The sequence below is a fragment of the Otolemur garnettii genome, unplaced genomic scaffold (genome assembly GCF_000181295.1).
Source record: "Otolemur garnettii isolate 467f Iridium unplaced genomic scaffold, OtoGar3 scaffold00197, whole genome shotgun sequence".
Lineage (NCBI taxonomy): Eukaryota > Metazoa > Chordata > Mammalia > Primates > Galagidae > Otolemur > Otolemur garnettii.
The window spans coordinates 1,673,069-1,745,157 of record NW_003852592.1 but is presented as its reverse complement, the minus strand read 5'-3'; positions in this window follow the sequence as shown (position 1 = coordinate 1,745,157).

The window sequence follows — 72,089 nt, the reverse complement described above, 5'->3', positions numbered from 1 at the left end:
TAATACAATCATTTCTTTTGTAGTCCACAATTTTCACAAAATGTCAGGAGCGTGGTGAATACAAAAATAAGCTGGTCCTGTCCTCGGGGAATTTGCTATATAGTCAAAGATGCAAGTGACATAACAGGGCTTATATGGCAACTTTCACAGAGCCTCACACGGCCTCCACCAGAGTCCAGTGGTAGAAAATACTTTGTGAGGCTCTGGAGATCCAGGAAGCCTCCATGTAGAATTCAGTGAGTCACCGGGACCCAGAATGATGAATATTCTTTGGAAAGTGATTCCATGGACAAGAAAAAGATGGAACTGGGAAGGAGGCCCATTCTGGACCTGCTGGAATGAGGACATGAACAGAGAGTCAGAGAAGCCTAAAGTCTTTGCAAGGAGGCTGCAACAACGCGACCCGAGGCCTTAAAATCTCGGCATTTGGAGCGTATGGGAGTCAAATCCACGACCTTGGTTTTATTTTTAGCACCATGTCTTCTAATCAGCTTCACTAACAGGACCCGAAAAATGAATTGACGGTGAAAAGGACAGTGGTTCACAAACACATGGGCTGGAACGCTCTGTAGTTGACATTTTGAATAGAGAGCCTAATGGCTTATTTATTGATCTATCTGCTCTTAATTCTGCTTGGCTGTTACTTTTTTCGAGTAACATTTCCAAATTACACGCAAATATCAGTTATCTGCATTAAGGAAACAGAACTGCGGAACAGATAATCCAATTGTCATTTCATTTGGTCTTTGGAATGGGGGATCATGGTAATTTGAAGAAGAAAATTCATTCTTCTCAATTCATTTTTTTTCCAGACCCTATTAAAATTAATGTGCTCTCCCTTATAAATAGATCAGACTACCTACTACTTAAGTATTTCATGAATAATCCGAAGAGGAAATGATCCAGTGCTGCTAATGGACATCTCTTGCTTACTGTCACATTCATCTAATTAAATTATTTCACATTAACAAAATGGAACATTTTTATATGAGCACCAGAGCAGGGAATGTCATCCATCTCCTAATTTTTTCTGTCTTGGTTCCATTGGAATCCCACTGGGATGAGACTTTAGTTTAACCCTGAGTTGACTGAATCCTTGAAGTGGTGTCCTGTGACATTCTCGTCACTGTATTTGTTTCCTCATTTATAGAAAGGAATGTTTTTTAAGTTCCTGGTCATGAGTATTTAAGACATTTTCCTTCGTTTGACATACCCTTATAGCCTCCTCCACTGTTTTAGTGATTCTGCCATAACTGCCCCCGTGGCAGGGTACTTTCAAGAGTGGCCCCCATAGATAAAATCTGAAGGATCAGAGGTGGGTTAGTACCTTTGACAAGCAGAGGAAGGGCAGGGGGACTGAGAGACAGCCACCTTTATTCGTTTATCTTTAAGTAAATCGGTGAAGTTCCATGACATAACCCCAGGAGCCATCCAGCAATGCAGGTCACCTTCTGGCACCAACAGCAACTGTTTCCTTCAGGGAAACTGCTGACAAAAATCTCTGCATGGCAGGAATTTCAGCTGCCTGGGGACAGCAGACAGCGTGTCCCGCACAGATGCTTCCCTCTAGTGGCCGGCGCTGTGGGAGGCCTAACAGGTGGGAAAGACTTGGACAGGACTCCAGCTTAGAGAGCCTTGGGGGAGCAGCGTGAGAGCAGTTGGAATGGTGAGCACAGGAGAAAGGGAAGTGGTTCCAGTTTCCTGCTATTCATCCCACAGTTATTATTCCTATTACCAGTTATCAGATCCCAGGGTGGCAGTGAAAAGTTAGAGCAAAGAGTCCTATATGTACGTACACACACACACAAATTTGTCTCAGATGAACAAGAAATTAAAGTAAGTTTTTATTTTGTATGTGGGTATGTGGAAAGATTTGGAAAATAATTGCATTCTGTACTAATTCTCAGAATAATAAATTATATGTAGATAATAATAATAAATTAAATGTAGATTTTTTTTTTTAACATGGCTTTTTGAAGGGTACCATAGGATAGCAATGCCAATCCCCTCAAGTCTAACACAAGCATCATGGAAGATCTGTTTGCAAAAGCATCTAATAGATTCATTGATTTTCCACAGGGCCTGTCTCATTTTTCAATGTCAAAATCATTCCCTTTTGAAGAATATATCATGTCAAAATCCTTCTGCAGGCCAGGCACTGTGGCTCATGCCTTAATCCCAGCACTTTAGGACGCTGAGGCAGGAAGATCACTTGAGGCCAGGAGCTCGAAGCTGGACTGAGTTATAATCCCACCACTGCATTCCAGCCTGGGCAACCAAAAATCACTCACAAAATAACAACAACAACAACAACAACGACAAAACCCCCCAAAAGCCCAACCAAACAAAAAAACCCACCTCATCCATTTTCTCCAGTCTCCTCCAATCTTCACATAGAGTAACTCCCCCATAAACACCTTCATCAGTGATTCCGGCAACTTCCCAACCTCATCCTTGTTAACTACTCCACGTAATTCTCCCTTTCAAACATTTGTAGTTTTACTCCGCAATTTTATCAGAGTGATTTCAAATTTTGTAAGTGATCGGTTTATTCATGAATATTTTAATGTAAAACAACTTTTTCTTCCCCAAGAAATGAATTCACAGATTTAATTCACAGATAATCTGCAGAAATAGTGAACTGTCCACCTGTCTGCGTAGCTGATTTGGTAATAACTGAAAATACTAGGCACTGGAGTCCTACCACTTCCCATTAATGAGCCCCGCCTTACTCTATCTCAGCAAACTCTCAGCCCCATCAGATGCTCTTGAGAATTTGAGGATAACTTCCTAGTCATTATATTGAAATTACAAATGGCATGCTGGTGCTCCATAGATCAGGAGGAACCGTGTGAGACTGGAGTATGTCCAGCCTTGGTGCCATCAGCGTTTGCCTTGGGTTGTTTATTGGTTTAATGGCAGAGTCACGCATGGTGCAGAAACCTGATAACAAAGCAGCTTCCTGCAGCCACCATAATTATCATTTTCACTGAGATAAAAAGAATTCAAGGGATGCAAAGGGGCATCTCTGGTAATATGCTGCGTGCCTTCAGCACTGGGAACATTATCTGAAATCAAGATTTGAAGAACGCTTTTTGCTTCACTTAGCCTTTGGGGAGGGCAAGTTTATGCTCATGTCATAACTAAAGTTGTCACAGATTGGGAGTTAAACAAAGTTTTTAATTTCTGTGTTGCCTTTTCTTTACATCAACAGCTATCAGTTTTTTCCCCTTGTTAAAAAGAAGCAAAACCCTTATATTTCCAGGTCCTTTGTGGCCCAGGCTCAGAGCTGTTGCGGCAGTCAACGGAACACAAAAATAGCTCACCTCTTTTGCTCACTTTTTTTTGGGGGGGCGTGCATATTTTCTAAATAAATTTTTAAAACTTTTTGGGGACTGCAACAGAAGTAATTTCACTCAGACAAAAGAAGTTTTATAACATTTAAATATGACAATTAGAACATGTTGCATTTGAACCTGTAAGGTAACAGCAAGGGACTAAAGAAGGAAATACACAAATCAATATACTGCTTTGTACGAGTGCACATAACTGCCGAGGTGCAGCAGCTCACGCCTGTAATCCGAGCACTCTGGGAGGCTGAAGCAAGAGGATCTCTTGAGGCCACAAGTTAGACATCAGCATTGGCAACATGGTAAGATTCCATCTCTTTTTACATCAATCAGCTTAATTCCCACAAAGCTTCTTGATATACGTATCATGTTGCTATGACAAAGACAGTGGTGATGTCCGTGTTAGTATCTGCCCAGGCTTCCGTAACAAAACACCATGAGTTACATGGTTTAAACAACAGTCATTTATTTTCTCACTGTTCTACAGGCTGAAAGCTCATGGTCAAGGGATCTGCCAATTCAGTTCCTGTGGGCTAGAGTTTACTGGGGGCTGAGGTCCCTGAGGGTCTGCTGAGTCTGGTCTGGGCTGATATTCCTGAAGGTCTGCTGGGGGTGGTGTGGGCTGAGGCCCCTGAGGGTCTGCTGGGGGTGGTGTGGGCTGAGGTCCCTAAGGGTCTGCTGGGTCTGGTGAAGGCTGAGGCCCCTGAGGGTCTGCTGGGGGTGGTACAGGCTGAGGTCCCTGAGGGTCTGCTGAGTCTGGTGTGGGCTGATGTTCCTGAGGGTCTGCTGGGTCTGGTGCAGGCTGAGGTCCCTGAGGGTCTGCTGGGTCTGATGCAGGCTGAGGTTCCTGAGGGTCTGCTGGGTCTGGTGTGGGCTGAGGTCCCTGAGGGTCTGCTGGGTCTGGTGCGGGCTGAGGTTCCTGAGGGTCTGCTGGGGGTGGTATAGGCTGAGGTCCCTGAGGGTCTGCTGGGTCTGATGCAGGCTGAGGTCCCTGAGGGTCTGCTGGGTCTAGTGTTGGCTGATGTTCCTGAGGGTCTGCTGGCAACAGCCCAGATTCCTCTGCCCCCTGCCTGCCCTCCTCACACAGTACCTGCAGGACATTGCCGGGGGGCAGGAGTGTTCAGCAGTTTCGGTGTAGATCTGTTGAACTTGGTGGGCCAAGTGCTGGAAAAGCCTCAAAGACTAAAACTGCTTAAGGGTTAAAATACAGATTAGCAGCACAGAATAGGGAACTTTACCCCCAGGCATTGTAATGTTTCTTTTTACTTGATAATCTAATGCTAACCTCTTCTTTCTTTCCATTGTTTTTTCAATTTGCTGACATGGCAAAGCTTCTTTGTTTCTATGTATAATTAACCTTGTGTGTTCTGCAAGTCTTGCAGGTAGGGATTTTTCCTGGTTCAATAAAAGACCCTTAAGGTTTTTGTTTGGGGCAGCACTTCCCTTGCTACCTCTTGGCGTGTGAAGCTGCTCGCCCGTCTGAGCCTCATTGGTTATTTCTTTGAAAATAACTGAGTATGAGAGTTTGCTTTTCCTGCAGTCCCCTCTCTGTTCCATCGTTAGAAGCACAGCAACTAGTTTCCTGTGAGGGCTCTCATTCGGGCTTGCATACAGCCGCCTCCTCTCTGTGTTCTCACGTGGTATAAAGAGCACTCACCTTCCCTGAAAAGCCTAAAGAGAATCCAAACACAGTCTAAGGCAACTGTATACACATCTTCTGCTCCTTCCTTTACTTCCCTCTTCTAAGAGACCTTGAACAAATGATCTCCTACTCCAGTTCTTATGTAACTTTGTATTATTTAATTCAGTGTATATGTTCATCTAAATCTTCCCACTTGTCCTCTGTCATCTCAAATTCTTCTTCAACTATGCTCCCAACTTTTAGCTTATGAAAGCTCAGTGTGCTCAAGACCTGGAAGAGGGAGAGATGCCATCCAAAAGGCAGAAAGTCAAACTCCCCTCAGAAGGCCGGGTGGCTTAAATGTTAATACTCTTTGTCACCTATAAGCACATGTCAAATATGCAGAAGCCCTCCATAATTAGTGTCCAAAAGTCGTTGGCGGGTTGTTGCTTTTACTAATTCTACAAGTACAGGAGAAGCTTCCCCAGAGGCTGCATATTAACACAGAATCACAAAACATGAAAATTTAGAGAATTCCTTCTGTTTTGAGTCAGCTTGGTGTCCCTGTGGCAAACCAACAAACTAACCAAAAAATAGCTTTTCACACTACTCACTGTTATGTCTCAAACTGTGGAAGTGCGTGAGGTGCCTGTGTCCATGTGGCTGTGTGTGAGGTGCCTGTGTACAGGTGGCTGTGTAAAAAGGACAGGTCACCAGACAGCTATACTTGAACAATTGCTATGAGAATAAATCACTAATTATACCATTTACCTCCAGCCCTGGCCGTCACTTGTTTTTTTTTTTTTTTTTGTAGAGATCAAGTCTTGATCTGTCATTCAGTTAGTTGTGTGATCACAGCTCACTGCAGCCTCGAATGTCTGGGCTCAAGTGATCCTCTTGCCTCAGCCTCCTGAGTGGGTGGGACTAGAGGCCCTTGTCACCATGCCTGCCTAATTTCTCAGCTTTTTGTAACACAACCAGCTGTGTTGCCCAGGCTGATCTCAAACTCTTGGCCTCCACCAATCCTCCCATCTCAGCTTCCTGAGATTACATGCCTGAGCCACCATGCTCAGCCCCAGCCATTGTTTTAAAGGTAAGATATTGGAGGCCCAGAAAGACTGTGACTTGTCATAGGTGAACTTAGATTCTCAGCCCCTAGTTCACAAAGCAGATATACAGGTCTGTCCTCACTGTGAATATCAGAAGGTGCCAGAAATGTAATCTTGGTGCTGAGAGAAGAGGGCTGCAGGGATGTTTTGCCTGAGAATCTCCTATAGCAGGAGAATGCCACGGCCGCTGCAGAGTGGAAGAACTCAGGACCTCCCCGAGGTGCTGGCTGGGGAACCACAATAAACAGAGGAGCAGGCCCTATGTCCAGACAGCTCCTTCTGTGCAGAAAGTGCTTCCCTTTAAATGACTCTAAGATTACCATAGGGCCTGGCTACTGTATTCTTCCTTTCAGAACACAAATGGGAAACTTACAGCTCAAAAGGCAGGTTTTAGAAAAATTTGCCATTAACCAGCGGATGCAACTGCAGTCTGCGGAAGCCTCCCGATTGTGTCTGTCATTCCCAGAGAAGCTGAGGGCTTCTCAGTACCCTTTAATTCCATGCCATTTCCCTAAACCAAACAGTAAATGCCCCCCTTGAAGTGAGAGTAATAAATCACTGAGAGGACTGGCAGCTTTTATAGGAAAAGAACAAAGAAAAGAAAACAACACCTGAGGTAATAAATGAGGAGTGGACACCCTTCTCCCCTCTGCTTTCCATCCTCTGTGGGTTTCCATTTGTTATTTTATATGTCGGAATCATTTTGGCTTAAGTCAGTAATGACAGTCATGTTTCCAAAATGAAAACAACCAGGCCTGTTGTTTGGAACAACCAAGTAGTTGCTTCGATTCTATTGTTCTACGGAGGCTCGTTTTCCTGTCTTAAACTCGCCCTTGTAACACATGTGGACTGATTGTTAGTTTGCACATTTATCTCTTATACAGAGGGGCCGTAAAAGTTCATGTGCAATTTCAAATTGCAAACTTCATGGCCACCCTGTATACTCCTCAGCTTTCAAACATTCTGTTAGTAAATAAATTTTAAAAAACTTTAAAATATCTAGCTGCTTACCAGCCATTAACCTCACTGGACATGCCAAATTAATTTCACCTGTACGTTTTGGAAGCACGCCTACAATCCATCCTTTTGTGAAATTCTGAAGACAAAAGAAAGCCTCTGCTCTTTGTTTAAAGACAAGATCCATGTGTGTTTGAAGGGAGCATCGTATGGCCTCTTGAGCCCCCTTTTGACACAGCACAGGGAGGAATGGATTCAACTGACATTTAGGGGTAGACATAAAATGTCTATATGAGTGAAGGGGAACTCTAAAAAGAAACTGACACATGGAGATTTATTTTCACGGTTCATAATTTTCATGTCGCCATCACTGGATTTTGAGCAGCCCCAAGGCTGGTTGAGTTCTTGGCACCAGTGAAGCTTCATTTCCATGCCTTGAACAAAGCATCACAGCCTCTGCTGTCTGGTTAGCACATCACGTGGTGTGGCAGTCTGAACCCCAGAGTTAGAGAATCAGACACCTTTCTCCCGGTATTTCAGAAATCTTTAACTGTAGCCACATTGAGATAACTGGTAACTTTTGAGCCACCAGTCATGACAAGAGCTGAGGAATGTATTTATTTTTATTTAATTAATTTATGTTTTGAGACAGAGTCTCACTCTCTTGCCCTGGGTAGAGTGCTGTGGTATTATAGCTCACAGCAACCTCAAACTCCTGGGCTCAGGCAATCCTCCTGCCTCAACCTCTCAAGTAGCTGGGACTACAGGTACCCACCATGATGGCCAGCTGGTCTTTCATTTTTATTAGAGATGGAGTCTTGCTCTTGCTCAGGTTGGTCTCAAACTCCTGAGCTCAAGCAATCTACCTGCCTCAGCCTCCCAGAGCACGAGGACTATAGGTGTGAGCCACTGCGCCTGGACAGAGCTGAGGAATTTAAACATGCACATGTATTTTGCCAATCTGTGATGGTTGGGAGCTATTTTGCTATGGACAGATGATGACAACATGGGTTGGTGTAGGGCGGGGCCTGGGTAATTTTTCAAAGCTCCTGGGTGATGCTCTTGCCTGGTCAGGGTTGACCGCCATTGAGGCCGCACTTTTAGCCCTAGTCAGGAGCAGAGTACAAAGGTCTATCTGTACTCCAGCCCCGGCTGAGGAACGCAGAGCTCTTCCAAGCCGGATGGTCTTTTTGAAGACAGAGGAGAATATATTAAAATAAAACAGCTTAAACTAGACTATGGGAGGCTTTAGAAAAAGTTTTCTAGAAGAAGGAGGTAAGATATTAAAACACATGGCCTCCGGGGTGGCTTGCCACATGGTCTTCTGGAGTATGTCTCAGCAAAGGTGGGTTTCTACCGCTTCCTGAAGAGTGTTTCTAATGGAATGCCTGGACGGTGTTGGGAACTACAGCTCATTTGCTCAGGCAGGGCTGATTCCTGCCCTCATTCATTCAAAAAAGCCAAGTTTTCCCCGCATGCCTCATGCTGTCCTAAAGGAGGCCACTGGGTCAGATGAATGGTTTGGGTGTGCAAGTTGGGTCCGGTCCTGTTTGTAAAATGTGACTGAGAGTAGGGTGTTGTCACTAAATGGGGGTGTCCAAAGCCAAACAATGGGGTTTCTGTTTATCTCTGTATTGATGGATCATCACACATCCGTGGAATAGCAAAATTGTAGTGTCGGAAAGCAGAGTGATTAATTCTAGAGGAAGAGGCTCTCCATCCTGCTTGCACTTTAGAGGCATTGGGAGAAGTATTGAACATTCACTGCCAATATGCAGACCTAATCACAAAAAAAAACTCGGAGGTAAGGCTTAGACACCAGTCTCTTTTACACAAAAGCTCTGCTTGTCATAAAGTCCAGTAAAGGTTGCAAAACATTGGTCTATAACCATCTTCCTCAAAACGCAGACAGTTTATCAATCAACCTCTTTTCATATTTCCACTGACAGAGAGTAGTATTTCCATTACCTCACATAAAACTGAACATTCCTGGCCAGGCGTGGTGGCTCACGCAGGTAATCCCAGCACTCAGGGAAGCCAAGGTGGGAGGATCCCTTGTGCTCAGGAGTTTGAGACCAGCCTGAGCAAGAGTGAGACCCTGTGTCTACTAAAAAACAGAAAAATTGGCCAGGTGTGGTGGCAGGTGGCTGTAGTCCCAGCTACTCAGGAGGCTGAAGCAGAAGGATCATTTCACCCCAGGAGACTGAGGTTGCTGTGAACTAGGCTGGCGCCACGGCGTTCTACCCAGGGTGACAGAGTGAGACTCTGTCTCCAACAAACAAATAGACAAGGAAGCCAAACCAGGAAAAAAAAAAAAAAACAGAAAACACCCCAAACCCTGAATATTCCTTTAATAAGCAAACACTGAGCAAATAATTTAGATTGAACACACTTGAAGTTTATCTCCAAATTTGAATCCATTACCTCCTGTTGGCAAAAGTGATAAAAAATAAAGTGATAAATGCCAAATATTATGAATATTTCTGCAAAGTCTCTCCTTTTTACTACCATCACAGTTCAGTGAAATAGAGTACCTTAAAAACCAAACTGAATTCATTAGTAATATATTAATGTAAGGCAGCCGCCATTATTACTTAATGTGAAATCTATAAAGGTGCTGTGTCTGTTTTGAAAACTATTTGGGAATCTGCTTCCACATGACCAATTTCACATATTTCTTTAAAAAATCTTTTTTTAGTCATCCTTTGCCAATTGTATAATAAACTACAATCAGTGTTAGGCAGTGGCTACAAATCTTAAGTGCAAAACAAAAGGCTGGATTCTTAAGATTCCGTATTTTCTCAATGTTCTACATCTTTTTTCTTCATCTAAACTGTTGAGTGTACCGTAAATTAGCTGTTAAGCTGATTTTAAAACAGATTTGATATTGTATATAAGAATCCAGAGCTGCAATTCAGGTAAATAAAGAATCTGAAGGGTGGGTGAAGGGAAGATTCACTATGGACCTTTTTTTAATTTTTATTTTATTAAATTGTAGCTGTTTACATTAATGCAATCATGGGGTACAATGTGCTGGTTTTACATACGATTTGAAATGCTTTCATCAAACTGGTCAACATAGCCTTCATGGCATGTTCTTAGTGACTGTGTTAAGGCATTTATATTCTACACCTAGTAAATTTCACGTGTACCCTTGTAAGAATAAAAGTGAGTTCTTTCAGCTCATTTTAAGATGCTGATTGAAAACCAAGAGCTTCCTGCCGTGGAAGATACTTGCACTGTGATCATTCTTTAAACGTTGCATTGAGGTTGGTGTACAGGACAGAAAAGAGAACAGAACGGGACTCCCAAAGGTCAGGCGTCATTTAATTAAATGAGAACAGAGGAAGTGAGTCAGTGTGATTCAGATGACAGGTGCAGGGTGGTCACCCTCACAGAGGATGTCCACAAGGGCAAGCACAGCAAAGCCACAGACCACAGTGGTACTGTCACCAATGCCTGTTAAAGACAGCGGTTGCACTTGCCTCAGAATAGAGTCTTCCACTTTTGTTTCTGTATGGCAAATCACCAGTGGGCCAGAGGTCATGGGCGCCAATGTTACAAGGAAAGGCAACCCTCACTAATGTCTATTTAAGCACCGGTGCTTCTCCAGAGCCTTTCCAGCACAGAGTTTAGATCTGGTCTAATCCCTTCAAATTATTCTTACTACAGCATATCTTAGAAATCTTTTTATAGTCTAGTTCTCTTTTGTTTATGCGTCCAACTTAACTGACAGAGACCAAAGGATTTAGAATGAACGTGAGGAAGCACAACTAATCCAAGGCAGAAAGAGAAAATATTTACTGTGTGTAATCACGTTGAACAGGAAGAAGATCTTAATTGTGTTCTTTAACATTTCGGATAGCTTTTTCATCCTAATACTAAATTAAATATTTACCGGCTGCTCATTTTTCTTTTTACTAATGTCATTAACTCAATTTCTCAGATTCCTTTCTGTCAAGTACCTAAAAGCCGATCTGTGTGCTATTTTTCCCTGTTGTCACACAGGGACGTGTTAGTAATACTTATTTAAAGCCGTACACTGCCATTCTTTGACAAACATTATATTATCCTCACAGCAGTTCTGCACTAGAGGAAAAGATGTCATAAAGCAAGAGATTTCAGTCCTATTCTTGTTCTTTTAATTGATCTGACCTTGAGAGAGACCCCTATGCCTTGTTATCAGTTTATTTGTAGAAAAAGATGTCTGAATAGGCTACTTACAAAGTTTCTTCCAGTTCTAAAGTGTTATAGCTCTCACTTTAAGAGCATATTAAGGTCAGGCATGATGGCTCAGCCTGTAATCCCAGCACTCTGGGGGGCCAAGGCAGGTGGATCACCTGAACTCCGGAGTTTGAGACCAGCCTGAGCAAGAACAAGATCCTACTAAAAGTAGAAAAATTAGCTGGGTGTTGAGGCAAGCATTTGTAGTCTCAGATACTTGGGAGGCTGAGGCAGGAGGAATGCCTGAACCTAAGAGTTTGAGGTTGCTGTGAGCTATGATGCCATAGTACTCTACCCAGGGTGACAGAGTAAGACTGTCTCAAAAAAGAAAAGAAGAGAATAGTGGCAAAGGCTTCTACTAACTTGTTCAATCTCACATGTTTACACAGTGGTAGACTTAGGTCCCCTGTGTTTTTTCCAAGGTGTTCATACCAGGCTGGATTGATTATTGTAGAGAATATGAGAAACAGATATTGGTGTAACCTTATTTTGTTTTGCTCTTGGAGTGAAAAAATTGATTTAAATTTCACTGCTATATGAGATTTAAACACTTAAAAATGTTTTAATTAAATAGTCCACGCCAGCGTTTTTCATTCAAATATAAAAATCAGGGGAGGGGGAGTGCAGCTCTGACCTACTCAAGCCTCTGTGCTGGGTCTCAGGTTGGCCCTGTTTGTCAAGAACTGGATTGTAGTCCTGCTAAAGGAGCAAGACCTGATGGTTCTTACTAGATTCTTCTCCAGGGGCAAAAGAAAAAGGTCACTTACATAATTAGATTGTGTGTTATTATAATTAGAGAAATTTCTCAGAGTTTTATTGTTTATTTGTATTTAGACTTACCCATGCTTTGCAGATTTCTTAAACAGAAATCCTTGAAGCTTTATAGAGGACCCTCAAAGGAGACATAATAACTAGAGTTTTTGTCCTCTCTTTCCCAAGAAGGAGCCACATTGACAGGAGGAAATCTGATTCTTCTCTTTTCCCCCCTATTCAATTTTCCCCTTAGCAAATGGGTGAAATATTGGTTTCCACTGGGTAACGTGAACTTGGAACTGTGGCCATGGTCCACACCAGGGACATAACAGACTGGTCAGTTCTCTGTGGGTTGCTCAGGCCATTTCTTATCTCTCTGCAAGCTCACCAAGGAAGGGTTTCTAATTACAGGAATGCTGTTTTCTCCCCCTTCATCGGAAGAGTTAAGTTGGAGGACAGAGGTAGTCAGCCCTGATGCCTTCTCCAATTCAGTGTTATTGGGGAGCCCTGTGCTTTGAGAGGAAACCATCAACTTCCATTTATTATTTCTCTATGTGTTTAGATGAAGAAGAGAGACGTCATTAACATCTCCAAATTTCTAATAGAAGCCGACACAATTAAGAAGCACATTCTACAGCTAATAACTGCAGAGGGCACTGACATCTGCTATTAAAATTTGCTAGAAAGTGGATGTAACCATCCCAGACCAGGAAGGCTCTTTAGGGATTTAAATTGTCATCAGTTTCTAATCTAGTCTGATTAGATGTTAATGTATTCACACCTTCTCAATTGGTTGGAGAAAATTAACACTTGGATGCATCACGGGCCTCTCTCTCAAATAATCATCCTAATTTGTTTTGCCCACTTTGAGTAGTAACATAGCGTAAGGTGGAAATTCAATGCCCTGGCAGGTCAGTGAATATCACTCTACTACTCAGTACAAATTTGCAGATCATAAACGTGGTTCATTAGTCTCTCCAAGGCGAGAAAGTTTTCTTGCTTTACTGAAAGCAATAAAAATGATGTAATCATTCTTGGACATGTAACATTTACAGTCATGATAAATTTTCCATGCACCTGTGCACATCTAACCAATACTGTAGAGACCTGAAGTAAAAAAAAAAAAAATGTTTGAAACACTTTAAGCCACATGCCAACATGTTTTTAATTGTGATAAATTCTGTTCTGTCGTCTGAGAAGGTGACATGTCATGGCAGGTAAGTCTGCAAAATCACCTAGAACAAGAAAAAAACATTTCTTGTTTTGTGAGCTATTTCCCATAATGATCAGAAAATTGTGGACAGAGAGGTAGCTGACAGTACAGATGCCATGAGCTTTGTGAGTCACTATCAGGAAACCTCTGCTTCTGCGGAACCAACCAGGAACTCGGGTTCCCTTTGGCATGAACGAATCTCAGTGACACGGTAAACTGTAACATGCACTTTTTAGCAAAGAGCACAGTCCTGGGAGTTCTGTGTCACTAGAAGGTGGAGGTTGGACAAGGGGCACCGATGCTGCAGATGAGTATTCATGTGTTTCCTCCTCATTCCCCAGACCTGGCCAGGATGATCTGATCTACCGTGTTTCCCTGAAAATAAGGAAAATAAGACCTACCCCCCAAATAAGCCCTAGCAGGATTTCTATGCATTTGTTAAATATAAGCCCTACAGTGCAGCACCTGTGGCTCAAAGGAATAAGTCGCTGGCCTTATATGCTGGAGGTGGCAGGTTCAAATCCGGCCCCAGCCAAAAACTGCAAAAAATATATATATATGTATATATATACATATATACATATATATATATATAAGCCCTACCCCAATAATAAGACCTAGTGATGGGTGTGCATGTACACCATGCATTTTAGCGTGAAGAGAGAAGACATCTTCTGAAAATAAGCCCTAGTGTATCTTCTTGAGAAAAAATAAATATAAGACAGTGTCTTATTTTCAGGGAAATATGGTATGACCTCCTAGCACAGACACCTCTCTGTCACCATGGGGAAGGAATGGGGTATGAACGTGCTTCTTTGCAACAGTGACCCTTTCACAGTTCCCCACTGCCGCCTGCTGCCTGTGACCACTGCTTCTCTGTGGAATGGGGTTTGAACATGCTTCTTTGCAAGGTGTCTCACCTTTTCACAGTCCCCACTGCCACCCACTGCCTGTGACCACTGCTTCTCTGTTGATTTTGCCCTTTGAGGCTGCTCCTGAAGCTTATTTAATAAAATTCTGCAAGGATACAGATATTAGGAGAGTCCCAATAGTCTAATTTATCTCAAGCAATTCCAGAGAGACAATTAAATGAAACTCACAACATATAAAAGGCAGCTTATAAAATCGGGAAAAGAGCAACTTCTCAAAACCCTGTGCTCCGTCTGGTCTGGTGTGTATTTCGATTCAGGTCACTCTGGGGGGGCGGGGGAGGAGCGCCAGCCTGGAGCACCCAGTGGAGCTGGCTCTGTGACTGCTAAAGGGGAAAAGAAAGAAAGAAAAACAGAAAAAAGAAAAGAAGATTCTGTTTTTCTTCTTTCTTTTATCGAACTTCTGGGGCAACTGCCAATGAATAGAGTTTGCCATTTGGTCCCAGATCCCATCTACAAACTCATAGCTAAAGGGAACCACCAAATGGGCAGTTAGAATCGAGACCATTTAAAACACACGTGCACCCATACACACACCCCAAAACAAAACACAGTAAAAACTCAGGATTGGAAAGAGAGAATGCAGCTTTACGGCTCCTGAAGTGGCCCACTATCCCTCCTACCTGGTGTCTGTAAGGAGGGGACAGTGAATATTGCAGTACTGTGTTTCTCGGAAAGTAAGAAGCTTGTTCACTACCCCCAAAATAAGCCCTAGTAGGATTTCTATGCATTTGTTAAATATAAGCCCTACCCTGATAATAAGACCTAGTGATGGGCATGGCCATGCAGGGGAAGTTGTCACATTGTAAGAGGGATTCAACCAAATCTGGAAAGAGAAGAGAAGAGACTACCGTGTGGACAACAGTATTCTCGTCACTAGTGAAACGAGAAAAGCTTCCTTTTTAATACTAAAGCACAGGTGAGCTTGTATGAGTAGAGGTGGCCGTCACCTTCCACAGCAGCCGGGTTCTTTTGAAAGCAGGTGGAACACTGTCCCCACTCAAGCCACTGGGCTCCACGGCAGCACTTGCTAAAGGTCCATTTGGGTGGGAATCATCTCACTGGAATTAAGAAGCAAGAGAGGCTCGGCGCCTATAGCTCAACCGGCTAAGGCGCCAGCCACATACACCTAAGGTGGCGGGTTCGAATCCCCAGCCCGGACCCGCCAAACAACAATGACGGCTGCAACCAAAAAATAGCCGGGCGTTGTGGCGGGCGCCTGTGGTCCCAGCTACTTGGGAGGCGGAGGCAGGAGACTCGCTTGAGCCCAGGAGTTGGAGGTTGCTGTGAGCTGTAATGCCACGGCACTCTACCCAGGGAGATAGCTTGAGGCTCTGTCTCAAAAAAAAAAAAAAAAAAAAAAAAAAGAAGCAAGAGAATCCAAGGGGAACAAACGCCCAGGAGACAGATGTTCCAGAGGGGCTGTGAGGAACAGCGAAGGAAGTAGAGGGAACGCGGAGGAGAGAGGAGAAGACGGGGACGAGATTCTGGCTCCTTACTGCACCCTTCTCAGTTTCTTTAACGATCACATTCCCCTTATCCAGCACGGGTGTACAAAGTAAGACAAGCGAACTAATTGGTTTCAAAAACTTAAAAATTCTCATAGCACGAGTTATGAATAAAATTTTTACATTAATAGTATGTTTAGTAATACACACAGGCTGTCCCTTGCTTAGGGACGACCCCACTTACAGTGACCTTCACTCCAAACAAGCTCCCAAAGCTCCTAGTGAGGATAAAGGATAACTATAATTCTATAGTTAAATCGATAACTTGGGAGCTAGTTTCTTCTGCCCAGCTATTTCTTCTGTCTAATCTTGTTGTTTATGCAGCTGCTAAAGCATAAGCATCACTTTCATCCGAACTTTTTCATTTGATTTTGTGAGTCAGTGTTCACCCTCCGGCCAGGCCTCTGTAACAAAAGTGTCCTGACAATCCAGGTGAGCCCGCAGGGCGGAGAAAAGGATGACAAAGGAAAGGAAAGTAGAAATAATTAAGCGTTTGGAGAAAGGCCAGCCGCCTTCACCCACCTAGAGAGCATCAGGCTTCAGCACTTAACTGTTGGAACAATTATAAAGGATAAAGCGAGAATGATGAAATGTGTTAAGGGCAGCGCTCCAATGGTAACATTGGCCAGTGCTGGGCGATGGAGTCGTCCTTGAAATGGAAAAGTTATGATTGATTTGGTTAAAACAGAAATATGAGTAACACTCTTATTAGCCTTGTATTGATGCAACATTAGGTGACTGTTAACTTACAATATTCTTTCTTGGAAATTTCTCCTCTTATCTAAACATTTTCGTATGAGTTTGTTTTAATGTTATGTTTGTTTGAATGGAAAGAGCATAAGAGTTTCTGCAACTTATTATTATAATATAGGGGTATTATTATTACTATTACGGTATCCACTGTGTTATACTATTATTACCACGTAGGAGCCACTCTTCTTTCAAACTTCTAACCTTCTAAGTTATTACTACAATATACACATGCTTCATCAAGGATCAGAGTTAAGTACAAATGCAACCTAAAGATATTCCCAGGAATGTGTCTCGTCCCTAACCCAGGGACATCCTGCATTTAAAGCATGTGGTAGATTGAACTAGAATGGCTTGGCCGACATGGTGGATAGAAGTTAATGAGCTGAACGCTCCTCAAAGCTGTTACTTGCGTATTGGTTGACAATGACAAGTCTCACAAGATGAAGAACTCTCTTCCTTTCTACCTTCTGAAAGAGCTTGCTGACAAAATGCAAGGGCAGTGGAATTTTGTTCTCTGTTTCACCTGTGCAATTTCTTGCTGTGCTGACCTGCCCAGGAAGATGTCGCACCTGCTCCAAGCTAACAAACCTTCCCTAGGAAGCTTTGGGATTTCCCTTCAGAAAAACAGTTTCACGCTAGTTAAAATAGTCCAACAGGTAACATGGGTTCTTGGGAAGACATTTCCCAAGAAAAATGACATGAAGGCTATGTTAACCAGTTTGATGAAAATATTTCAAATTGTATATAAAAACAGCATACTGTACCCCATGACTGTTATCAATGTACACAGCTATGATTTAATAAAAAAAAATTAATTAAAAAAAAAACCCAGAAACTTCGAAAGTGGGAATGGTCCCCACACTGAGTTTGGGAGGGATTCAGCCTCCAGGGTCCACAGAAGGTGCCATCCCTCTGTCTCCATTTTCCTCCTCTCCAGCCGTCACTCCTCATGGGCTTTGTCCAAATTACTTTAGGCCATTGAAGACATTTAGACAGCTTGTATCCGGGGGAAAAATGATTCTCTACACTTTTCTATTCTTAGAGTCATGATAATAATGATTCTCAACTAGGCTTATGAATTTATAAGAAATACAGCCTTGGGGTCTGCAGAGAGCTGTGGAACCAGTGTTTCTGGGCTTTGGACAAGGACACACATTTTGCATTTTTCATCTGTGATTCTGAGGTGTCCTTCTGGTCAGTAATAATTTACTACTTACTCAGACTCGTGATAAAAGCCAACAGAACATTAAACCCTCCTAGAGAGAAAACAGGGATCTAGAGATAATTTAAAAATCTCTAAGATGACCTCAAACCTTAGCCCTTCGTGGAGGCTATTCAAGGAAAAAGCCACACTTAAGTTAGCCAAGGCAAAGGTTAGACACTTTAAATTTGCCAGAAAAGAGTATTTATAACACCTGATGTGCACAGAATGCCACAGAATTTAGACTCCAGTCATTTATGGATGATTGTTGATAACCGTAATTGGAAAGTAATTAGACACATAGGGCATCTCTGGGTCCACAGTTTAATTAATTTGTGTTTTAAAATTTGTAGAGTGTCACTTTTTTCAAGGCATTTCCACTGTTGTTTCAAACTTATAAACTTTTTATTTTATATTTTTATCTTATACAGAGTGAGTACATTAAAGATGGTCTTACGCCAAAGAGACTTCCTTTCAAATACTTAAATTCAAGAAGACTTCATTTTACAGATTAGAAAGCAGTGATTATCGTCCGTTTTGAATTTCCTCTGTTTCTCAGAGACAGTGAGTTGCCATTAAAATCTGGTTTCCCTATTTCTGGAGCATTTTGGATTCCTAGCCAGACTAAGTTTCCAGACTCCTTTGCTTTTGGGTTTGGCTGTGTGACTGAGTGCTTCCTGTTGGAATGGGAGTGGTGTGCCTATTTCCAGGCCTGTGTCTCCCACTGGTGGCTGGGCACACTCCCTCCTGTGACAGTGGCTCACCTTCCACTGCAGAGACAATGGCGCCACCATTAGGGACTTGGCAAAGCACTGACTTTAAAACATGGACACAAATAAGATGTCATGATTTTTCTTTTAAGACACTCAATTAAAGACCAAGTGCAGTGGCTCATGCCTGTAAACCCAGCACTCTTGGAGGCCTAGGCGGATAGATTGCCTGAGTTCACGGGTTTGAGACCAGCCTGAGCCACAGCCAAGATCCCATCTCTAAAAACAGCTGGGCGTTATGATAGGTGCCTGTAGTCCCCGCTACTTAGGAAGCTAAGGCAAGAGAATTGCTTGAGCCCCAGAGTTTGAGTTTGCTATGAGCTGTGATGCCACTGCACTCTACCAAGGGTAACATAGTGAGACTCTGTCTCAAAAAAATAAACAGAAAACTAGCTGGGCGTTGTGGCAGGTGCCTGTAGTCCCAGCTACTTGGGAGGCTGAGGCAAGAGAATCGCTTTAGCCCATGAGTTTGAGGTTGCTGTGAGCTGTGATGATGCCACAGCACTGTACCTAGGGTGACAGAGTAAGACTCTGCTTCAAAAAAGAAAAAAATAGATAATTAGATCTCTACTTTTCAGGATTTATATCAATACTTTATATAAAGAAGATTGTCTAAACCCTTCAAGCTCTTTATCTCCTACCTGCAGGTGTTGAACTTTTTAAGACATGCATAATTGACCTTGGTAACTGAGCTGTAGAAAAAATCCTGGTATCTAACACCAAAACACAAAAACACACACACCAAAAAACCCCCCTAAAACCAAACATATGTGTGTGTGCTTGCATGCGCAAGTGTGTGTGTATCTGTGTGTAATGTATGCAGAAACCATTCAAAAGAAACTGGTTTAAGCTCACATAGTCAATCAATCATTCCATAACTAAGCAGAAAATTTCATGTTTTCATCTTTTTGTTGTTCTTGCAGTTTTTGGCCAGGGTCGGGTTTGAACCCATAATCTCCGGTATATGGGGCTGGTGCTCTACTCCTTGAGCCACAGGTGCCCCCCGATGTTTTCATCTTTAAGGCATGCAACAAAATAACTTTGATCCTAGCCTTGGTCAATGTTGCCCTCCTCTATGCCACTAGAAAATTCTGGGTAGAACATTTTCCTATTGTTCTGAATTAGAATCAGCTAGCTAACACTGGCAGAGAATTTCCCGGGCTACCTTGTCATAGCAGACACAGCTCTAGGTCTGCTGAATGTATTACAAGCTCAGAGAAAAGCAAACAAGCTCCTCCAATTACGTCTTGCCATTTGTCTGACACTGTCATTATCCTGGATGCCTATCACAGGTTGTCTTGTTGTAAAAGCCATTTCTGTCACATTAACTCGGGGAAGACGGGCAGAAAACAAAAATAAGTAAATAAATAAATAAAACATCCTCATCTGCTTCTACCACCTGGAGAATTGGCAGAGAAATATGATTTTATTATCCTCCAAATTAAATCAGATCCTGGGCCTGCTGTTTCTGAAATAATCCAATATAAAACAGAAGAGTTGCATCCGTCCATGACCTAAATAGGAACATGCTCGGTTCCTGGAAAACCAATTCCAGCTCCCGCTCACACGGCTCTTCTTGATGTCCCTCTCGGATTTCTTTAATTTTTGTAAATCTAGCGACTTATTCATCCTGATGCCATTAGAAAGAAGACATCCTCAGCTCAGTAAAAATCCTTATCCAGGGCTGGTGCCTGTGGCTCAAAGGAGCAGGGCACTGGCCCCATATACCGGAGGTGGCAGGTTCGAACCTGGCCCCAGCCAAAAACTGCAAAAAAAAAAAAAAAAAAGAAAAATCCTAACACGATCTGGGCCATTGCTGACCCTTTTAGGAAAGGAAGGCAAAGTTCCCACTTCCCCTAAGGGAAGGTGCAGCGTGAAGAGCTCCTGAAACGCCCCGTCACCATCTCTTATGAGTATGACTCTCTTCTTTCATTTATAAATAAGGCTATAGAAATAGAGACACAATTAAATGAAAACTGCAAGAGTGAATTAAAATATAAATATACGCATGTATCGGTATATATATTTAGAACACATGATCCCATCCAGGGTAAACTCCTCATGATCTTTATTTGCGTGTCCCCTGCCAAAGGGATCCTACTGAAGCCGACAGGTCTGAGAAGCAGGTAATATATCTGGGCGTGAAAAGGAAGAATCACTACAGCTTGTGCCTGAGTCTGGGGTGGTGGTGTCAGAAATGGAGTTAGTCACGTTGAAGAAGAAAAAGGTGAAACGTGGCTGGAGATGGGGTGAGGTAGGAACAAAGCCAAAGCGAGGGGAAACAAGTACTTTTTGGAAAAATATTTAAGGGATGTTTTTGTTGTTGTTAATTGCAGTTATAGAAAAAAATATGCTGGCTCAGTGCTAGTTGCTCAGTGGTTAGGGCGTTGGTCACGTATACCAGAGCTGGTGGGTTGGAACCTAGCCTGGGCCTTCTGAGCAACAATGACAACTCTAACAAAAAAATAGCCAGGCTTTGTGGCAGGCGCCTGTAGTCCCAGCTGCTTGGGAGGCAAGAGAATACCCCAAGAGTTTGAGGTTGCTGCGAACTGTGATGCCACCACACTCTACCGAGGGTAACACAGTGAGACTCTGTCTCAAAAGAAAAAAAAGAAAAAAGGAAGAAAGAAAAAAATATGCCAAACTTGATGGACTACCGAATGTGCAACTGTTCTTTGTGCATTTCCATGGTTTAAAATTATTTCTATCAAGGAAAATCCAGATATAAATTACCATGCAGTTAAATAATTCCAATGGTGTTAATCAAAGATGTGGTTACTCTTTCTCAAACTGTTTCCTGTGACATTATTGGGTACATTTCTCATCTCATAAAATTCACATGAAGTGCGTGTCCTCAGTATTCAGCATGTTAAGTGAACGCACAGAGGTTTGTGATCGTCACCACAATCTAAGAGCAGAACATCTCAGCTAACCAACAAGAAGCCGCCAGTGAGCAGGAGTCAGGCCCGTCTCTGGATGATCAGCTCCCGAGGCTCCTTGCAGGGGTTCATCTGCCTTGCCTCGCTGTGGCTTTTCACAGAAAGGGAATCACACCGTCTGTGGGCCTTGGTGACTGGTTTCCATGACTCAGCGTAGCATGTTCAAGGTTTTTCCATACGTAGCGTGTATCAGTCCTTCGTTCTTGTTTATCTCTGAATGACATTCCACGTGGAGAGACCACAGATGGTTTTCTCACTCACCGGCTGACAGACATTGGTCTCCACCTTTTGGCGGCGAGCAGCAGTCCTGCTTGTGAACATCTGTGTGCAAGTTTCACATGCACACACACTTGTATGTATCTTGGGGTCGAATTCAAGGGGCATACGGTTACTCTATGTTTAACATCTTTGGGAAACTTCACTATTTTCGGAGGCCATTGTATTGTTCTATGTCTCCACTAGGATGGATTTTGCCACGTCCTTGTAACGCGTGATACCTTTTTCACTTTTACTGAGCCTGGTGGCATCTCATTGGAGGTTTCATGTGCATTTCCATGAAGACTGAGACGTGACCTTTTTGTGCCCTTCACGGACACTTTGGGGAACTACCTAAAATCCTTTATCCATTTTAAAACTGGTTTGTCTTTTCATTGTTGATTTTTAAGAATTATTTATGTATCTGGATAAAAGAGCTTGACTAGATATATGATTTACAAATACTCTGAGGTTATTTTCTCATTTGTTTTTTAGGTGCTCTTATTTCCTTGCAATTTTTTCCCTTTCTTGATGGTATCTTTTTATAAACAAAGGTTGTTTTTTTGTTGTTGTTTTTTGTTTGTTTGTTTTGCAGTTTTTGGCTGGGGCTGGGTTTGAACCTGCCACCTCCGGCATATGGGGCCAGCGCCCTATTCCTTAGAGCCACAGGCTGTGCCCTAAACAAAGGGTTTCAATTTTATGAAATTTATCGACCTTTTCTTTTGCCACTTGTGCTGTTGCCAGCTTGAATCTATTGTTGAGTCCTTCTAATAGATACTTCCTTGTGGTTACTGCACTTTTTAATTCCAGATTTAAGAAAGTAATGATTTTGTCTCTCTTTGGTCTCTCTTTGGGGAGCGATCATTGCCCTACTTTCCTCTGGTTCTTCACACACTAATAATTGCTGATTTGAAGTCTTTGTCCGCTAAAACCACCGTCTGGACATTTTTGGGGATATTTACGTTAGCTCCCCTTTCTTCCTGTGACTGTGCCATGTTTTTCCCTATTTCTCATAATTTTCTTGTTTTTGAAAACTTGACATTTTAGATATATTGTTGCAATGTTGACATCAGATTCCTTTGTTCCCCAGGGTTTATTTTGGCCAGTTTCTTGTTGGTGTCGTTTTTCTTATTGCTGCTTATTTGCTTGGTGACTTCCCTGGACGAATCCTGCAGATTCTGTACTCTCAGCAAGGCACGGCTCGTGACTTGAGTTCTTTACTTTTTAAGTTCTTGTTCTCATTGGTGGCTTCCTAGGGGATGGTATGTGGTCAATGACAGGCCGTATTTTCTTAATGCCTTGCCTTTCCGTCAGTATTTTTTGCAGAAGGGATCTGTGTGAGAAGGCGAGCCTTCAGACTCCAGGCAGTTCACCGCTGGCCTCAGCTCTCACCTCCTGCTTGTAGATGGCCTCAGAGTTAGCCAGAGGCGAGGGACTGGTCCCTTCTCCTTTCCCAGGGTTGTTTTTATTTTTCTAGGCTTTCCCATTGCTTTTTAGACCCACAGAAAGATGTGGATGCTTTTCAAAGTTCTCTTTGGGTGTCTAGTTCTCCTGGATTTCTTTTTAAATTCCCAGCCAGCCTCTTGCTTGCCTCAACCAGCACCTCAGTCTTTCTCTGAGGCAGCTGAGATGTTGCTAGGATTGCTGTTGTTTTGATAATGCCCCAGGGTGAGCGTCTTCCTCTTTTCCCCCTCCAGTGAGCTGAACTCTGAGTCAAATCACATAGCCACAATGCTCTTAGAATAAACATTTCCCAGGAAGCTGCAAATTTGGACAAAATATTGACTGTGTTCTGAAAACGGTGCTTTTAAAGAAGATCTGAAAGTAGCTGGTGCTATCTCTCTCTTTCTCTCTCTCTCTCTCTTTCTCTCGCCTGCAGTGCTGCTGGCCTGTCTGCCAAGCCACCGACATGTGGGGGGACGGGTGTGTGCACTGCTCCCAGATAAACCTGCACAAACCCCTCCCCATAACAAAGCTCAGTACGTTCTCCAGGACAGATGATTTTCAGGATGCTGCAGGACTTGAGTCTCTGTCTGTGTGGTCGTGTACTGCTCACCAGCAGGGCTGTGTTCTGACAGCTGTGCACTTGGGCAATTTTGTCACTGGCGAATGCCACGGAGGGTGGGACATCCACACAGATGGTGCAGCCCACTGTGCACCTGGGCTGCCTGGTGTCACCTGTCAGTTGTTCTGGGCTAAGAACCTGTGTGGCATATCACTATAGGCAGTTGTGACATAACGGTAAGTATGTGTGTGCCTAAAAGCACGTACATGTAGAAAAGGCACAATAAAAATACAGTCCTATGATCTTATAGGACCCCATCTCACGTGTGGCCCATTGCCGTCCAAACTGTCCTGAGGTAGAGCACGACTAGGCTTTTGTTCCGGCGGGAGGGCACATACACCAAAGTTCTCACTGCCGTTCCAGAAGCTGATTCCTTCTCACACAATTTATCACTCTGCTTTGGCATTTTGTTTAATTAATCTGCATCGTATTTTAAATTTTTAGCCAATTTATACAAGGTACGCCACATGACATTTACAGGCTGGAAGGCCATGACTCCTCCAGGGATAAGTGGCTGAAACCTTTGACCTCTAAATCTGACACATCTACCCTTACGAGGAATCTCTCAGAGAGATGATATGGGCAGAGGGGTGGTCAAAGGTGAGTTTCATGAACACTTTGATGACTGTTTCCATCATCTATCCTCAGCCTTCCAACCAGATGGTTTTATTTAAACAACGGCTGTGTAACCAACTAATCCTGAACATGGTAGCATAAAATAACTATTTTATTAATGTCACAATTGTGTGGATCAGAATTCAGGCAGGGCTCAGTGGGGCTCTACTTCAGCATATGGGGTGACCAGCTCAGGTTATTCTGCTGCTGGCTGGTCCAGCAACCATCCAGTCTAGTTCACCATGTCGTTATCCTGGCCCACTACTGACATGCCTGGCGCCTTTTCGGAGTGGGTGTAAGGACAGGTTAGACTGTCGTCCCACCCCTGAAGTGTCAGGCCTGCGGTCTCTCCCGCAGAGCAATTAGATTTCTTAATTCATGGCTCTGAGCTTCCCCAGAGGGCCAGGCCATAACTGCTAATCTTTTCCAAAGTGAGTTCCAGAATTGATATAGCGTCGTTTCCACTGACCCCACTGGTCGAAGCAGTCCCGGGCCAGCCCAGGATAAAGGGGATAAAATAGACACCACCTGTAGACGGGAATCACGTCAGAGATCTGATGACATATTAACCTGCCGCACAGCTCGTCTCAGGTTTGAAAAATGAGATACAAAGAATTCCGCAGTTCTCTGGGCTGAGGACTAAGGACTGGGTTGTGTGAATCTCTCATCCTAAAGGGACTCTGAGACATCCTTGATAAAGTTGATAATTCGGTTTCTCCCCTCACACATTTTCCTGATTCACTGAGCGTGACGATGGCACCACCTTTTCGAATTGCTAAGCCATCAGCAGCAATAGAATGAGGCTTCACTCCTCAAAGTGTAAAAGCAAACAGCCACCTGCGTTGGGAGACATTTCTAAATACGATGTTTTTCTAGCTCCCTTTCGAGAATCAGGTATAGGCATTGCTGGCTTGTAGGATTTTTGTGATTGCTATTTCTCCTTTCCTGCCAGACCACCTTACAGAAAAATCCCCTAACTCATGTCCTAGGATAACAAAGGCTTAGGAGGAGAGCGGCTTCCCCTCCTCGGTACCCCCTTCTGAACACCCTTAATGTTCACACAGCCGTCTGATCCTGCCTCAGGGGGTCCTGTCTTGATCTACTAAGAGTTTTGTTCATTTTACTAAAACTCTAAGCTCTCTCTCTCTCTTTTTCCTCTTATCCTGCAGAATCTTACTATGAATATATTAATATATTTCTAACTCTCTAAAAAAGTCTAATACTTGCTTTGAACTTCAGTGGGACGTGGACTTTGAAACAAAAATAGAATATCTTCTAAAGAGAGCAGATATTCACTTGACAGCCCTAGCTTTTTGATTCTGAACAGAAACAAGAGGCTATTTACAACTCCCTTCTTGGCAGTAGATCTAATTTCTCAAAGAATAGGTTTATGTGTGGTGGGACCCAGGTAGATCTCCGAACAAAGGAAGTGAATTAATTCCACTCTGATCCCTGAGCTCTCATGTGTCAGCATTGATTAATACTCTCAAGGGTATGATACTGGTAGCACTTGGGAGTAGACCAGGAAGAAAAATATCACAAATGCAATCTGAAGTAATAGATTCTGCCTGATATTGAACTTCTACTGTGTTGAAAACATGGTCCTCCTTACTGGAGATATTGTGAAAAACAAAATAAATATGGTTCCTGAATCTTGGAGTTGACATTAGAAAGGAGAAAAAGAGATAGAATGAATAGAATGTGTGTATTACTGCAAAGGTTTATGTCTGCAGGTGACAGAAGTGAATCTGCAGAATAAATAAAGTGACCTCAATCTAGACTGTACCCCCCCGAAGGTCCTCGATGCCTGTGGGGCCTTCTCCCCGTGGTGTTGACTGAGCACCCAGCTCCTTCTATCTCTGCTAGCTTCCCAGAACCCTTGATTCTCCTCCTGGAAATGCTCTTTCCTTCTCTACCATCTGGCCAGAGTCAGTATTTTCCCGATTTTTATGCTTGAAATGAAGCCTTTTCCTGCTGCTACAATTCCCAGCATCCGTGTTTGGCTTTGCTGCACCAGGTGAGCAGACCCCAGCTTGGCTTGGAGACGAGATGCCCCCTCACCCCTACCCGTAAGTGTAAACATTAAAATCGTAGGACCCATTTCCAAACTATACGTACCCCTCCCAGAAAACTGTACCTCCCACCAAGCATCGAGTATAAATGACTTGCTTCTAGAACCCTCTTTTCCAGACTGTCCATTGAGAATCGCTGCTTTAATTGAATCACTGTTTGAGTGTTGTCTGTTTTATCCCACAAGACTACTGAGGAGGAGAGAAAAGGTTGGGGGCCACTGCATTGTACCCAACTGCTAAAGAGACAAAAAGCTCACAAATGCACAGTTCTGGACACCCCTGGTTTTGGGCCTTGATGTTGTCCATACCTACCACGGCGCTTTGCAGCAGACCAGAATATGTCACCCCCAAACATGCTATTTGGCATAAGGATTATTTTGAGCTGATTATTTTTGTACACAGGCAGCACAGCAGAAACTCTGAAAACAGAGCGGAAGGCCCCTTTGTAAGGGAATTTACATTTTTAAAGGAAATCTCCACTTGTGAGAGCGTCTCCTTCTGCATAAGGAAGAGAAGAAAGAGGCAAGAGAATTGTGTGGAGGGAGAAGGGACTTGAACCAGCTTAAGTCTAAAGCCCAAAGCCTCCTCTAAGATTTGTTCCATACCATGTACATACGGAAATATGAGGAGCCATGGTAACACATTTTGCATTTTTGTTTCACATTAATTGTTGGGGGTCAGGGCCCCAGTTCCCCAAACCCAGTTGCCCTGGATTAATTACTCAGCAGAGCTAGAAAGTTCAACCAAGGAACGGTGGTAATTGTAAGTAAATATGAATGGAAGCAGGAATAAAACTGGAGCTGCACGGGCAGTGTGACCAGAAAGGAAAGTAACCTGCCCGAGCTTGGGGGTCACAGAGAGAGATTCTACTCAGGAAGAGCAAAGAGAAAGCTTAGAGGCTCCCAGGGAGAGTGGGAAGTGAGCCCCTTCCACAAAAGAAGGCGCAGAGGTGAGAAGCACGGATGCAAACGCCCAGGAGAGGGGGAAACAAACACCCTTTCTCTCTTTCTGAAACTGGTCACAAGCCTTCCTTCGGCCCCTCTGCGCTCCGGGCATTACTGCTCTTTTCCTTTGGTCATGAGTGCTTGTCTCTTTCTATTGGTCATTGGTTACCTAGGTTACCTCCCACCCATGTTCGCCCTCCAGACTTCCCGGTTCTGCAGGCCAGGCTTCCCTCCCATCCCCCTTGAAACCTTTTCTCATTAATGCGTCTTGTTACAAGGAATCGCAATTTAGAAATCAGAAGAAGACAAATTATACATTGCTTCTCTATATATGTAACAAACGCTCAGTGCACATTTCTTGAATTACATTCCAGATTATACGGACAAGAGAGTTGGCAATGAAGATCTTTCCCCGATCCCACCATCACCCTTTGTTTCACCATTTAAAAAAACTGAACTAAAAAAACCAATTCTGAGTACTTCCAGCGACGCTTCTCCACTGCTCTCCCACACGTAGCCATTTCTCTCTTCCCCAGCAAGGCTGGGTCAATTCCAAACCTCTGTTACTGAAAACTCAGCACTTGTACCTAAGGCCTCATCAGAAAAACCAGGCGCAAAGTGATTTGAGAAGGGAAGAGAAATGTATTACTTGGCTGGCAAAGGAGGGGAATGTCACACAATGGTCTCCAAATCTAAATTGCTCCTCCTGAGTGGGTGGAAGCACAGAGCTTTTAAAGGCTCCAATCCCACAATCTCATTTTGGGACAGGACAATCTCTAGCCTCTGTCCAGATTCATCCCATCTTCAGCTAAGAAAATCTCATGCCCTCCACCCAGATTCATCCAATCTTCGGCTAAGATGATTTTGTGACCTCTGCCCAGAGGGTTCCCTTGAGCTATCTCCTGTGGCACCAAGAACAAGAGGTTTTCCCTTTCTCTCCTGACCGCTGGCTTGAGGGAAGGATGATGCTAGTTTCAGTTCTCCAAAAGTTGGGTGTTGCCATTAGAGTCTCAAGGAAAAGCCATGTCCCGAAGAATAAGCACACTTACTGAAATTGTATTTTAAATAAAGATGACCATTTGCTCGCTCAGGCAAAATGGCCAGCTTCTTTATTTACTGTCGGTTTATATGGTCAATTTCGCACATGCACACAATGCAGCAGTGACCTCATTAATATTCATCACAATCCCTCTGCACATGTGCACTGGACAGCAATGACTTCCCTCTGCACATGCGCACTATACAGCAGTGACCTCATTAATATTCATCACAATCCCTCTGCACATGTGCACTGGACGGCAATGACTTCCCTCTACACATGCGCACTATACAGCAGTGACCTCATTAATATTCATTACAATCCCCCTGCACGTGCGCATTGGACGTCAATGACTTCCCTCTGCACATGCGCACTGGACACCAATGACTTCATTAATGCATTTAAACATCTTGTGAGTACCTCATGAGCAGGTAGCTTCTCCCTGGGAATCTGATAACCCACTCAACATACACCATTTAGCATAACCCTTTCAACATAACCCGGTTTAACATAACCTAATGGAGAACGTGTTGTTAGCCATTACTTCTTTTGTTCTTAGCTGATGAAGCCTGAGGCTAGAGGAAAGAGATGGTTTGAAAGTCTGTCCTACTGACCTTGCTGTTTGGAGGCAGGCAGTTGGATCTTCAAAACAAGGCATAATTAAGAAACTTCTAGGGCTTGTAGAAATTTGTGTGCAAACCTCTGCTCTCAAGTGGGCCTTAAGTCAGGGGGGTTTTACGCCCACAACTGACCAGGCTGACTTCAGGTCAGGGGGGTTTTAGGCCCGCAACCAACCTGGCCATATGGGATTCTGCCTCAGTTCCTCACAAGTATGCCTGCACATAGTCTTTTCACTGCTCTCTCTCAAACAGGTTTTTTGGTCAGAGGCATATGGGCCTTTCGCCTATAGTTGGATACACAGAAAATATTACAGAGCTATTCCCTCTGTAAGTTTCTTAAATTGTGGCTTCCAGAGCTCAGTCTCAGCCTCCAGTTTTGCCATTCTCCCCTTTCATTCTTCCAAAAAAGTTCTGATTTCCTCAAGCACCTGCTATTTCCCAGTTATAATGAAGCTCTGATGAATCCACATTGTATTAGATTAAGGCCAGGTGCGGTGGCTCATGCCTGTAATCCCAGCACTCACGGAGGCTGTGGCAGTGGATTGCCTAAGTTTAGGAGTTGGAGACCATCCTGATCAAGACTGAGACCCTGTCTCCAAAAATAGCCAGGTATCGTGGCAGGTGCCTATAGTCCCAGCTACCTGGGGGGCCCGAGGCAGGTGGATCACTTGAACTTAGGAGTTCAAGACCAGCCTAAGAAAGAGAGAGACCCATCTCTACTAAAGACAGAAAAGCTAGCTAGGTGGTGTAGTGGACACCTGTGTCCCAGCTACTCAGGAGGCTGAGGCAGGAGGATCACTTGAGCCCAGGAGTTTGAGGCTGCTGTGAGCTGTGATGCCATGGCGCTCTTCCCAGGGTGACAGAGCAAGACTCTGTCTCAAAAGGTAAATAAATAAACTGTATAAGGTAAGAAGTGCCTGATAGTATGTGTTAAAATCTCTTGGAGATATTTTTTATTTAACATAGGAAATGTGAAAAGAAAAAGAAAGACACAAGGAGGGAGGGAGGGAGGGAGGAAGTGGTGTGAGAGTCAACATTCTTGAAGAACAATTAGGAATAAACTATTTAGAAGATTTAAGAAGTATAACCTGGGCTCAGCGCCTATAGCTCAACCGGCTAAGGCGCCAGCCACGTACACCTAAGGTGGCGGGTTCGAATCCCCAGCCCGGACCCGCCAAACAACAATGACGGCTGCAACCAAAAAATAGCCGGGCGTTGTGGCGGGCGCCTGTGGTCCCAGCTACTTGGGAGGCAGAGGCAGGAGACTCGCTTGAGCCCAGGAGTTGGAGGTTGCTGTGAGCTGTAATGCCACGGCACGCTACCCAGGGGGACAGCTTGAGGCTCTGTCTCAAAAAAAAAAAAAAAAAAAAAAAAGAAGTATAACCTGAAGATCAGAACTAGGAATTAGATAAACATTGATGATCAATAAAGGTGAAATAATGTGACCCAACCAGGGGGACTAACATGCCCAAGGTCACCTCCAGACGAGACTGTATGCCAGTTCCCAGCTTCCTCTGCCTCACTGCACTATTAGATTGGAAGCTTTCTCCGTGGACTGGTCATGCTCTGTCCCTCCCACCACCACCCTTAGTACAGTCCTCAGGACACGGCAGTCAATAAATTTCTAACTGGAAAGCAACAATGAAGCTTCTCAGTCCTGGAAGGGCTTTTGAAGTGGGGGAAATTCTGGTGGCGGAAATTGTGGCAAATATTGATACTTTAAACAGTGGTTTCTAGTCTCAAACTTTGCAGGAAAGTTTCAGCTTCAAACAAAAGGTTTTAATGTGTATAAATTAAATTTACAGAGCTTAGGTCAACCCCATGAGGAAGGAACCATTATTTTCTCCATTCAATGGTTAGGGAAAGTGGGACATAGATTAGAGTAAATAAGAAACTTGTCCCAGTTTTGTGGTTTTAAAGAGTTGGAGCAAGGGTTATTAAGCTTATGATTTTGTCTTCCATAGAAGTTATTGTCAGGGTGGGAATCTGGGGGCGGGGGGGCTCCATGCAGGAGGAGAAAAAAAACTTCTCTTAGACCAAGATTAGCATGTCAAAATGTAAGCTTATTTGATCTTTTAGAAGGACAGAGGGAGTGAGAGAGGGGAAGATATTGGGGGGGGGGAGTTGGATGGGAGAGAGAGCGAGAGAAAGATGGTGTGGCACCCCAAAGAAAGAAAGGAAGAATGCCCACCCTGAGGTCCGGGGTAGCTGAATCTAAGGTGGAGAGGCTGCAAGAAAAATAAAGAGAAAAAAAACAGGCAGCAAGAGAGGTTGACTTCAGTCCTTACTAAAAAAATGACGTGTTAATAATTTTTCTATTATTCCACTATAAAGACCAACCACCCTTACAGTTATGTGCCCAGTCAGTTTGCTATAATGCTTCACATGCAAACATGTTCTGTGGACTTTGGTCCATTTGTGGCTAGCTATATCTCTTTAAATATTTTGTTTATATAACAAATACATTTTTTGGAAACAGCTTGTAGCCCAATTCCTCAATCCGTGGTAGGAATGGGAAGAAGAGTGGCAGAGATCACCAACTGAGACTAACTGAAGTTCTGCCTTGGAATCAGGATTTCATCATCATTAGCGACATTTAAACGTGGTAAGATTGCGTTGAAGCGTTACATACATTATCTAACATGTAAACCTTGCAACAGTCCTCTGAAATAAATGTTTTTATAATATGCCTATTCTGCCAACGTCGCTAGTAACCAGCAGATGCAAATTCAAAGCCTGATATCAAAGTGTGGGTTATTCACCATTGAAGTAGACCATCTCCCTGGAAAAACTGCCAGATAATTGCAACAGCTTCTGTTAAACATAAATGTATCAACCTAGTGTCATAACGTTGCTCCAGAGATGCTTAAATAAAGACCTTTGTTTGTTTGAAGGGTTTAGCTGCAGAAGGAATTAGGTTTATTAGAAGTTGGTACGTTTCACCAGCATGCACTTTGTCAAGGCAGAATCCTCCTGTCTCTGAGACAGAGAGGGGCCACTTACAAACACTGAGGCTGTAAACATGTGTCAGTCCTCCGCAGCGTTCAGGCAATTAATGAGCCTTAGGAGGGAAAGTGATACCAGAGAGATGAGGCTGGTGAGCAGGACAGATAACTCATGACCCCACGATCAGAGATGAGAAGAAAATGCAGGTGATGAATGATTGTGGGAGAAAGACAATCTTGGAAATCTCCAAGCTTCGCATCCTCAGCCTCTGGCTTCTTCTTCCAGTCCCAGCAGAAGCCCTTCCAGCTGCCGTGTCCTCCCCAATGAATCACACAGACAGGGCAGATCATCCATCACACTCGGTCCAGAGCCAGTAAAGGATAGTCTTTTGAGAGGTCGCATTTCCCAAGATCCTGTGTAAAATCAATCTCATAGAAATGCTTCATTGATCATATTTAGCACCAGTTGAAAATTACAAGGTATTTCATGGGTAGCAGCTCTGCCTCCAATCATACCAACTGAGGGTCTGTAATTTGCTTCTTCCAAAGAGGCTCGGGAGTCTCATAACGGCAGTCTCAGAAACTGCCAAAGCTCCAGAGTTTGATCTCAACTTTTGACCATATCTGTGATTACTGATTAGAGGAAGCAGAACATACAGATATTAAAAAGAAAAATGATGATGAGGGCTTGGAAGAATTTCCTGCAATGATTATAATGGTTCCATCAGCTCCAAACTAAAGAATTTCTTGGGCTCCTGTTGGTTTTGCAAGCTTTTCTTTAGATGGCTTGACATTTGCATGAACTCTGTTGTGTTAAAATATCAATCAAAGCTATTTATGATTCCCTGAAGTACTGCAGAGAGAGGCAGGGTTCTAGCTGCTCCGGGCTTAAATCATCTGATCACACACTTGTTCTCTTACTGTAAGAAGTGAAGGTGGAGACAGATTCACTGTTCACAAAGCCCATTTATTCTGTTTCCTGCACAAACAGCAAAGCTTCATTTCTCAGCCTGTCCTGCAGTTCTGCATGAATTGGTGCTAGATTTACTATGTTCATTTTATATAATAACCTGTTTCATCTTGTTATTGTTGACGTTTGATTCAAATTTGTATTCTTTTTTTTAAAAAAAGTTATTTTCATAAAAATTCACGTATTTATGTATATACTAGCATATTTTCATCATAAAAATTGAATTTGTGAGCACAAGTGACGAAGAATGAAAAATTCTCAAGGGTGGCACCTGTGGTTCAGTGAGTAGGGTGCCGGCCCCATATGCTGGAGGTGGTGGGTTCAAACCCGGCCTTGGCCCCCCCCCAAAAAAAAGCATCAGCTACTCTAACCCGTTTTATTCTTCTGACTTCTCACCCTTCTTTCCTGTACACAAATGCACACACATGCGTGCGTACACGCACACCATACTCTATACACACACACATACCACACTCTTTATACACAAACACACACCCCTGGAGCACCTCTTCCTAAAGCAGGGATTCATACACCTCTTGCCTTAAAAGGGAACACAGTCTTGACAGAGTTATAATCACATCTCAGAAAAGAAAACTTAATGGAGGACATTTATACGGCTTTGAGCTCAAATGCTGTAAAGCTGGGAATTTACTGGGATTGGGTAACATTAGTGGGAAAATAAGAGGTTGGAACAGGGACACAGTGGGCGTTGGGTGAGTCCTGGTGAGTCCGTACGTTGTTGTTTGATGAATGAGTAGCTTGCTTTTTTTTTTTTTTTTTGATTGAAGAGCTGTTTGCCAACATGAAAAACTGCACAAATTGGTTTTCAGAAATTTTCTAAAAGTAAACAGTGGCCTTATTTATTTGTTTCCTTCCTTATTTTCCTGGGCCAAAAAAGAACAAAGTTGTTTTGATGGGGGTGGGGGGGTGGGGGGGAGTCTCAGCTCTTAGTCCTGGTGATCAAGCTTCAGGGTCACAGGTGGCTACAGGATTTCCTCTCTTTCTTTGAGTCTTCTCTTTCCTAATCCCACCTCGACCTCCCTCCTAATAACGATTTCCAACCTATAGTCCTCCCTTCTCGTTCTCCCGTCTGGATGGGCTCTTCTCTCTGCTGCAGCCTGATGGACAAGCTGGGGGTTTGCTCCTTATACTCTGCTGTGGGCGTCTCTGTTTTCTGGGGTTTCCTTCTAAATCATTCTGGGGGAGTGAATACATATTTTAGCACTTTCCTGAGGAAAAAAATACGTAGTAGTTTATTTCTTGCTTGTAATCTTCTTCCTCCCCTCCCCCCCTTCCTTTCGTTTCTGCCCTTGTCCTCCCTCTGTCCCTCCTCTCCTTCCTTCTGACTTAAACGCCTGAAAATGTTTTAGTGGGTCTTGGCGTTTGATTGCTAGCATAGCTGGTGTGTAATTCTCAACTAAAATCATACCTTTGAGAGTCTTCAAGAGAGTGTACTATTGTCCTCAAGGGTCTGGAATTGCTTTTGCAAAGCACCCTGGCTTCTGGCTCATCTCTTCAACTGGGAGCCTACAGCAGGCCTCTCGGTGGGCTGTATTCTGCGTCTTTTAGACTCTCATCCTTCGGTTCTTGGAAATATTACTGAAGTAATCCTTTTATGACATTGTCTCCTCCATTTCATCTGCTCAGATTCTGGAATATTCACTTACCCGAGGGTGTGCATTTTAAAAAATTACCCCTAATTCTTATCTTTTTTCTTATTTGCCATCTCTTGTCTTTTGATCTTTTTCTCAGAGAATTCTTTCTCCTAGGTACTTTCCAGTTTCAAAAGGATGGCTGACATCACCAATACTCTATTGTCTCCAATGCTATTCTTTTTCCTTTTGTAGATTAATAATCCTTTCATTACTTCACTGAAATTTTTCAAGAAAATGAATACAATGGGTTTTCAATTTGACATCTATAACCAGAAGTGTATAGCTTTTTGGTAGAAAATTTTATTTTTCTCTCAGTCTCTCTCTCCTTTTTTTAGATTATGGAATAATCATAAGGCCAAAAGTTTTCCTGTGTTGATTTCTAAAAGAAATATTAGGTGGTGGGTCTCTATCAATTTTATTGTTTATTTTTCCCTCTTGTGATTCATAATTCTTCTATCTCTGAATTTCATCTTCTTGATTTCCTTAGCATATAAGAGTGAAATTACCTAAAATCTAAAAATTGTTTAGTTACTTTTCCAACTGCTCTTGTTTAAGGCCTTAAAGGTTCAGCTGAACAAAGTGATATTATCTGAGCACAAATATATATGTTTATATTTATAGTTTCTTCATTGTAACAGCTTTAGAAGAGCTTGCAATTCAAGGGCTGACTTAGTCTTTGGCAGAAAGTTAATCGGGGCAGTGTTTTTAATTTTTAGTAGCTGGAAAATTTTCTTTCTTTGGACATTTTTGTTAACTTCTACTTTGATGATAACTGTGTTGCAAAAATGTATTTTGCCCAATTTTGTTTTTAAAAATCTAATGAGGTCTTATTATTAAATCATAGCTATGTGTATTAATGCAATCATGGGGTACAATGTGCTGGTTTTACATACAAATTGAAATATTTTCATCACACTGGTCAACATAGCCTTCACAGCATTTTCTTAGTTACTGTGTTAAGACATTTATACTCTACACCTAGTAAACTTCACAGTATGTACCCTTGTAAGATGCACCGTAGGTGTGGTCCCACCAATTACCCTCCCTCCACCCATCTTCTCCCCTCCTCTCTTCTCCCTCTCCCCTTTCCCCTTCTTCTTGGGCTATAATTGGGTTATAGCTTTCATAAGGGAGCTATAAATGGTTTCATAGTGATACAGGACAGGTGGGCGCCCCAGCCAGCTCAGCTGAGCAGGGCTGGAGGACCCGCAGCCTCCGCCTTGGCAGTGTAGGTGCAGCGGCAGCTGGCAGAGGAACCAGCGGCCTGGAGCGTAGGCAAGGGGGGGATGGAGCCTCCCTCCCCCACCGGAGTCTCTAGTAGCCAAAGGGAACGGACAACCGCTGGGGAGACACGGGCACCTTGGTGTCTCCTTTCCCTTTACACTTATGACTAAATAGGAACCCCCATTTCCTATGCCTAGGTCAATTTCATATAAGTTTCCTAGGCCTCAGTTCTGCGAATGGACTGTGTCCATTCATTAGTACATTCATTCACCTTCCCCCAGCAGAAGGAACTACGTCCATCCCTTAGTACATTCATTCACCTTCCCCCAGAGGGAACTACGTCCATTCATCAGTACATTCATTCACCTTCCCCCAGCAGAAGGAACTATGTCCATCCCTTAGTACATTCATCGCCTCCGCCCAGCGACGGAACTACGTCCATTCATTAGTACATTCATTCAACTTCCCCCAGCGGAAAGAACTATGTCCATCCCTTAGTACATTCATTGCCTCCCCCCAGCGACAGAACTACGTCCATTCATTAGTACATTCATTCACCTTCCCCAGAGGAGGGGACTATATCCATTCATTAGTATATTCATCGCCTCCCCCCAGCAGAAAGAACTATGTCCATTCATTGGTACATTCATTCACCTTCCCCCAGCGGAAGAGACTGTGTCCATTCATTTCCTGGCCTCATATAGAAGGAACCTATGCACCTATGTATACTGCTAAACGGACAGAAAAACGGAGAGAGCTTTTCTCTCCTGACTTGGGTTTTCTCTCCCTACTAGAAATTTTAGTGTTTTTGTATTCTTTTTCTGTAAATAAATTCTGTCTTGCCACTGATCTGTGGTCTGCGGATTTATTCTTCATATCACCAAGACCAAGAACCTGAAAATCTGGTATCAGATCTGGCGAGCCAGCCAGGAGACAAGACGAAATTCCAGTATCAATCGTAAGGCTGAGCACATTGGATACCTTTTCTTCCATTCGCAAGATGCTTTGCTAAGAAGAATATGTTCCAGCTCCTTTTCTTGATTTTGTGCTCAGTAAACAATACTGGCTAACTGACCCAATACCTATCCCCCTTCCTTTGCCACATTTCGTCTGTGGGGGACATGATTCCATAGTGGCAATCTGTTGTCTTTCTTGGAAATGAATTTACTTTTCCTGAAAAAATTCCATCTGTTCCCCACCCTACCCTGTTTTCCCTTTTTTCTTTTTTTGCTTCAACCACAGATGTTAAGACAACAGCAACACAAGCCATGTCAAAACCCTGAAAGAAAGGCCAAAGACATCACAGAAGAAGTTCACTGTGATTTTGAACTTCTAAACCAGCACCAATTACTTGTTTCATCTGGACTTATTGCTATTTGAGAAAAGCAAAAACAGAACAAACAAAACCTCTTTGTGGTTCTGTTGGCACATTTTAAGCTACTTGAAAAAATTTCTTACTAATACAGACCTATACTCTGTAAGTGGTCATGGTACTTTTGAAGGAGTTTTTATTCATAGCAAAGTAACTGACATGACATTTCATGATACAGACATTATATGAATAATAAACATTTCACTCACTAACTCAATTCTTCCCCCAAATTGGAGAATTAGTTATTATTATTGTTGGCTATTAGTCATTTATATTTTATAAATTCATTCATGCAAAGAATTTTACTTTATGTACCTTTCATATTGAAGTTTTTAAATAAAGTTATAACTATTGCTTATGTTTAACTGTTTTTCATGTCATAATTGATCCTTTTATGTCATAGATTTCCTATTCATGTCTTTTAAAATCTGATTGATCACTTGTTTAGTAAGATGATGTCTGAAAGGTTTGATTTTTTGGAAGGATGGCTGCTCCAGCAAAACACCATCCTGATAGTTTCAAATTTGTAACAGATTCTTCTTTTGTCTTTGGGATAGGCTTAGACAGTGCGGTGAACTTGCCTGGGCCCTTGAATCATTAGCTAAAGATGCCAGGATACAAGGACTGTGAGAAATGTATATGGTTGTTAAGAAAACAGCAAGTCACCATTTGCACAGGTCGCAGAGCAGCAGAGCTGGCAGGGCCTGTAGTGCCCACAGCTTTGGGTCGCCTGGACAGACGTCCAGCATTGCTGCCTCCTAGTCCCAACTGTCTTAGTCTGTTTTGTGCAGTCATAACAGAATACCTGAAAATGGGTAATTTATAATGAACATATTGACTCACGGTTCTGAAGGCTGAAAGTCTGAGGCTGAGGGGCCGGCATCTGGCCAGGGCTGTGATTTTCACCCAGTGTGGCCTGAGAGGATCTCAGATGTCCTGCAAAAATTTTTAAAGTTCATTAATGAAATTATTTTCAAAAGAAGTTCAAAGCACAGTAAGTATATATTTTTTTTAACCTTTTTTTGATAGACACAATTCAAGTGTGCCTAAGTTTATCTACAGGTTCAAACGTGCCATGAGATAAAAAAGGATGAAAACCCCTGGACTAGGGGCTTCTTTCTTCCTGCGTTAGCTCACGGCAGGAGGACAAAGAGAGAGCAAGAAAGAGCAAGGGGTAACACCTGTGGCCTTTGCAAGCCCTTCTGCAACGGGCATGAGTCCATTCTGGAGGGTGGAGTCCTCATGATGGAGACCCTTGCCATCACCCCCCACTCCCAATACTGTTGCTTTAGGGGTCAAGTTCCTGACACAGACTCTTTGGGGACACATTCGGATCTGTAACACAGCTCCACAGCGTTGCCAGTAGTTTGAAGAGTTACCCTCTATCCTCCTGATTTTATGTCTTGCTTAAATCGTAGAGTTGGCCTCTGCAGTTTAGACTGTGGCTTCCTAACTGCTGCCTGCACTGGCGGTGAAGCTGCCGACCTTCAGCCGTGTTTCTGTTGCCTGTCAGTGAGCCACACCTGCCTGTGCTGGGAATAAACACCCCACAAAACACCCCGCCACGATTGGCCGGACCCAGGCTCTTCAGATCAAAATACTTAAGGGGGATTTTTTTCAAGGGCTCTGCTGCATGCCTCCTACTGACATTCACTTTATTCAGAGAACTTGCTGGAAACCGACCCTCAGCCAACTCCTTCAACTTCTTTCCCCCGTACTCTATCTAGAAATTTCTCAAAGATTCTGACATCTCAGCAGAATCCTTTGCTGGGTAACAACACTCAGGTCATTTTTTGTTTTTATGCTTTTTATTCCCTTGACTGTTTGTTGATGATCCCGAGAGTGAGTTTATCCGACCGCGTCATCAGAGTTTACCAGCCAACCCCTGCTGTGTGCTGTGTAAAGAACTAGTGAAACACAAGCGTGTTCCAGCTCCGTCAGTGCCACAGCGACGGAGGCCCGTGTGGTTCATCAACACAGCACAAAACATGCAGATTCAACCACCTGGTCAGATCTTTGTTTCCTTATGAAGGTGTCTGTGTCACATAACACATTAAATAAATCCGTGTGTTTTGTTAACCTGTCTTTCATCAGTCTTATTTACAACATGAGGAACTGTATTAAAGGGTCACGGCATTAGGAAGGTTGAGAACCACTACTTTACTGCTTTTCCTGAAGAGCTCAGGAGAGTAAAAGGTAAATGAGGCCCCCCAACTCTAAAACTCCATTCTGAACAAGAACTAAAATGTGATGCAATCAGCTTTGTTCCTCTGGGCGCTATTTTTCAACACGATGGTGAAGGCAGCGGGGGCAGGAGTTAGGAAGAAGGTGAAGATGGAAACTCATGGGCCAAGTAGGAAAGAAGTGAACACCCAGCTGGGCAAACACTCCAGTTTTCTCTCTGTCCTCTCCTAATGGAAGCATCCAGGGAAGCATCCACCCTGACTGACTGGACCAGCTGGCCTGGAGAACTCTTGATCCTGGCTGTGATTCTGGAAGCTGCAGTCAGCCACAGGACCCAGAATTGGCTCCAGCAAAATTTAAAACGGAACAGACGACAGCCACAGGAGGGCACCAGACACTGCCTGGACGAGGCCAGCTTGCACACCGGTGATGGACCTGGTACTGCAGCTGACTTCATTAAGGGCTCAATGATGCTGGCCTGTGTTTTCCTTTTTTGAGCCCATTTGCTGGAACACTACGAATTGGCTGTTAATAACTTGTGTTTATTATGTACTTTCCTAGCATAAAATCCAGACAAACACAAACAGCCTTGGAGGTCAAGATCAGAACCCAAAAAATGATGTGTAAAAAAAGCACCAATTAAATGGTGTATTTAGGCCCCCCTCATTGGTATTGGATCATAAAGTTTTAGAAATGTCTGTAGGTAAAGGCCGGAGGTTGGTGGGGGGCGGAAGGGAGGAGGCTATTTTAAAACAGAGAGACAATGTTCTTTTCTCTGTAAGTGGACACTAATGCTCCTTTCAGAATTCCTTTCTTTCAGGAAAAGCACTAAAGCAGTGGTTCTCAACCTTCCTAATGCTGTGACCCTTTAATACAGTTCCTCATGTTGTGGTGACCCCAAACCATAAAATTATTTTTGTTGCTACTTCGTAACTGTAATCTTGTTACTGTTATGAATCGTAATGTAAATATCTGATATGCAGGATATATTCTCATTGTTACAAAGGGGCCGTGACCCACAGGTTGAGAACCACTGCATTAAAGCAGTATTTCTCAGACTTTTTAACAGATCTTCACTGAGCAGTATGTTTTGTACACAGAACAAGTAAACAAACACACATCTGTCTCACAGAAGTATCTTCCTTATCACACACAGATCTTTGATAACTCTGAGAACTGAATACAGAGTCTTATGCTCCTGCAGAAGGCCTGACTGACTGGACCCCTTCCCAGCCAAGAGGCTCCCCTCAACCTGAGCTGCTGTCCCGGCTTGTCATGGTCCTCTGCCTTCTTAGCGATGTCCTTTGTGACTCGCTGCTAGGCCTGTTCCATACCTGTTCCCACAGGTCCTCAACACACAACAAACCACTTGCATCTGGGCATGTCCAGAAGTTTGTCTCTGAGTAACAGACCCATTATCTTACCGTAAGCCAGCAGTTCCCAACCTGTGGGTTGCGACTCACAGGAACCGTAGTAAAGGGCTGCGGCATTAGGAAGTTGAGAACCACTGCCCTCAGCGGTCCTTTCTGCTGACTCCTGGCCTAATCGCAAAGCCTAACTCTCTCAGCCAAGGCCAACTAAAGAATAATTAAACCCACCTGTAACCTGTTAACCTCCTCAACCTTGAGCTCTTCCATCCGTTTCAGCCAAAACAATGTACACCTTTCCTGTATTGATCTATGATCTCATCTGTAATTCCCATGTCTCCCTGAAATGTCTGGAACCAAACTGCAACCCCACCACAGTGAGTGCACATGATCCAGGCTTCTCCAGTGGCTCCAAGTCACCGTCCTCAAATTTGACTCAGAACAAACCTTTGTACTCTGTACCACTGGATTATCAATTGTAATTTTTTTTTTTTTTTTTTTTTTGTTTTGCAGTTTTTGGCTGGGGCTGGGTTTGAATCAGCCACCTCTGGCATATGGAGCCGGTGCCCTACACTTTGAGCCACAGGCGCCACCCAATCAATTGTAATTTTAAAACAACTTCATTACAAACGTGTTTTGTTTCTAAGTATGGATTTAGAATGTAACTTACTTTCCATCTTGTGGCAAAGACTCCCTTCTTGACCAATCCTTAAACAAGCTCTTCTAAGCCTGTTTTTTTGTTTGTTTTTCTGACAAAGCTCTGTCTTTGGTCTTTGCTTTTTAGAGCCCAATTATAGAAAAAAATCTTGCCAAGTCAGGTTAGCCAGAACACTGGGCCTTGATATTCTGATGACCTGCCTTGAGGGTGAATCCTGCCCCAGGGTTTAGTGAGCATGCTCCATTCCTGGTCTACCCTCCACTCCCCCCACCCTCCTCCTCAACTCTCAATTCCAACTTCATCATGTTGGATTCAGTATCCAGCCCAGTTCTAGACTGAGGACTCTTTCCCACTGTTGTCACAGCCCCTGATTAAAAATGGGGTCCTGCTATTTGACCACTGTCCAGCTCTGGCTTTCTTTGGAGGTGTGGGTGTTCTTACTCTAGCAGTTTCTCAAGTGAGATCAGGAATGACCTGGAAACTGCAGGAGCCATGCAGGGAAAATCTTCACCTCCCCTGCCTGACACCATGAAGGGGAGATGCAGCCAGATCTTGACTTTCAACACATTGCTGATGTTATCAGAAATAATCCAGAATGCACTGATGGTTCAGCGGCTTCTTCTGATTAAATTGTACCTCTGGGGTATACAAAAGATTCTCTACTGTGGATCCCGGGGCAGGAACTATGGCCAGGAAGGAGGCTCTGACTGTGAAGAATGCAGAACAGCTGTGGGGCTTTACAGAGAGATGCAAACTGGCCCTTCCACACAGATCGGGAGCCTACATGGGAGAGCTCCCCAGAGGAGTCTGAACCTGGTCTCAGAGAACAGCCTTTCTGGGAAGGATTTTTAGTTTATTTTTTTGTTACGCTTTCCTTCTTATATTCCTGAAATTTCCATAAGGTCAGAATTTGCAATCTGATCTTACTCATACACTGTGATGGAACTGGAGGGGGGTTCTATATGCTCAGAGAGGAGCAGGAAAGCCCAGAACAGGGGCTGGCAGGTGGAGCTGGGGAGGCTGCCACCACAGTGGATGGGGGTACCCTGGGGTAGATGCCCAGGAAGGCCCCATCACATGTCTTGATGAGAAACCAGAAGACCCAAATGCTTTGATCCTCAGCACATAGGGAACTCTAAGATCTAACTGGGGCAGTGAGTTCCTGTCCTGAAAGACAAGGGACTAAAATCATTATATTTTGCATGTGAACAAATTAAAATCAATTGATTAACTTTTTTGAGACAGAGTCCCATTCTGTTGTCCAGGCTAGAGTGCCAGGGCATCATCACAGCTCATAGAACCTCAAACTCCTGGGCTCAAGTGATCCTCCTACCTCAGCCTCCTGAGTAGCTGGGAGTACAGGAGTGCACCACTATGCCCTGCTAATCTTTTAAACTTTTTATAGAGACAAGGTCAGGGGCTTGCTATTGCCCAGGCTAGTCTGGGACTCCTGGACTCAAGTGACTCTGCTGCCTCAGCCTCCCAAAGCGCTGGGATTGCTGTCATGAGTTGCCACGTCCGGCCTGCACAGTGCACTCTGGTGTTGTTGTATTTATACTTGCAAACTGGTGAAAAAATCTGATCTCTGTAGTTCTCTTATCTTATGATGCTCTCAGAGTGCAGAAATGCATGCCAGGGTGGCGCACCCCCCCCCCGCCCCCGATTTGGGGTCGGGCTGCCTCCATGTCTTTCCATAGGGAAGCACAGAGATAAGGTCTTACTCAGGGGCGTGGATTGGACACAGCACAGGAGGCAGAGTCCTGTGATGAAGACAAATGAGACTGCGGACGCTCAGCAATGCCGGCTCCCACACTTTCCAGACCATTTCCTACTATTACTGTCATCATCAGCCCGGTTAGTGCTGCAGGTCAGAAATAGAACACACCAGCGCTGGAAAACCTCCCCAGGTCTGAGCTTCAGGTGCTGAGCCTTGGAAGTAAAACCAAACCTCTTAATAGGGATGTTTCCAATTTAAGCATCCTCAGCCTGAATTCACAATAGGTTACTAATTGAGCTCAGGGGAAAATATTCAAGGCTCATTTCTGCTCCATCTCTTAAATACACAGTAAAGGTACCAAAAGCTTTATTGAAGATTTTTTTTTAAACTCTCCTTTCTAGTAATGTGGTCTGGATCGTCTGTAACAACCCTCCCACTGAGAACAACTAAATAATAGATTTTAAAAAAAGTTTTAAGGTGGTGACTTCACATCTTTTGTATTAACCTAGATGGAGCTGAAACACATTCTTCTCAGTAAAGTATCACAAGAATGGAAAAGCAAGGATCCAACGTGCTCAATACTAATCTGAAGCCAGTAGATGATCTAATTCATGCCCACATAGGAGAAAAACTCATTTCAATTCAAGTTGAGAGGAGGGGGATGAGGCAGAGGTGAGGGGGGGTTTCGGGGTGCTCCCACTGAATGGGTACAATGTAGGGGTGTACGGCACCTTTTGGGTGCGGGACATAACTACAGGAGGGTCTGTACCTAACAAATTCAAGTACTGTGACTTGGTTGTTTTGTACCCTCATGTTAACTTGAAATAAAAATAAATATAAAAAAAATTTTAAGTCTTAAAAAGTATAGGAGGTGTGGCCAGGTGGAAAAGAACTTCCAGGGTAAAATCAAGAGAGAGAAGGAATCTGGAGAACAGAAGGAAGACAGAAGCTGTTTTTGCCTTGGGAGTGTTTGTCTGCCCAAGACATTAGAATTAGTCTAGATGGCCTTGTGGACTGTGGGAGAGAAAACGGAAGCCAGGAGCATGCTAGTTACGGAGTCTACTAGGTGACCTTTACACAGTGAGCTGGGGCCTTGAAAAGGCATCCTTCAAAGTAAGGATAAGCCAAAAATAAACCCACCTTCATCCTCAAACTCCAAGGGATTTCCAGGCACATTGCCGTCTCTCTAATTAAGCAGCTGGGAGGGGCACTGTCCCTGAGAAGCTGTAAACGAAAGCTGCCCCTTCTGCAGGTTTGAAGCCAAATTCACATCACTTGAGCAGCCAAAAACACCTTTCGATACTGTGACTCTAAAGTGAGATTGAGTAATTCTCTTAGGCACCCTATGTGCAAATGCTGCCTTATGTTGGGCCTCAAAGAACATTCATAAGAAACTTTTTATTTTTGCAGTTTTTGGCCAGGGCCGGGTTTGAACCCATCACCTCCAGTATATGGGGCTGGCACCCTACTCCTTTGAGCCACAGGCACTGCCCCTCATAAGAAACTTTTTAAAGAAAATACAAAGAAGCTCATAAGAACAGAGAACCCTGAGCAAGAGCATCAGACACAAAAACAACACACAGAAGCACTCCACCAACACAATATGAAAATGGATTATACTGTGTAAAAAAGGGGAGAGAAGACAGACACATTTGCAGGATCTTCCAAAAAAGGAAACTATAAAAAGTAATCTAGTACACTTAAAATGTCAAATGAAAATACTGAAGATGAAGATCAGATTGAAATACAATTACCAGGTGGATTTAAAAAAAAAAAAAGATGACAAAGTGTGAAGCAAATAACCCAACTGGGAAATAGGTCCAAGGAAATTGTATACAGAAAGTAGAGCAGACAAATGAAAAGTTGGAAACATGGGGAAAAAATAAAAAAGAAAATACAGTATGGATTTAAATTTGGAGCTCCTGTTAAAAAGGAGAGGAAGGGCAGAGTCCCTGTGTGAGGATGAGGGCTGAGAAATTTCCAGACACAGTGAAAGGTATTCAAAACTCCCAATGAATCTGTAGCAATTTAAAAAATTTTTATATCTAGTACAGGGCCCAGTGACTCACGTCTATAATCCCAGCACTTTGGGAGGCCAAGGCAGGAGGATCCCTTGAGGCCAGGAGTTTGAGACCAGCTTGGGCAACATAGCAAGACTCTGTCTCAAAAAAAGTTTGGTGGTGTGCACCTATAAGACCCAGATATTTTACTTGGGGAGCTGAGGCAAGACAACTAAGTGAGGCCAGGAGTTCAAGGCTCAGCTATAACTGTGCCACTGTATTTCAACTCGGGAGACAGAATGAAACCCTGTTTCAAAATAAAAAACAAACACAAAAAACCCAACTAAATTAACATTCTGTATCTACAGACATTCCTGTAAAAGTACAGTACACAAAAGACAAAAAGTATCCTAAACATAGCCAAAGAAATGAGATATTCTTGCCTCCGAAGGGAGAAAATTAGCTCTAACATTGACTTCTGAGCAGCAGTGGCGAGATAAGGAAAGCATGTCTTCAGTTTGCTCATCTGGAAAAATCTATGTCCAGAAAATCAAGCAATTGCAAGTTAATTTTATTTTCAAAAATATTAGCAAACTCGTTAAGATCAATTGTGAAAAAGAAAAAGGAGATACATTTTAACCAACACCAGGCATGTAAGAAGCCACAGACCCAGCAGAGGGCAGCAAACTGCAGTCTGCACACCTGCTGCTTGTCTTTATAAATAAAGATTTATTCAAACACAACCATGTCCCCTCATTTATATATCTGTCAATGTTGTTTTTATGATACAGAGGCAGAACTGATTAATCCTGACAGAAACCACATAGACCTCAAGCTCAAATATTTAATATCTTGCCCTGGAAAAGAAATGAGCACATGAAATTTGTTACAATGAATCTCACAGAGAAAATGTGTCAAAAAAGCAAACCCTGAAGTAACACACAGAGGCCCAACTCCACTGTACAAATTTCAGAAGTAGACTGACATATACATATATTGTGCAAAGCTCTGTACATAGCTGGTAAAACTATAAAGAAAATAACTCTTGTTAAAAAAAAAAAGAAAAGAAAATAACTCTCACAATGGTCAAGAGAATGGTTACACCTAGTGTGAGGGGGGACAATGCAGAGAGATTCATGGAGTGAGGAGTTTAAAATGTCTTTTGGTCACGGTAACACTCTTGCCCTGGAGGGTCGTTCTGAGTACATCTGCTGTCTGATTATTCCTTGAACTGAACTTATATGTTTTCTGCGCTATTATGAACAGAATTTTGTCTTCTAATTTATATGTTAAAGTCTTAACCCCCAATGTATTATATCTGAAGATAAGGCCTTAGAAGAGGTAATTAAGGTTAAATAAAGTCACTAAAACAGAGCCCTAATGTGATATGACTGGTGTGCTTTTGAGATGAGAGGAGACACCAAGGATGTGTGTGCATAGGCTGCATGCATGAGGACGCAGAAGGCAGCCGCCTGGAAACCAAGGACAGAGGCTTTGGGAGACTCTGACCCATCTGGCTCTTTGATCTGAGACTTCTTGCCTCCAGAAACATGAGAAAATAGAATTCCATTGGTCAAGTCCCCCAGTCTGTGAAATTTTCTTATGGCAACGCTGGAAAATTAAAAACATGCACTTTGCTGTTCTTATGTTAAATTTCACAATTAAAAAAAAAGGCTACATTAAAAAAGGCTACATGAAATTAATTAATTACTTCAACAAATTAAAAGAAAGAAATAAAATAAATCTATAGCCTTTATATATACCAACAATAGTCAAGCTGAAAAAATAGTCAAAGACTCTATTCCATTCACAGTAGTGCCAAAGAAGATGAAATATTTGGGAGTTTACCTAACAAAGGACGTGAAAGATCTCTATAAAGAGAACTATCAAACTCTAAGAAAAGAAATGGCTGAAGATGTTAACAAATGGAAAAACATACCCTGCTCATGGCTGGGAAGAATCAACAATGTTAAAATGTCCATACTACCCAAAGCAATATACAATTTTAATGCAATCCCTATTAAAGCTCCACTGTCATACTTTGAAGATCTTGGGAAAATAATAATTCGTTTTATATGGAATCAGAAAAAACCTCAATTAGCCAAGACATTACTCAGTTATAAAAACAAAGCAGGAGGAATTACGCTACCAGACCTCAGACTATACTATAAATCGATAGTGATCAAAACAGCATGGTACTGGCACAAAAACAGAGAGGTAGATGTATGGAACATAATAGAGAACCAAGAGACGAATCCAGCTACTCACCATTATTTGATCTTTGACAAGCCAATTAAAATCATTCAGTGGGGAAAAGATTCCCTATTTAACAAATGGTACTGGGTGAACTGGCTGGCAACCTGTAGAAGACAGAAACTGGACCCACACCTTTCACCATTAACTAAGATAGACTCTCAATGGATTAAAGATTTAAACTCAAGACACAAAACTATAAAACTACCAGAAGAAAGCGCAGGGGAAACTCTTGAAAAAATCGGACTGGGTGAATATTTTATGAGGAGGACCCCCCAGGCAATTGAAGCAACATCAAAAATACACTACTGGGACCTATCAAACTAAAAAGCTTCTGCATAGCCAAGAACACAGTAAGTAAAGCAAGCAGATAGCCCTCAGAATGGGAGAAGATATTTGCAGGTTATGTCTTCAACAAAAGTTTAATAACCAGAATTCACAGAGAATTCAAATGTATTAGCAAGAAAAGAATGAGTGATCCCATCTCAGGATGGGCAAGGGATTTGAAGAGAAACTTCTCTGAAGACGACAGGCACATGACCTACAGATATATGAAAAAATGCTCACCATTCTTAATCATCAGAGAAATGCAAATCAAAATCACTTTGAGATATCATCTAACACCAGTAAGATTAGCCCACATCACAAAATACCAAAACCAGAGATGTTGGCGTGGATGTGGAGAAAAGGGAACACTTCTGCACTGCTGGTGGGAATACAAACTAATATGTTCCTTTTGGAAAGATGTTTGGAGAACACGTAGAGATCTAAAAATAGACCTGCCATTCGATCCTGCAATTCCTCTACTAGGTATATATTCAGAAAACCAAAAATCACATTATAACAAAGATATATGTACCAGAATGTTTATTGCAGCCCAATTCATAATTGCTAAGTCATGGAAGAAGCCCAAGTGCCCATCGACCCATGAATAGATCAATAAATTGTATATGTACATCATGGAATATTATGCAGCCTTAAAGAAAGATAGAGACTTTCCTCTTTCATGTTTACATGGATGGAGCTGGGACATATTCTTCTTAGGAAAGTATCTCAAGAACAGAAGAAAAGGTATCCAATGTACTCAGTCTCACTATGAAATCAATTTCATAAGAAAGCTATAACCCAATTATAGCCCAGGAAGAAGGGGAAAGGGGAGAAGAAGGGGAGGAGAGGGGGGAGGATTGGAGGAGGGAGAGTAATTGGTGGGACTACACCTATGGTGCATCTTACAAGGGTACATGTGAAATTTACTAGGTGTAGAATATAAATGTCTTAACACAGTAACTAAGAAAATGCCATGAAGGCTATGTTGACCAGTTTGATGAAAGCATTTCAAATTGTATGTAAAACCAGCACATTGTACTCCATGATTGCATTAGTGTACACAGCTATGATTTAATTTTAAAAAAAGAAATGCAAAAAAAAAAAGAGAGAGAAAAGAGAATTTCTGCGAATTTTATACACATTTCACACGAAGAGAAAGCTATACTGTCCTTTGCTAAATATAGGCATATTTACAGTTAAATTCCAGGAAACCCTGCTTGCATGGCCCTGGAAGAAGTCCTAGAGATTTGTTCACGTGGTCATATATTTTTGTAAACCTTGAGAACTGAATGTGACTATAATGTACTGAGACTGTGTTTCATACCTTAACCTTGCATTTGTTGGGTTGTATTGGAGTGGCTGCGATCTTTGGGGGAACTGGCAAGGGACATTTCTTTTGGGGTACATTTCTTTGGTTTCCAGTCACTTCTGGGCATGGCTGAGATATCATTAGCCATCTGGAACCATTCGTCGTATCACGATACGAATGTTGGCATCATAATGCAACAGGGCCCACCAGGGGAGATAAGCGGGCGATGGAAAGAGAAGTGTGAAATGTCTGAGCTACAAGCCGTCCTGGGGGAACTTTTCCTAACTATCCTTCCACAAAAGTATAAGCAGAGGATTCTGTTTTCATTAACACGTAGTAAAAAGAGAATTTGTCGCACGTGAAGGGCGTATTTACAGGCAGTATATACAATTACTATGTATAAAAGCATCATTCTTTTTTTTATATAGAAATGGTACAAAATAGGACTCATCAGCATTCATATTTATAAGGTTTAAGCTATCAGTAATGCAAACAGCAGCTACATTGGTAATAGTTCCTGTACGAAAAAAACTTGGTAGAAGATTCTCAAATTTAACCATCATCATAATTACCAACACTGAGCTTTGAAGCAAAAGGAAGCTTTTCTAAACTATTAATAATAAACATTTTTGATCAGCGATGCTGATTATCTATTTTCTATATAATGTGAGTGATGTTATATCTTAGAAGAAAGGCAATCAAATACTGTGCAGCAAAAATGCAGAAAAGTCATTGTGTAAGTCTGTTAGGTCATTAATTATTAGTTGTTTTTCCTCAATTCTGTGCTATTTGTAACATTATATAAGTGTGTTAGGTCATTATTAGTCTTTTTTTTTCAATTTTGTACTATTTGTAACATCACATAAATGTGTAATTTGCAGTGATGCATTTTAAATAGTCACATTCTAAATAGTCACTGCTCTATCAAATTTTGCATTCATAATGTTGTTTTATAACAGAGAGTTTCCCAAATTGCATAAGCTTTAGGCCCCATAAAGCCTGGGTCTGCCCTGATCTAAACCATCAGATATTCATCCACTGACTTTTCCTTTCTTCACCGACAGTCTCCCCTGTGCTAAGGTACATTTTTTCCCCCGTAGCTCTATTTTCTCATATTTTTTAGACAGTAATCCTGTTTATGAAATTACTGTTACTAATTGATTAGCTTCACGCTGGTTAGCGTTCACCCTCTCTGTGAAAAGAGCTATTTTCTCCATATTCAATCTCAAGGATGTGACCTTCAGTTTTGTCTCCCTGCTTTTAGCAACGCAGTTTTAAGCTCCTGGTAATTTTAACCTGTGAATCGTTGACCTTATGCTCTTGTATCTTATGCTTCTTTAGCTCACTTGCTAGCAAGTCTAATTATTTTAAACACCCCTTTAGATTTTATTTCTTCCTGTTTTCATCGTCTTATTTCCAAGTATTTTATTTTCCCAATAAACTAAGGTATTTAATGACCAGAATTCCAAGATTCCAGTTAAAACCTCACAAGTGAAAGCGGGTGAAGTCATCTCAATTTAGACCTGTCAGTGCAACGCAGTTTAATCTACTTTTCCCTTTGTGCCTGAAATAGGACCATGGAAGAGAAAAGGATTTTACCAGCTACTGAATTTTCCCGCTTGAGAATAACAGAAAGTTTTCAAGATCATTTAGGAATGAAGTTAATCTACCAGGTACAGACATTTAATCAAACTGTCAAGAACGGGGCATCTGCATCCCTTCACCATTCTCTAAGTGCTCGGTGCCCAGGGCTGTGTTAAGTTCAAGGGCAGATATTAAAGAAATGATACAGTATTTGCTTTCAGGAGGTTATGGTATATTTAGGATAAGTGGGATAAACGCATGAAGCAACTAAAAATGGTGAAATCTGTCCAGGCAGCAGGAAGGAGGCAAAGTTAGTTATGAACTAGAGCCTCATGATAAATACAGATGAATAAACAAGACTGAAACACTGCAGAAATGAACTTGGGCAAATAAAATAATATGCAGTATGTTTGATATCAAATTGGATAGTATTGACAAATTACTTGTATTTCCAGCTCCCGTACCCAGAAGCCTTCCCAACCTACCGAGTCAGAATGAATTACTCCATTCCCAGCTGTTTCTTAGCCCTCTGCACTTCTCTTGAAGTATTTGCCAAACTCAGACATATATAACTTACCATGACATAGGGCCATCATTTTCCAAATCGACCGAAACTCGGTGAAATGCGTGATTCATCTTTATCCCTGGACCCTAGACATAGGCTTGCAGTAAAAAGCAAATAACGGGTGTGCCAGATACCAGATGTCCCTCTCTCGCCCTCTTTCTCTCTCTCTTTTTTTTGTTTTTGGTCTGTGTGGCTAAATATTTATCGTATTTATTTTTTCAAAGAACTAACTTCTGGTTTCATTGACGTTCTTGTTCCTCTGCTTTCAGTTTTACTGATTTTGGCTTTTTTTATCTTCACTATTTCCTTTCTTCTGTTTGCTTTGTCCTCGGTTTGCTTCCTTAATTTCCCATGTTCCGTTTTTTATGTTAGAAGCTTTAATTAGGAATTTAAATTATCTTCTTCTCTGATGCAAACATGTAATGCTATATATTTTCCTCTAAGCCTTGCTTTTAGCTGTCCCCCACAATTTTATATGAATGATGGTGTTCTGTCCTATATATTCCATTTGAAATATTTTCTTTTTCTTTTTTTTGAGACAGTCTTACTCTGTCACTTTGGGTACAGTGCTGTGATGTCACAGCTCACAGCAACCTCAAACTCTTGGGCTCCAGGGATCGTCCTGCCTCAGACTCTTGAGTAGCTGGACTATAGGCACCTGTCACAACATGTGGCTAGTTTTTCTATTTTTAGTAGAGACAGGGTCTCACTCTTGCTCAGGTTGGTCTCAAACTCTCGAGCTCAAAGGATCCACCTGCCTCAGCCTCCCAGAGTCCTGGGATTGCAGGTGGGAATCACTGTGCTCAACCTTAAAATAGTTTCTAATATTACTCATGAGTTCCACTTTGACATATGTGTTATTTAGAAATACATAGTTTTAGTTTCAAATATCTGAGAACTTCCCAGATATCTTTGTACTGCTGATTTCCAGTTTAATTCAATTGTACTCAGAGAACATAATTTATGTGATTTCAATTTCTAAAAATATTAGAGGATTTTTAAAGCTCTCACATATTATCTGTCTTAGTGAATTTTCCATGTGCAATTGAAAAGAATATGTGTTCTGCTTTTGCTGAGCAGATGTGAGCCAGTCTGTCAGTAGCATTTAGGTCAAGTAGGTTGACAGAGTTATTCAGGTCTGCTCCGTCCTTACTGATTTTTTTGTCCACTTGCTACATCAGTTATTCGGAGAAGACTGTTGAATTCATGATTCTTTAATCATGAATTTGTCTATCTTCCCCCTCAGTTTTATCAATTTTTGTTTGGTCTTTTTTTTCAGTTCTTTTGTTAGGTCGGGAGACTTGGTACATCTTCTTGGTGAACTGACCCCTCTGTCAATATGCAATGCTTGTCAAACTTTTGTAAAATCCATAGACTGCAAAATTGCTTATGAAATGAAATCGATTGTATCTGGCCCCCAAATTGATTTGTCTTAGGGATTATTTTTTCACATACCACTTCATGGAGGAGTTTATTGATTATGAAGATAATTTTTTAAGTTGCTAAAATTTTATTCTATTAATATTTTAAAATATATAAAACTTTATTACAGGGTGGCGCCTGTGGCTCAAAGGAGTAAGGCGCTGGCCCCATAGACTGGAGGTGGCGGGTTTAAACCTAGCCCCAGCCAAAAACTGCAAAAAAAAAAAAGAAAAAATTTTACTACAATGGGTATAAATATCAAAATTCTAACTTAGAAAACAGATACAGAAAAGACACCAGTTAAATCTTCATTATTTTCCTGTGTATCCCACAGTATTTTAAACATATCTCTACTCTGAAGTGTCTGCTTATTTCTCGACTTTCTTATGCATATATCTTAAACAAAAACTGTGTCCTAATCTCTGGTTAAAGTAAATTGTTAATTAATTAGTAGATCCAGAAAAGGTGCTTAATAAAATTCAACTGTATAAACACGGAAAGAATGACTCGGGATTTTTTTACTCTGCAGAATACTGTCACTTTTATTTTATTTTAATTAACCAATTTATTTTAGTGGTGGAGTCTTGCTCTGTCACCCAGGTTAGAGTGCAGTGGCCTGATCATGACTTACTGTAACCTCAAACTCCTGGGCTCAAGGGATCCTCCCACATCAGCCTCCTGAGTAGCTGAGACTACAGGTGCAAGCTACCATTCCTGGTTTTAATTTTTTATTTTTTAGTTAGAGATAGGGTCTCACTGTTTTCTCCAGGCTGGTCTTGAACCCCTGTTCTCAAGAGATCCTCCTGTATCAGCCTTCCAAAGTGCTGGGATTACAGGCATTAGCCAGTGCACCAAGCCAAGACTTTGGTCTTAATTACTCAGCTATCTTGGGTCATTTCTTTAAGGTTCTTATTCATAATTGGTGTGCCAATCATCTAGCTTACCCTAGTTTTAGCTGAGTGTCCCAACCACTCAACTCTGGGAAGACTCACATTATTAGTCACCTTTAGCTTCTCAGGTTACAAATGAATGATTAAAATGGAAACAAAAAAATATATAACTCTAAATACTTTTTATGTTGTTTTCCTAATGTTTTTAAGTCTGATGTCAGTTAGAATTGGTAGAATGGTTTTAATTTAATCACAAATCATTAATACGATTTTAGCTGGGCATATAAGTGTTCAAAAATTAAAACGTGAATGAGTGATCATTATAAATTTTATTTTATTTTCCTGTGGAAACTTGTCATTCCTTTGCGGAAATAGGATTTTGTAAGTTGGTCTGTTTGACTCTGGGTTCGTAGGCAGTAGAAAAGGCAAAATTGAATTTTAGAATGCTGTTTCTCCTCAGCACTACACCCAACCAGATGAAAAGTGGAACCCTGATTTAAGAAAGCTGGTGGATGTCTGAGTGACGCCACACAGCTGGGTTTGACTGAGTTGCTGTCATCATGTATTAACTATGTCTAAGAAGTAGGCTGAATTTTTTTGGAAAAACAGATAGAATAAATGAACTCTTTCCTTTGACAGTGATAATTCATAACATTACTTTCTCTGTCTCTCAACCCCAATTTCAACCCCTCCTTGTTTTTCAGTAAAGTGTTTTCTGATATTAGAACAGAATATTATGCAAATATAAATCACAGTGGGTCGGTATATTTCCTTAATGTTCTTGCTAGAAAGATAAATGCAAATGCCTCTAATTATCCTTTACTACACAGCGGCAAAGAGAAACAATCAGCTAGACCTATACGCTGAGAAATAAATTGTTAATTAAATTCATGGAGGACAAAATAGTTAATTACGTTATAGCCCAACTGGCTTGGTCTTTTCGGATTTAAGATGAATTTGAGATGTGTAAGTGATACAGACCTCATCTTTATCTTTCACATAACTGAGAGATTCTAAGGAAATAATGACTCGAGCATAATTGAGAAACAGTTCTGAGATATAAAGGTCAGAAGTTAATACCACGGATAGAACGCTGAATGGACACCAATTTGGGCCAACTGTAAATTTCCATAGCAGTCTGTTTTTTCTGCTTCTTCCAGTTTTTAAATCAGAAGACAGAAGATAAATAATTATGCTTAACTTTATAATTCTCAAAGAGTTAATTGAAATGTGCCTATTATTATTTCTTCATGGATTTTTCCACTTAAGAAAAGGTCTCAAATAGCAAAGCAAAGCAAGGGATGAACAAAAGCTGTTTGATTCAGGCATATTGTACAAACTTTTACTGCAGTAGGTATTTATTCCTCCTTCTAGGTACAAATAAAGAGATTTTCCTGATTTTTAAAAAAACTTTCTAGAGACTCTGTCTCACTCTGTCACCCAGGCTGGAGTGCAATGGCGAAATCACAGCTCACTGCAGCCTCAAACTACTCGGCTCAAGAGATCCTCTTGATTCCTACCCCAAGTAGCAAATTCCACCATGCCCGGCTAATTTTTTATTTTTTGTAAAGATGGGGGTCTTGATAGGTTGCCTACGCTAGTCTTGTATTCCTGGCCTCAAGTGATCCTCCCACCTTGGCCTCCCAAAGCACTGGAATTACGGGCATGAACCACTACATCTGGCCCCTATAATGTGTGTGGGTTTTTTTTAAGTCTTAACATTATCTCCAACTATGTTATATTAAATTATTATGTCTTACACATGAGATAAATTTGTAACAGATTTCTCATTCATGCGCAATTAACCAGCCTTTCACAAAACGTTAATAGGTAGTTTAGTATGGAAAGGATTTCAGGATCATTACCATCGGTAACCCAGATGGCTATTGACGGCCATTTGTCATCGACACCTAATACATCCTGCCCTACAGGTCACGAGCTGCCCCTCTATTCTGTATCTAATCTCACTAAATAACTGCACTGATTCTTCCCACAACTGACTACCTTGCATGCTCTGTTGCTTCTTATGGATTTATTTATAGGCACATAACATCCTTGCAGTCTTTTCACTTAAGTAGTATCTATAAAAAATAAGTTGCGCTGAATTGCTTCAATAAACCTTAGCTACCTTGTGATAGAAAGAACTTTTGGCTTCATAGGTTGGTCAAATTAATGACTTAAGAAAATAGGTTAAGTATTACATTCTGAGATACTCTATCCTCTAAAGCTCCTCTAGGGTGATCTGTGGAAGCCCAAGGCAGGATTGCACATCTGCAGGTCAGGATGTGAGGTTTAGGCTGTATATATGGTACTTAATCTGTACTGCAGTTGTTCTTTTTGAGACAGAGTCTCACTTTGTCATCCCTGGTAGAGTGCCATGGCGTTATAGCTCATAGCAACCTCAAACTCTTGGGCTTAAGCGATTCTCTTGTCTCAGCCTCCCACGTAGCTGGGACCACAGGTGCCTGCCACAACACAAGGCTAGTTTTCTATTTTTAGTAGAAACAGGGTCTCACTTTGCTCAGGCTGGTCTCGAACTCTTGAGCTCAAGCAATCCACCTGCCTTGGCCTCCCAGAGCGTGGGGATTACAGGTGTGAGCCACTGTGCCTGCCCCCCCTCCCCTTTTTTAAGCTCTTACCCTGAGTGGTGTTTTTCATTTGTTTGTTTGTTTGTGGTCTGTTCTCTTTTTATTTTTAATACCTGGTTGAATCTAGAGAAAAATCAATATCCAATCATCAGAGGTGCTATGGGAAGTCATTGTGTTCATTCCAAAGGAAAGTAAGTACCACATCAAAGATACAATGTAGGTAACGTTCTGCTCTCCAGTGGAAAGCAAGTACCACATCAAAGATACAATGTAGGTAACGTTCCGCTCTCCAGTGTGATACTGAGCACACATCCCTCCCTACTGGGCACGTGAAATACAGGTGATTAAAATTAAGACGTGCCATGACATACGACACACACCAGGTTTTGAAAACTTAGTAGGAAAGAAAAAATGTTAAAGATAATATTAATAATTTTTGCATAAGTTAGATGTTAAAATTAAAATATTATAGATAATTTTATTGAACATTTTTTAATACTCTTTACATGTGGCTTCTGGGAAATATTATATCATACCACATAAGTGCCAACATTATATTGATATTGATATTCATATATATTTATATTTATATTGAACAATGCAGATGTAAAGGAAAAGATGTACTTCATGGTCAAAGAAAGCTTAACAAAGGAAAAGTTGGGAAAGGATGATATTTATTAGGTAATTATGTATGAAACATTTGATTTCCTTAAGTACTAGGTTTGACGGTTGATAGCCCTGACATTTCACTTTGGTACTTTTTAATTTTATTGCAAAGGTACATCCTCTTTCTCTCAGACACATATTTTGCCTTGTAATTACCTTTCAAAAATTTTTAGAGCGATTTTTGTGAAACCATGGATGAGTCAAAAATCCTTGTTATTTTTTAGTATGAGGCCCATCCTGGGACCAATGCAGCACAGACAGCTCAAAATATCAACAAAGTGTTTGGGAAGGATGGGGCTAATGAATGCACAGTCTGTGGAAGGTTTGAGAAGTTCCGTGCTGGTGATTTTTATCTTGAAAATATGCGAGGAGGGCCACCTGAGACCAACGGGGATAATGATGGGCTCAAAGCTGTAATGGAAGTGAATCCATCTCAACCTGTGTGTGAATTGGCAGCAAGATTTGATGTTACTATTCCAACAATATTGGACCCGACTGAAACAAATTGGAAAGGTAAAGAAGCCGGGTAGATGAGTTCTGCGTGAATTAAATGAGCATTGGGAGAGAAACCATCTCCAAGCTTGACTTTCGTTGCTGTTATGACGTAAAGGAGAATCATTTCTGTACCATATTGTTACGTGTGATTAAAAATGGATTCCTTAGACAACTGCAAGTGTTTGGCATTATGGTCAGATAAAGGTAAGTGCTGAAACACAGCCCAGGACAGAATATTCATCAAAAGAAGCTGATGGTGCCTGGTGGTCCAGCACGGTATTATCCACTCCAGCTTCGTGAAACCCGGCCAGCCCCTCATAGTGCATGTCTACTACAACCAGCGGACGACGTGATGAGGATGCTTGCGACTAAGCAGTGAGACTGGTCAACAGAGACAGGACAACCCTCTTGCAGGACAGCACTGTCGTATAACCTACACTGCTCAAACTACAGAAGGTGAACTTGGAAACTCTGCCATTGCTGGTGCTCACCAGGCTTTGCACCAGCTGACTACCACTTCTTCCAGGCATTGGACCACCCATTTCTCAAGTTACTATCTATGTACTTCTAGCAGCTAAAAACACCCTCAACATTTATTTTTCTGGAACATCTTAATTTCTCCTTTATCTTTGAAGGATGGTTTTGTTGGTTATAGAACTCTTGATTAAGAAGAGTTTTTGTTAATATTTATTTCCTTTCAGCACTTTAAATACACCGTGTCTGTCCTACATGGTGAGAAACTGAAGGTCAATCTTACTGAGCAGGTCATGTTAGCAATTGATACCCTGTCTTATCAAAGATATGTTAAAAATGAGAGGGACATATACAAGGAGCTACCAATAAAGAATCTTTAGGCCACAGAATCTTTAGGCTACAAGAACAGAAGGAACATGAAGGGTCATTTGTCCAACCATTTAGGCTAAGAGTGTGTGAATATTTTATTCAGTGGTTCTAGTGATATAATGAGTAATTTTTAGGAATCAGAATGCAAAATCTGAATAAGTTGCATATACAAACATTGGATACTACTGGGGCTTGATTAGTTCTGCTTGATAGGCCAACTCTATTTTTAGGCAGCCAATTGGAGAGTCTACAAACCCAGGAAAGACTCATGGCCTTCCTCTCCTTGCCAGAGTGACAGCAGACATCACCAACCAACCATGGCATTTTCCCACAGAGCTTATACTTAGCTTTAGAATCTTTCCCAAAATACACTTTCCACTCCCTCACCATTCCTAAGAGTTTACTTCTAAAATGGAGAGTGACAAATTTATGACATTTATGATCATCCTACTAGCCCCCAGCCTTGTGCATATTGATAATATTTCCACCAAGAGATCAGGTTCAATGCACCTGTTAGTCTCAAGGTTCCTTCCTTCCTGCAGTCGCCAAAGAACAGACCTACTTCAGGACAGGAATCAATAGTGGAGTTGCTTAGAATCGGATTTCTTACTATTTCTATATTTTATTAACCAATTTCTGCTTTCCCTGAAAATGTAAGGGAAATAGAACAAACAGGGAGACATTATGCAGATAATTGATTAAAAGATAAGTTTTTTACACCAAATGCTCTTTCCCTGCCCATTTGTATTTTCCTTTTTATTTCAGAGCAGAGTTTAATGTAATAGCTTTGGTTAAAAAAAGAGAAACAGGGAGAGATTTGCTGTAGATTTCTGACACTGTTCGTATCTCCAGGCATTCATTTGTGCATTGGTGGTGAGGTAGGGACCAGAGTATTTGCAAATTTGGGCAAATAGAGCCGTAACTGAGGGAAGAAATAGGTGAGTGGCGGAGGTGGAAGAGCAGGTGCTGAGTTTGATCTCAACCTAGAGCTCATCAGAGCGCTTAACCCTTGGACGAGGTGTAGACAACACAGCACTTTGCTGAACGACAGCTTTGGGACACCCAGAATTTGTACCTTCATAGCAGAAAGGAGGGGTGAGCTGGAAGCTATGATGAGGATAGGATGGAAGGAGAGGAATTACTTAGAAATATTTTTCTTGAATTTCTACCTCACTCCTCCCCCTACCCTCAATGGGATGACAGAAAGACATGTGACTAAACACAGCCTTTAATTAGTTTTTCTAATGTCCCAAACTTTCCTAGAAAAACCTTATGCAGAGCAGATTTTCTATCATAGCTAGAAAGCACAGGATCACGCCTATGGTTCATCCTATAAGGGTACATGTGAATCTCTCTAAATGTAGAATATAAATGTCTTAACACAATAACTAAGAAAAAGACATGAAAGCTGTGTCAACCAGTTGGATGAAAATACTTCAAATTGTATACAGAAACAGTATATTATGCCCCATGAGAGCATTAATGTACATTGTTATGATTTAGTAAAAAAATTAAACGTACATATCCAGAAACCATCTTAGAATTAAACTAAAGAAATCCATTCATTTTTTTAGATAGGAGGCTAAGGCTTCTGAATTAAATGATTTGCCTCAAATCATGGGGCCGACTGAAAGACAACCAGCAATTGACTCCCAGAGAGCCTTCCCTAAGTGGGACAGGTCATCTAAATCACAGAAAGCAGAAGATGGGACGTGTGACTTGAGTAAATCATAACTAGTACCATTCTGGAGTGCTAGGAAGGAAGTTAATTCATAATACGGCTGACTCAGGACCCTGGTTGAAAGTCTACCAGAACGCACCATCACCACCTGCCTTCCCGTGTCAGACTGGGAGCTGAGTCACAGATTGTTTGGGGACTGATTCATAACATGAAAGCCACAGTGAGTTTGTAAGAGTTCTACAATTAAAGTGTAGACTTTAGTGGTTTGGGCTGTTGGAAGATTCGGGACTGTGGAAACACAAGCTGTTTCATCTGTGACCTTGAGTTAGGATTGATTTTAGATAAGCTGTGGGTAATACATTTTAAGGGAGATCACCTTTGAGCCACCTTGAAACAGAAGCATAAATTTCACTTGAGTTCTGGGTCTTTGTAATAATGGCTTTGCCATAAAATGTCTCCTAAACAGCTCCATGCTGGAAGAGCTGACTAATAAAAACACCTTGAGGGCTTATTAGAGAAGAGCAAAGAGCCACCAAACTGAACAATTACCTGCAAATAGTTGTCAGGAACTTGTTTCTTAAAGCAGCAGGCTCTTTCTCCAGGAGGCATTCGTACCCACAGGGGGAAGGGAGCAGCCATCTCCTCTCTTATTTGTCATGGTGATGGTGGTTTGGGAACAAAGATAAACACGACCAGAAAAGCACTCGGAGACTGAGTTTGTATGAGAGGGAGAACTCAGCAGGGGACAGGACCAAGCAGAACTTTATAATCATCACTTCACTGACAAATGACCACTTGTTTTTTTCTTGTAGTCTGTCTGTGGGTCATTAAATATTTGTAGGTAGAAGACGGGGTGTCGTAATGTTGTCATGAATCTGTATACGTAAGATTTCCCCATGAAGGAGGAATGACCTTGACTTCTGATATTGCCACGAAAGCCAGTTTTGAATTTAATCTCTATATAACCACTTATTCTAGCCCAAATGGCGTGCTGCATCAGAAGAAGGGTTCAGATTCTTCTCAGATATATGCTACTGAGGGATCTTATGGAGTTACAGCATAGCTCCGGATTAAGAATGCTGAGTCACACCACATTTCTAGGAGTTGTTTGAAATGAGAAACTGAAATCAGGATTGGAGATCAAGGTGACAGAATCAGACTATAATTCTATGTTGGAATGGTGGCAGCAGTTCTCATCTGCCTCTACAACAAAGGCTGGGAAACCGACCCATCACCATCTTTCCCGTCTACTCTGCAGAGAAAGTGAGAGAATGCCACGCTCTCCTGAGCAAAACAAAACCAAAACCCCAAACAAACAAACAAGCAACAATAAAAAAAGAAAAGTTGGCTCAGCACCTGTGGCTCAAGTGGCTAAGGCGCCAGCCACATACACCAGAGCTGGAGGTTTGAATCCAGCCTGGCCCTGCCGAACAATGACAGCTGCAACCAAAAAATAGCCAGACGTGGTGAGGGGCACCTGTAGCCACAGTTACTTGGGAGGCTGAAGCAAGAAAATCACTTAAGCCCAAGAGTTGGAGGTTGCTATGAGTTGTGACGCTACGGCACTCTATCCAGGGCAACAGCTTGAGGCTCTGTCTCAAAAAAAAGAAAGAAAGAAAAGAAAAAAAAGGAAAGAGTTGAGTTCCTGGGATTGATTTTTGTTTTCCTGATGAAAGTATCAAAGGGTACCAAGCGTCCTCCCTGCCTTTTTCCTGGCCTTGAATGCAGATGCAATGTTTGAAAGACAATAAACGTCTGTTATCCACGAAGGGAAGGGCATGATGACAAAGGGTCACTTTCTAAAGATGAAATAAAAAACTAGAAGAGAATTTGAGCATTGGCCTCTAATGACACTACTGAAGAGGTAAACCACAACCATCTGCTTTAGGACATTTTGTTAGTAGAGAAAAATGCATTTAGAGATTTAACATATACACCCCTGTGGCCAGTTGACTGAAATCCTAACAAAGATAACTAAGAAAAAATAGGAACCCAGAGACCAGAGTCAGGAGGGAGACGGTAAGTCTGGGGACCCTGGCTGTTTTCTCTTGTTCCTGTAGAATTTTACCTGAAGTTCAACTTGATATATTTGCTCCCTTAGAAGGGAATTACATAAGAAGTTTGCAGTGGCTGAGTCATCCATATTTTCTTTGGACAATAGCTGGTGTCTGGGCAGAGAAAAACATAGTCCCGCCTCCGTGTTCTTTTTGACCCTTTCAGAAGAGCCTTGGAAATCCTGTAAAGAGCAGTGAAGTGAAGTGGGTAATCACACTGCTTTGTTTTACTTAGAGCAAAGAGGATCATTTATTCCTCTCATCAGACCTTAAGAGCTGCTCTTTTGCTGAAAAGCTGGAGGCTTGGCAGGGAAGAAAATTATATGGAAAGACATATAAAATATTTCCAGGGGACAAGTGCACAAAGTGTGGGGAATGGAAAGCATGCAGTATATAAAAGTTCAGCAGGTCCCATCCTGGGGAAGGGTGGTTCGGAGGGGAGATGGGCTCCCCACCAGGGACACAATTGGGGGTTCTGGGTGACACTGTGCCAGACACTAAACATTCCTGAATTGTCGATATAGCAAATCAAAATACAAAGTAGTCATAATTTTCATGCTACAATAAAAGAAATGCAAATGTCTTGTATTTTAAAATCACCCAGTGGTGATTTCTAATCCAAATGTGACTATCTTGTTAAGGTTTCACCATGATTGTGAGGATGTTTGCCTCAGCAGACTCTGAGGAGGTCTCACACATAGACACTAGGTATTGTGATATTGGTGGAGTGAAGGTTACTTTGATGTGTTTTCTCTGATGATTCTTATAGATATTTTATTAAAATGAAAACTACCTTTCTGTGGTTTAAACGTTTTGCATTGTTACAACGGAGACTACTCTGAAGTGGCTTCCTATCAGATCAGGTTAAAATTTTCTAGGTTGGTTCCCTTGTATTTCATTATGAATGTTATGAGAATTTTAACTGAGGCAGAACAGAATTGAGAGGCTACTCTCGCTGTTCTCTGGAACCTAAACCCTGTTTGGACCTAAACCCTGTCTCTGCATATTGGCTGGACAGAGACAGGAGGATAGAAGCTCTTCGTCCAGCAACAGAAGGGTGGATGAAAGGTGTTAGTAACATTCACGTAGGGCCTACAGTGAATGAGGCATAGTGTGGTGGGAAAGAGGGGTGTGTATGTGGGGGGGTGGTGCTGGGTGGGAATGTGGGGAGGGGGCACCTGGAGGGGCGCACAGCAGAGGAAGCTGTAGTGTGGAGACAGTGGGTGGGGAGCAGAGCAGGGGACACTACACACAGCCCCACATTGGGATAAGGATATAAAATCCTGGCTCTCTGGGAAAAGAGAAATTGATTGATTATCAAGGGACCTAAAAGAGAGAGAGATCGAACTAAAGTAAGAATGGTCAAAAACACAGACAAATGCTGTCACTCTGCATTTTACTTGTGGGGCAAAGCTTTGTGAATTCTATGTCTGAGTCCAAAGGGGTCTCCCTAAAAACCTCCAATACCTTGAAAAGAAACGAACAACAATCAAAACCTGTGAAGGTGCCCGGGAGCGCTCAGGTCGCTGTCCTCACTGAACTCTCCAGGGCCACGCTGTTGGGGACACTTAGATAAATAAGGAAACTAATCACTGTGGAACAGTTTGGGCTCCAGGAGAAATGGCGATTAGGATCAGGGTCAGTGTTTACTGTCAAAAGGCTGAAACATAGCTCCACTTAAATCCTACTCTGGGCTGACTTCACACTATCTTCCCCCCCAAAATTTGACAGAAGTATTTTCAATAACTCTCTACCAAGGAATCTAAACCTACAGTAGGCAAATGGCTACAGAAGCAAAGAAAAGCACAAAGGATTTGATTGTACAACTCCCAAATCTCCCATCCCTCCTAATAAGGCCCTCACTGTAAAACCATCAGGACTGCAAGCATCAGGACTCTCAGGGTTGTCATTGCTGGGGGTAATTCGTCTAGGTGATAAAGAGAAGTTCACAAAGCCTGTTATTACCCCTAAGGAACTTGAAGACTCTTGTGTGCACCAGAGAGACTGTCTTTAGAAATGGTCAACAAGGGAAGAGGTGGGTCTTGCTAGAAGGTGCTTCTTTAATGCACACAAAGGCTCTGGTTTTGTTTCATGCCACTCAGCTATATTTACACATCTTATCAGGGAAACCTTTAATCCTTTTCCCATCAAGATAAAACACGAGGCTTCATTTTGGAATCATGGAAACAATAATGATTCTAAAGCATGGTATATTTGGATTACTTTGCTTTGGGCAGAAAACGGTATCTTCTTACATTGAGGACTCTGTAAAGGACAGAAGGCAAAACAGAGACTTGAACATTTTCCAGCACCCCTGTGTTTTCTTAGCTGTTCCCTGGTCCTCCAGGAGGTTGCACCTTGCGTCGAGAGTTGTACATAAAAAAGGGTCACGTAGAACAAAGGCAGTGACTTGGAATATGAAAGTGATTTACAGAGAAGCAGCACACTTATAGGAAATCATTCTCTGAGAAGCTTTCCTAAAAGTCTCTGGGAATTTATGAAAAGGTTTTGCTGATGAACCTTATTTTTAGCTGTACCCCATGGCAGTCTGCTGGCAAAAGAAATGGGGATTCTGTTTACACCACAGAGACTGAAGTTCTGCACAGCAGTCAATAGCAAATAATGGATATCAATTCCACAGCTGAACTGCTGACTTGATCAGATTTTATAACTCCCTTCTCTGGGGGTCTTTTTAATAAATCCATGGAGAATAGTGTCACGTGTTTAATGAGAAGGCTTCAGTGTTCTATAAATAGGAATAAGTCTATTTATAAGTCTATAAACAGGCATAAGTAACTGAAGGGTGCTTGACCACCTTACAGCGACTGACCGACATTCCTAAATACATAAAAATTAGTGAAAAAAAGGCAACAGGATATTCGATCTTTACTAGATCTGAAGGAGCTATTGTCTTTGTTTCTAGGACTTAAAGGGCACTCTGATTCCTTTGTTTTGAAGTTCATACTGTTCATCTTGCTAACTTCAGGGAGAAGTTTGTCAGAATGTTGCTTTGGACAAAGCCCATTGGTCTTTCACTTCCTCTGTGACTGGTCACTTCCTTGGCATCACCTGCATTGAGCAGGTTCTGACTTAGGAAATCTCATCTAATTTTCTACCTGTAAAGTGGGGATAATAAAAACACCTACTTTCTAAACAAGGTTTCCATAAGGATTAATTTAAATAATACATGGAAAGAATTTAGAGCAATGCCCAGTCTGTTTTAAGAAGAATAAGTCCTTAACAGGGTTGGCTGGCAATGTGTCATCCATCCCAGCCCTGAAGTCTGCCAGGCCACTTCTGATCAGTTTAGTGGGTGATCTTAGAAAAAACCAAAAAGCACATGTCCTTAATTCTTACATAAAAAAGACAGTACAAAGTCCTGAAGGAGAGCAGGATATTTTGCTATTCTGTCCTTTTTACTTTTTTTATTAAATGTCCGGATTTAGTAAAGAGTGCTTCTCTAACTGTGTATATATAAGAATCACATGGAGTGGGGTGGGGGTGGGTGGGCAGTGGATGCTGTTCAAATGCAGATTCTCAAGCCCCACACACACACACACACCCAGAGATTCTTACTCAGTAGACTTGGGATGAAACTTATGAAACGGCATTAACAACCACCTCCTCTACCACCCGACGTCATGCAGTGGTCCCCACAGATCTCACTTGAAGAAGCGCTGCCTTAGCCTCTAGCTTACACACTGATGTGAGGCTCAGTGAGCTCCTTGGAATGCCACTAAATTTCATTTTCTCAGCACACTGATGAACTGAGAACTCGGTACAGTTTAAAGTTCCTTAAAGAGAACTCAAAACCCTCTCCCTTACAGGTCTACATTATACAAACCTCTACCTACAGTTCTGCCTAATGCTCCCAGAAGCATCCCAAGTGGGACACTGAGGCCACCATCTCAGAATCCATGGTTTTCCTTCTACCGTGCTCAGGAGGGGCCAACCACTTGCCAGGATCTTCTAGTCGGAGTTTTGCCACCTGCTGATCTGGTCCTGGGATGACTTAGTCCTAAGAAAGTGTTTGATGCTCTCAGCTGAGTCTTTTTGGCTTCCATAGCAGGTGTAGTAACGATTTCAGAGTGTCTAGCCATGTTTTGTTATGTGGGAACTGCAGAAATGACTCACAAATTGTTCCTTCCACATGCGCTCTGTTATGCCTGCCTCTCTCAAAGAAAAGTTTTAGCCTCTTCCCAGGGCAACAGATTAAAAATACCATGCTTGGCAAGCATCCCATGTACTCAACACTAACATGAAGGCAGTAGAGGAACTAACACACCACACCCAGACAAGAGAAGAGCTCAGTTCAATTCAAATTGGGGGGAGGGAGGCCGAGCGAGGAGGTCTGACCTGCTCCCCGCTAATGGGCACAGTGTAAGGCCGTATGGCACCTCTCCTGGGTGAGGGCACAACTGCCACATGGACCTCACCTAATAAACACACTGTACCCTAATTGTACCCTCAAATTAATCCAAAAATAAAAACAAATAAATAAACATGCTTGGGTCTTTAGAGATTTTAGTCTCTCGAGTGCTAAAGGAGAACAGTATCTCTGACATGTTCCTGGTTCCATCAGCTACAGAGATCATCTACTGCCTCTCAAGCTTCTGGGAAACCTTTTTATGACGGTCAGGATAAAACGGCCTTCTTTCCTCATTCAACAAAAAGTAGAATCAGTTGAAAATCATTCTTGGAGATACACTGCCAGCTCGCAAAATATAAAACATGGCAAGTTACCCTCCCCTCCATATGCACAGTCGCCTGCCATGAGCGATGCAGGCTCTGGAGCTCCCGCCCTGCACAACACGCCCATTCAAACTGCTCGGAGGAAAAGGAAAGAAGTAACTGCTGCGGTCTTTACCACGTCGCATTTTTCTGTGCATTTTTTAGTTATTCATATCGTCGCGTGGGGTTCTATACAAAGAAGCACAGCGTCTCTCATTGACATCATCCCCATGGTAAATCCGATTAAACTGCCATTAAAGGCTGCGTTCGCTCCATTAGGCCAAGGTGACCGCAGCGGTTGCTACGTGTTAACACCGTCTTCCTTCGCTCGTTGCCAGACATTCAGGGAGATGCCATAGCAGTAGTCTTTATAGAAATAGGTTTTAAAAACTACATATTTTTTTTTTCTGAAAATAAATTTGCTAACTTTGAAATCAGCAGAGACGATGAATTCTCATGTGGGAGCAAACTATGTATTTTGGAAGTCTTCCTGCACTCAGCAGCGTTTCACGGACACTCAAGGTCAAGTGTGCGCACCTCTCGGTCTTGGACCAAGCTCCACCCAGTCTGTAGGTCAGAGACGCCCACATCTGGACGCTGCGCTTTCCAGGCCTGTGCTGCCTCCCACAGGTGACAGGAAGACAGGAAGGTTTTGGCCATCTCTTGTTTTGCTAATGCTAATTTTCATTCTTCTTCTTTTTTTTTTTTTTTTTTTTTTTGCAGTTTTTGACCAGGACTGGGCCGCCACCACTTCTAGTATAGGGGCCGACGCCCCACTCTTCTGAGCCACAGGCGTCGCCCTCTTCCATCTTCAGGACTAAGTTTGAGAAGAAGCTTTACCTTGGCCCCAGCAACCCAGGTAACTTCTCTTCCCCTTAACTCGGGGAGCAGTCCGTTGGCTGCTGGTCACAGGTGCCCAGTGACACCCACCATCTGTTCATGGTAGGCGTCTGCCCGGCCACCGACCCAGGAGGAACGCAGGACCCGGTAACCGACTCCTGCTGCGTGGAAACGTCTCATTTTGAGGGCTTGTTCTCCGCTTCCCAGGGTTTTAACTCTGATCTTAATTCTCCCCAAAGCCAAGCGGACTGGGGTTTTCTCAGCAGCGGGGTGCCCTCCTCTGGTCATTCAGGTTATTATTTGCAGCAGTATTTTTTCACCTTCTTCCCAGCCTATCCTCGTCCTCAAAGCGCACGCGGCCGGGTGAGCGCGCCCTTTTCCTGGCCTCCCCTTGCTCCGCCCCCACCCCCAGCACGTTCCAGCGCACGCGCAGTACACGCAGAACTGCAGGTCCTCCCGACGCCTGTTCTGTAACTGCGCCTGCGCACCAGCAGTGCGGTGCCTTGGAGGATGCACCCACAACCCCAGGCTCTGTGGCTCACCTGGGGACTCTGCTAGGCTTGTCCCCTCCTCTCCTTAATACTTAGAAAGGAGAGATGTGTGGAAAGGCATTTATCTCACCAATTACATTACCTACTCAGCTCTGTGCAGGTCCGCGTGTCTGGTGGACTCTAAATAAATATTTCAAAGCTCTCGTGAAAATGCTCATAGCAATCACATCTGCAACTCTCACCACAGGGTCCCTAGGAAGGCTCCTATCTGCAACTCTCACTTCCCACTGCCAGGATGGAGACTCAATGCTGAACAGAGGCCACCCGGTTATTTTCACATCCTGATAAAAATGTTGAAAATTACAGAAGAGATTGGTGCTTTGATGTTGATTAGCGCATGTAACTATTTGAAAATTACGGATGTACTTTGGAAAACTCAAGCCAGACTGGGTATTTTCTTTTTTGGAATCTCACGATTGTGTTTTTAATCTATAGAACCGGCTTTTGACCCAAATACCTGGAGTGTGCCACCCCTTCTAACAGTTTAAATCGAAATCTCTCTCTCCTAAGTAGGTAATTTGTCAGCTGAAGGTTAATGATAGCAAAATGCTAATGATCAAATAGCAATTAAATATATCGCACTTTTAAAGCCAACTCCCTGTAGAAGTGCTGCTGTGGGCTAACGCTGCAGGAAGCCTCATCTGTGAATCCAAGTCGGGGAGACCTTCCTCTCAGTCTCCACATGTTCATCGTCGATATTTCTCTATCTCATTTCACAAGTTTCATAAATCATTTAGCAGCTGCAATTGTTGTCAAAATGTTTTGGTTTCAAATGTAAATATTTCTAACTATTGTTTTGTTTTCAAAAACAAAGAGGGAGAACTGTGTTGGAAACAGTGTCCCCACTGGCCAATGATGCCTTTAAGTTAGCTGGAAATGCAACTGAGCAAATACTGGCTCAGCGCCTGTAGATCAGTGGTTAGGCCACTGGCCACATACACCCGGGCGGCAGGTTCCAGACCCGCCCCAGCCTGCTAAACAGCAATGACAGCTGCAACAAAAAAATAGCCAGGTGTTATGGCAGGCCCCTGTAGTGCCAGCTATTTGGGAGGCTGAGGCAAGAGATCATTTAAGCCCAAGAGTTTGAGGTTGCATTTAAGCCCAGGAGTGTGAGATTGCTGTGAGCTATAACACCACAGCACTCTACGGAGGATGACATAGTAAGATTGTCTCAAAAAAATAAAAGTTAGCTAGAAACAGCCAGGATCCTCCCAGAGGCCTTCCCCCAGCTTCTCTCTTGAGAATGATGTAGTCATTATGGGATGGCACATGCCAGGTTACCAGCTAGAGTGCCAATTTAAGGATTCCCAATCCTAACTGAATTGGATGGACTCAGTTCAGACCTGGCTGTGCCTTGAGTAAGTGGTTTTCATCCCAAATGAGAGGCACAAGTATATTTCTTTAAAGCAAAGGCCATTGTAATTATTTTCATTCTGGTTTATATGAGGAGACATGATTCATTCGGGAAAGACACTTAAAATCCAAACAGGTTCATATTAGACCCTTCTTTCCTTTCTGCTCTGATGTCTCTCTTCCAGCTGGGACACTTGTCTGAGGATGTGCCCTTGTCATCGGCAAGCTGTGGCAATACCAAGCAGTCATGGGCCCTTGGTATCATGGCACTTTTGCCGTCTTCATTTGAATCAATACCATAAGAAGGATTAGTTTAATCAGATTTGTCTTAAAGTTTGTTTTCAAAAAGAATCCAAGATGACTTACAATGAAAGTATATGACTTGCAATGATCATAAAAAAATGAAAACTACAGATGGGAAGGAGTAAAAGAGATACCCATAAGCTAATAGAATTCTTGGATTTGAGTAATGAACGTTTTTCCTAAGCTTCCAGAAGGCTCGCAAGGAGAATCACAATGTCATGCCCAGTGTTCACATAATCATTTCTTAATAGTAAAAGAAAGTCTTTTGTCAAGTTCTGAGGATGAGAAAAGCAGTATACCCCAACTTAACAGAGCTATTTCTTCCTTTTTTTTTTTGGCATGTTCCATCTTAGTCTTTATTCTTGTGCAAATGGCCTTATATTGTTCTATTCATAGTACTTATAAAATTTCATATTCTTCCTCTCTCCTCCTCAAAAACCACGTAAGCAGATAAATTTTGTCAGATGAATTTTGACAGAAACTAGATGACCAAGAGTTCAAAGCCATCCCCCGAGGAGCGCCTGGGCTATGTTTAGTGTGTTGGTGGGGGCTGAGGCAGGGCAGCACTCGGGTCTCTAGTTCCGGCTGTGTTTTCTGACCTCCAAGGGTCACTAAGCCCTTTGAGGTTTATGGAAACTGGGACAATTCTCCCTAGAAAACGTGCACTCACACGATTACAGATTTCTTTATCATGCGATTTCAGGAAGTTGCAGAGCCACCACTGGAGATCTCTGATAAGGAGTGAACTCCAGTGGAACCTGCCAACAGCACTGAGATTCTGACCAGAGATAACTCCAGGGTCAGCAAAAGGGGTGACCCTTAGGCTCAACACTTTGGGTGAGATGAAATAACTAGAGATATTCTGCAACTGTGGGCCTCAAATGGTTTTAGTGTGTTAGGACTTCTTTACAATCTTTAAGATTAAGAACCCCTAATTTTCATTTGTAGGACTATTTCTATCAATATTTACCACATTAGAAATTAAAGCTGAAATTCTTGAAGAATATATGTTGCTAATTCAGTATCACATGAATAAATACATGTTAACGTAAATGACCTGTCTCAGTGAGATATCCTGGTGAGAAGGTGAGATCACTTTATGTTTTTTACGAATCTCTAATAGAACACGGCTACTAGGATAGAACATGGCTGGACACTTAACACATGTTCCATTGGTTGTTCTCTTGTTCTGGCTGAAGAAAATTCAGCCTCACAATGGCACATGGTTAGAAAAGGGAGGCGTATGTCAGTAATTTTTTCGATATTTTGAATATTCCTCTTGGAAACTCTACAAGTGAGATAGATTACAAGTGCGTATGTGATCTGAATTACAATGCATCTTTTTCACTTTTACCTAAAATCCACTGAAATGTCTTGATTTAAATGTTTATTTTACCCAGAAATGGTTTTAACCTCTGGGAAAGTCCCCGGGCCAGGAACCCACAGAGGCACAGTTCTGCAGCTCTCCTTCCCGGGGATGCACACTGTGGGGGCTGCAAGTTCCCACCCTTTAGGCAACATGTTGTCCTTTTCACCCACAGTTAGCCACCAACTTAATAAAGTGCGGAGCAGGTAGAAAGTACAGAGTGACTGCCACCACCGTCTTTAGTCCATGGGACTCTGCACAGGCCCAAAGGAAATGGGATGGGGGCTAATTTTATCTGGTTTTATTAAGACGGCGTCTTGCTATGTTGCGCAGGCTGGTTGCAAACTCCTGGCCTTTAGCAACACCCCCTCTCCTTGTCCTCCCAAAGTACTGGGATTACAGGCATGAGCCATTGTACTGGGCCCCAGGTGAGCTGTGAAAAGACCGCTTCAGGAGAGTTTTGTCTGTTAGTCTCAGAAAACCCAGTGGTGACTGACCTCATCTGATACTGGGTACAAAGTTCCTGCCCCAAACCTGAGCCTTTGATGCCCCACATTCTATCCAAAAAAAAAAAAAATCATTCCTTCTGAACAGGAATCTGGCCCAGCCAGGAAGCCTCTGGATTTGGAGAGCTGAGGTCCCTCTGAGCCTTGCAATGTCCTTGTTATTTTTAAAGATATTTTCACAACAAGGCCAGTGGATGATCATCTTTGCCAGAGGCTCCTGAGAGAGCTGAGCCGTATATTAGCATGAAAGTCCCGTTAATAAAAACGCCTATTGTGAGATGGTATGTGGATAAGTGTGTTAGGCCCTGCCAGCCACACTCCTGCTCCAGGGGATAGGAGGACCAAGGCTGGGCACTTTGCACACTCATTTCTCAATGGCCAGAGAGTGGAGCACAACCAGTCTCTGAGATAAAACACCTTTCTCACTGAGCTCATTATCCCACTGCTTGTCCAGGAAAGAATTACTCCTTGCTACCAGCGCTTTACCTACTGATGAACTAGTTAAGATTCATTTCCCGTACCTTCCATACCCCTGTTATGCAACTAACTTCCCCAAAGGAAACATAGTCTGAAGTGTCTGGGGCAGCTGAAGGACCATGGGAGAGGCACCCTGTGTCGGAAGGCAGATTGGCTTCTGTTCAGCTGTGCCCAGGCACAGGGAAAACTTGTATTTCTTCCAGATGGCTCCAGGCTCCAGGGACACATTTTTGGTCTCTGCCTCTGTCAAATGCTC